This window comes from Halichoerus grypus, chromosome 6 (assembly GCF_964656455.1).
Source record: "Halichoerus grypus chromosome 6, mHalGry1.hap1.1, whole genome shotgun sequence".
Classification (NCBI taxonomy): Eukaryota; Metazoa; Chordata; class Mammalia; order Carnivora; family Phocidae; genus Halichoerus; species Halichoerus grypus.
In genome coordinates this window covers 49,207,371-49,279,459 of record NC_135717.1, presented here as the reverse complement: position 1 = coordinate 49,279,459, position 72,089 = coordinate 49,207,371, and positions in this window count along the sequence as shown.

Genomic DNA, 72,089 nt, shown 5'->3' with positions numbered 1-72,089 from the left:
AGTTTTTAGGACTAACTTATGATCCATTGTATGACTATACCACATTTTGTTTATCCATATATAAACTAATGGGTATTTGGATTATTTTTGTTTGTTTGTTTTTTCTGTTCATAGCAATGCTGCTATGAAAATTCATGTACAAGTTTTTGTATTGATGTGTATTTTCAACTATCTTAAGTATGTATGTAGGATTGCACTTATTGGGTCATATGGTAATTCTACCTTTAACTTTTGAGAAATGGACAAAAACTACTTTTTCAGCACCTGCATCATTTTACATTCCCAATAGCAATGTATGAAGGCTCCAAGTTTTCTACTTTCTTGCTAGCATTTATTATTATCCATCTTTTTTTTATTCTAGCCATCCTAGTGTGTGTGAAGTGGTATCTCATTGTGGTTTTAACTTGTACTTCTCTAATGACTAATGATGTTGAGCATCTTTTTATATGCTTATTGACAACTTACATATCTTCTTTGAAGAAATGTGTATTGAAATCCTCTGGCCCTTTTTTAAATTGGGTTATTTTTCATTTTGTTTGTTGAGTTGTAAGTGTTCTTTATATATTCTAGATACTAGTCCCTTATTAGATGATTTGCAAATATTTCCCTCCATTCTTTGTGGTAATTTCATTTATTGGTTGTATCTTTTGAAGCATAAAAGTTTACAATTTTTATTAAGTCTAAATAATTTAATTTGTGTTTCTTGTGTTTTTGGTGTGATTTCTAAGAAATCATTGCATAATTTAAGGTCATGAAGATTTACATTTGAGTTTTTTCTAAGAGTTTTATAGTTTTAACTCATTTAGGAATTTGATCAATTTTTAGTTACTTTTTGTATATGGTGTGAGGTGAAGATATGTTTAATGCTATAAAGTCAAAGCAATTTTTAATCTAGGCCTTTGAGTTCATTAGCAAAAAATTCCCTTAAAAATATGAACAGTTTTGGTTTTTTTTTGCTTTTAATCATATTTCATATTCCAGAGTCACATTCAGAGATCTGATGTGACAAGTCCCCTTATCTTCTATGTTACTTTACCCTTCTATTACCATTTCTTCATCTGTTTCAAATTAAAGATAGCTACTATGAGATTATCAGCTCCGAATGGGAAAGACTCCCTCTTTATCTGGTTGTTGACTTGAATCACATTTTTAACTAAAACTTCCTCAGCCTCTGTCATTCAAATGCTTTTAAAATCCAGTCACTTAGAAATTTTCAGTCCCCCAAGGCCTGAATTTTGGAACTATCTTTATTTCTTTGTATTTCTATTGACTGCTGGCCAATTCTTTCCAGGACTAACATTTATTTTTATTAATATCTTATTAAATTCAGACACCAACACACACAAATGTTTTGATTGCCACTCCCTTCCCCTAGAACTGCTAGCTCAACCATAGTCTGTTGGTGTGTATTTCTTTTTGTGTCTCCTGAGAGAGTACAATATGTACTTTATAAATCTAAGAGATCATCAAACATAAACTTCAATGGAACTACAAAGGCCTGTATTCTGGGTATACAAACAAATAGCAAGTCTCTAGATCCACATATAACAAATATAAATTATTTTTAGATGTTGAAACAAGTATTGAGTACTTACTCTGTGTGGAGTTATACGTGTATCAGGTGATATCTTTGGCAATTGTAAAATGACCTAGTCACAGTTTCAGCCCTTGAAAAATGTTCAGTAAGATAGACATTTATAAAAAACTTAACAAAAATGCAGTTTATATTTTTTGGCTATAAATTACAAATGATGTGAATGTTATAGTTATTAAAAAGGAAGACAATCTTAGGAAGTATATTTTCTATATGGATTTTATTTATTTTTTTAATTTTTTTAAAGATTTATTTATTTATTTGACAGAGAGAGACACAGCGAGAGAGGGAACACAAGCAAGGGGAGTGAGAGTGGGAGAAACAGACTTCCTGATGAGCAGGGAGCTCAATGCTGGGCTCGATCCCAGGACCCTGGGATCATGACCTGAGCCGAAGGCAGACGCTTAACAACTGAGCCACCAGGTGCCCCTAGACTAAGTCTCTTATTGATACTACATTCTCTTTTAGGTGATGAACATAAAAGACTGAAAGTTTTAAATTGGGGGTTATGCAAAGGGTAGCTATGAAGAACAGAAGTCAAATGCTTTTTGTTCAAAAACAATTATAACAAAGCCAGCAACCTGAGAGAAGTGACATGAGACTGATTATAAGAATATTGTAAAGATGTTTTTATCAGATAAAATACAGAAGAAATTGGGGGGGGGGCAGTATTTTTATAAGATTCTAGCATGACTTGAAAAACTGGTTAGATCCACCAAATTACAATTAAAACTAAACCAGAAGGTGAAGAGCAGTGGTCTGTTCAATGATCAGATCCAAACTCTTTATGCAGTGGTACATACAATGTACAGTAAAGTCTGCAGTCACTCGGAGGTGTCCCTTCTTAACCAGGTGATGAACTAATGGGTTAATTTATTTTATGGTTCTGAATTCAAAAAGAAGTTAAAAGCCGTCTTTAATTCCTTGAGAAATGTGGTGTTTTAAATCTCCACTATCTAGACTTGGTCTTTACAGATGCCTGACATCCATACCTGATTACCTTGTAAGGAAAACAATGTGCCAGAAGTTTATTTGGGGAGCACTGGTACTGGGCTTATAGTTCCAGAGCAGTTTTCACTGTACTTCCAGGACAAACATATTTAATCTGTGATCTTTAGCAAGACACTACGATCCCACCTGTGGTAATGTGGCAACTAGAGAATGCAGCAAATGAACTTGGTAATCTAGTTAACAGGACTTCCAGGCCAAAAATTGAAAGGACCATCTGGTTTCTGCTCACTCTCTAGGGGATGAAGTGCTAATGCACAGATATGAACTAAAGAACAAACTGTTTTCTTTTTTTTTAAGGTTTTATTTTTTATTTGTCAGAGAGAAAGAGCAAGCACAAGCAGGCGGAGGGCAGGCAGAGGGAGAGGCAGGCTCCCTGCTGAGCACGGTGTCTGACGTCGGACTCGATCCCAGGACGCTGGGATCATGACCTGAGCCGAAGGCAGACGCTTTCCCGATTGAGCCACCCAGGCATCCCTAAACTGTTTGTTTTCTAATAAATTTGGAGGATATATGGATGTCCCATGACCATCTTTGCAACCCAAAAACTGGACTTAAAAGGAGGAAAGGTTTCAGGACAAAGGTTAAAATGTAGCCACAAATGTGACTATAAAAACCTTTATTCAGACCTTAACAAAAATCTAAGGTAGTGTCGTGTACATACTTTGAGCTGGACAGAGATGTCTTAAGAGTCTTGAGGTTGTACCTGCAGGACCTGTTAATAGGGATTCTAGAAATCTTCCGAGTGTTGTCTTATAAAAGCATTCCAGACAGTCAAGGTAGAGAAAGCATATGCAGAGGAGATTTGTGGATGTGGCTTTTGCCTAATGCAATGGGTTAGAAAGTGTTATACAAGAATCCTGCAAAGTTTTAAAAGTTGGACCAAGTTGGACTAAAAGAAGACAGTAAGAATCCCAAACTAAAATGAACATTTGGACCTCTAATTTTTTTCAAGCAGATGATCCAGGCTACTTTATTATTTTTTTTTATTTTTATTTTATAAGTAGGCTCCATGCCGAGCATGGAACCCAGTGCGGGGCTTGAACTCACAACCCTGAGATCAAGACCTGAGCTGAGATCAAGAGTTGGATGCTTAACTGACTGAGCCATCCAGGCACCCCCAAGACCTCTAAATGTTTTTATGAGCAGTTCGTAGGCTGCAAAAAAAACTATGCAACTGCAAACATAGGTTATTTCTTAGGACAAGGAAAGCATGTCTCCATGAAACAGGAGTATATAGGGCAGAATGCATAGACACAGAGCCATTCCCTGGAACTGTCTGGGACCCTAAACAAGAAGATAGTAGTAGTTTCCCACTGGATTTTACATTGCTACAGAGCAGTGATGGCCATGTGTTTCTCCTGTTTTCTTCCATTTTGAATTGAATTAGCTATTGCTGTTATACTGTACCCATCCCACCATTGTGTGTTTGGTATTTGGAAGCAGATATGTTGGGTTTTGGGGTTAACAAGCCTTCAAGCCAAGAGAAACCATACCAAAGCAATTGAAGCCCAGAAATCAACCACACCTGGACCTGATCCAGATGAAGCTATCTTAGACCTTAAGCTATCTCAGACCTTTGATGCCACTGTGGGTGTCTTATGAGGGGAGTATACATGTTTTGCACAAGGAAGAAGTGAAATAATTTGTGGCCAAAATTTTTACCGTGGGGTGTGATACCAGTGAGAACATGGCCATGCAATCTTGACACTCTTGCCATTAAGATTTGAGGCCAGTTTTCTCTCCCTTGAAATCTAAGCAGCCTGGGACTGCTTTGACCAATAGCATATGCCAGAAGTGATCAATGGAGTCTCACAGAAATGACCCTATGTGGCTTGTGAGCCTAGATCACAAAAGACCTTGAAGCTTCTGCCTTGTTAAAAGGAGAGAGCACTCCACTGGGTGCCCCGATCCACTAGATAAGATTAACTACCCTGGGGTCACCACGCTGTGAGGAAGCTCCATCCACATGCATTGCTTTTTCCTGTATGTCAGGAAATAGCAATGCCATATATATATACATATCTATATGGCATCTATAACCTGGTACAGTGATTTGGGAAACATTTTTTTTTTTTTTAAAGATTTTATTTATTTATTTGACAGGGAGAGAGATAGCGAGAGCAGGAACACAAGCAGGGGGAGTGGGAGAGGGAGAAGCAGGCTTCCCGCCGAGCAGGGAGCCCGATGTGGGACTCGATCCCAGGACCCTGGGATCATGACCTGAGCCGAAGGCAGATGCTTAACGACTGAGCCACCCAGGCGCCCTGGGAAACATTTTTAATATTACTTTTGTTTTTCCCTTTTAGATCAATTCCCATCTGGAATAAGGCATTAATTTCCCTAAAGGAGGGGCAGATATAAATGTATTTTACGCTTAAACAATAACAGCCCAGATGGTATGTATTTAACATTTAACTGACAGTTCAACATGCTCCAGTAGAATTTTTTAGAACTTTAGAGTTTTGTGAACAGCAACATTCAGAATGAAACAAGAAAAGCCCCAGACAGGCATGGAGCATAGTTATCTCTGAGGTTTGCAAAGAAAATGAAGTGGAGGGTGTGCTCATATGGGTGCTAATCCTCCACAGTATGTGCTTTAATGAAAATGTGAGAGGCAGGGTGCCTGGGTTCCTTCCTTATGCTTCATTTAATTAATATTTAAAGTTTTCCTCACCTGTAAAATGAAGATTGTATTAGGGCTCTGCAGCGAACCATAACCAGTAGGATACACACACTCATACACACACACACACACGTATAAAAAGATTTATTTTAAGGTATTGGCTCACACAATTACAGAGGCTGAAAAGCCCCCATGATCTGCCGTCTGGGAGCTCGAGAACTTGGAAAGCCGGTGGTGAGCTCAAGGGCCTGAGAGCCAGAGAGCCAATGATGTAGATTCCAGTCTGGGATGATAATATGTATATGAAAATAGACATATCCTCTTACTATTTTTATCATTCAGAAAGTGTTTATTGAACATCTATTTATGCTATGTTTTCAGGAGAATAATAAAAAAAGATACTCTCCAGATAATGATTAATACAGTCACTAAGGGCAAGACCTATAACTTAATGGTCTTGATTGTCTCCCCTGGCACTGTGTATGAAGCAGGCATTCAACAGACGTGCTCAATGACTGAATAAATGAAACATAATATGAAAAAAAAAATACAGTCTCATAGGAATAAGCAGACATCCACAAACAGCTATCACATGAGATGTATTGAAAATGTCAGAAGCCCAGAAAGAGAAAGAAATCATTTACACCTGGAGTAATGAATGCACTCTTCACACAGCTGAAATTTGACTTATGCTGGGCCCAGGCCCTTTCCTCATTAATTTCTAAAGGTATTTATGCTTTGACATATCATTTCTTCTTACTTGAATTGACTCCAGTCCTTACTGATAAAGTAATCTTTGAAAAGATACATAGCCTTTTCTCACTGTTTTTATATGTACCTAATCATATGACATTATTTCTATCACTGGCATTTTGATTCAGTTCACCTGAGAAGTAGTGTGGAACAGTAATGGGGTGGTTTAAAAAAAAATGTTACCAAAGTTCTGTCATTTGCAAGTGGAGACATTTTGAGATTAGCTGCTAAAGCCCATTATTAATATTATTGTTAAAGTTTCATTTTAGTTGGGGAACAAAATGGACATGTCAGAAATACTGTGATACTAGGCTAACCACTTCATCCCAAATTTAAATGATGGCTATAGAACTATCCACATGAGAACCAAAACATTTTGTAAGTCTGAGTTGTCCAAAGAATTGCCAGTAATAAATGGACTAAGGGCACTGAGACAGGAAGAAACATCACACGGACAGAGCAACTGTGTCTCTCAACAACTAGTCCACAGTTGTGTTCAGGGGAACTCGCCGATCTTATTTTAATGATTTAATAACCATTCAACCAGAGCAACTGATCCATCAAGTTCTCTGTCAGGAGATATGGTGTGGGGCACTTATTCTGCATTATATTTCTGTTAGTTAGACTTACTTTTCAGTTACATTTGACAGATTTTATTATATACTTAATGCTCAGCACCACAGTGATTACTGAATAAGATAGAAGAAAACCCGTAGTGTAATCAATAGGAAGCTAATCTTAGCTCCCTGGGGACATAAACCATATTTTAGGTAACTCGGAATACTAAAAATAGTCCTTCCTAAGTAAAGGATATATCTTTAAATATCTTTAAATAAAGGGTATATCTTTAATCTCCTATTTTGGAAGACTTAGCTAAAAAAATTGTTTTATCTTCCTTCTAATGAATGATGCTGAAAAATTGGCAGGGATACACTATAGATGTTGACTACAAGAAGTCATTTATATGTAATGCATTGTATTTCCATGTAACTCTGTTCTATTGCTGAACTGCCTACTTCAAGTGGTCACAGGCTTATAAATGATAATTATTTTTGCCCTAGACCTATCATTTGAAATCGCTGGGTAATGTATAGCTTGTTTTCATGCTGTATGAAATTTCTAGACTTCTAGATTTGATCTAGATTTTCTAGATTTTATTACTTAGTACTCATCAGTGTGTTTAGACTTTGAGCTTCATGTTTAGATTGAATATCAAGAATTTATGGTGTCCAGGGCGCCTGGGTGGCTCAGTTGGTTAAGCGACTGCCTTCGGCTCAGGTCATGGTCCCGGAGTCCTGGGATCGAGTCCCACATCGGGCTCCCGGCTCGGCGGGGAGCCTGCTTCTCCCTCTGACCCTCTCCCCTGTCATGCTGTTTCTCTCTCTCTCTCTCTCTCTCAAATAAATTAAAAAAAAAAAAAAAAAAAAGAATTTATGGTGTCCAATAAATAAGGCAAGCTCTATAAACTCCAATTCAACACAAAGATAAAGATCCTACATTATCGAACCCGAATCACTCAGGATGGTCCACATCTTGGACACTCAAACAATGAAATTCATGATTTCAAAGGAATTTTTCCAAAGATTCAAATTCGTATGATTCGATGGCATGGATATATGAGTAAACACCCCCCATCTGCAAGAGAAACATTTTTGTTAAATTCGTGAATATGTGATATGTATCTGGAAAAAGTAAATCAAGTGGCCGAACTTTGTTAACTACCTGCAAACACCTGGATTTCAGAAAGGTATCATTCACACCAGAATAACTGACTTGACAGTTTCTTTTGCTAACCTAGCCTTACTCAGAAACTCTAAATCCAGGTTCTTACAAGAGCACTTGACTAGGTAGCTGGCATAGGGCAAATGTAGCCTGGTGCTGAAGTGAACCACAATTCCTTTATATTTAACACACACACACACACACACACACACACACACACAGGAGTAGGAAACAACCATTTATCCAAATGCTTTAAAAAAGATTTAGTAGCCATGGCTATATTTTCTGCTGTTGCTTGACAGGCTAAGGCATCACTAGTATTTGATATTTTGAGGCAATTATTTTTATTGCTGCTAATGAAAAAAGAGGTTGAGAACACATGGGGGAGCACTGCTCAGAGGCATAGTGTTAATAGAAAATCCAAAGGAGGGGGATTAATTTGTACATAGCCAGTGTGCATGGCTCCTACCTCTTTTCAGATGGCTGAGAGAGATAGTGCAATTACCGCGTTCCCTTGGACACCGCTTGTACCTTCCAGATCTCTGCCACTACTTGGAACTTATGGGTCTTCTGGGAGGAACTTATAGGGTTAGTACATTTTTAAATCAACAACAAAAATGCTGACACACTCAGAAGGGAGACTAAGTATTTACTATAAACTGTGGTTCTTTACTGGGTCAGGTGCTTTTGCAGTAAAAATGGCTTTAAAATTATGCTGGTCTCATCAGAGGCAACCTGAAAAATGTTCCTTTCTCAGCAGTAGCATCCCCTGACCTATAAACCCATTGTTTAGCACAGTTTCAGAATCTTCTGTTTTCCGGCCATTTATGGATGGAAGCAGCCTTCAAATAAGGCTGCTTTTTACCCCTCTGAGGTTCAGTTGGCCTCATGCAGCTTTAACAAGATCCCTGAAGAACCCAATTCAAAGAGATAAAAGGATGTATGAATGCACATCTGTTTTATGAGCAGATGCGAATCAGAGCCAAAGTGTTTTCTAAATATTTTAAGGGAATTTAAACAACAGGTATTGTTTCATGCTGAGCCTTTAGTGCAAAATGCAGGCATTTGGGGAATCTATGTATACAAAAACAATTAGATAACTGTACTGTAAAATGTATCAAATCTTTAACCATAAAACCCAAACCATAAGACGTCTGTGACAGAATTGCCAGACATCCTTGAAAAATATCTTTCCCAAATTAATCTCTTAATTTTTTCCCCATAAGCCATTAGCTAATAAGAGGAAATTTACATTTTGGAAGATTTAGTATGTTCCATCCATCTATCTTGACTGTATCTTTGACCACCAAAGACTAAATTAACCATAAAAATATGGATAGAATGAGTAGAAAAAATGAGTAGAAAAAAATACACAAGGAGTGTTAGCAACATCTGTATCGTTAATCATGTTTACACCTCATGGACGGCAGAAAACAAGGGAAGGTATATTCATGGTGAAGGGCACCAAGTCTCCTTCTCTTTTATGAGTAATGTTATTATTAGGAATATTTCATTTCTGAAATGTTAATCATACATTTGGAAAGAAAACATGGCTTTAAGTGTTGATCTTTTCAAAGAGAAACAAGCGGTTCTGAGTTGTGAGGCCCCCGATATATATTCTGGGCTGAACATCACATCATCCCCCGAGACAGACAGAAGGCAGATCAAGACTGAGGGAATCTTGAAGGTGTTTGAGAAACAGAAAAACACCTGGGATTATCTTGGCGTGGAGCTTCTGACATGGCAGTGGGTGACACCTCTGTGGGCAGAGATGAAGACGGTCCCCTTACTTGTGGGAGCTGTAGAGCTTACATTCTGACATACCCCCTGAGATAGGGCAATTGGTTAAGGGGACAGAGGCATCTATTTGTATGATGAAAATAGTCTGTTCAGATTTGGAACATATGATCTGAATGCAAGTAAGAAAATCCCTGTGGCTGACAGAATGTGTGCCGGTTATGAACTTATTGCATCTCGGCTCCCCGTCCGCTCTTCCTTGTCTGCTGGTGATACTGGAATATTTCTGTACTGACAGGCAGCACAGTGTCAGTAGTGGGTTCTGGAAGGAGACCGGAGGAGAAAGGAGCATCTTCTGGTCTCCTCGTGCTTCCCTTCCTCCTTGTTCTCCTGGCGCTGAGCTGGTGCTCACAGCTCCAGGAAAGCTCTGCCTTCATGTTTTAGGAGCATCACTCACGGCTTCATGACATCCACAGACAACCCAGCTGGCTTCCAGTGGCTTCTGCTTGATGACTTTCTAGTTAGTTATGCAGGTGCCCCAGCCAATTCCCCCCAAGGTTCAACACAAATCCTCCCCTCCAGCCCAATGGGCAACTTCCTGGTGAATTTCACTGGCATTCTGCCAGGCCATTTCCGGACCACCAGCCTCAGCCACCAAATCTGGACGAGTTCTGGTCTGGAGCAACCCAGCAAACTCTGTTGCCAGCCAGTGGGCTGCACGCACCCTCTCAACAGTGTCTGAATCACAGACATCCCTTTCTCTGTTTGTTTTTCCCTTGAGCACTGTATTAATTTGCTTGTGCTGCCATAATAAAATACCACAGACAGGTGGCTTAAGCAACAGACATCTATTTTTGCACAACTCTGGAGGCGGAGAGTCCAGGGTGTAGGTGCCTGCAAATCTGGTTTCTGGTGAGGACTCTCTCCCTGACTTTCAAATGGCCACTTTCCTGCTGTGTCCTCACATGGCCTTTCCTCTATGCAAGAGCATCCCAGGTTTCTCTTCCTCTTCTTATAAGGACATCAGTTATATCGGATTAAGGATCCTACCCATATGCTCTCCCTTAACCTTAATAATCTCCATAAAGGCCCTGTGTCCAAATGCAGTCACATTGGGGTTTGAGGCTTCAATATATAAATTTGGAGCAGGGGACACACGTCAGTCTGTAACAGGCACTCACCCTAAACTATAGATTATTCTTTACCATCTTCTTTTATTCCCATTTGCTAGTTTCCTCTAAAGAGTTAATAATTCCTTATATATTAAACCTTTTCCATACAAATTACTGTGTGGTCAGTCTGCCTCCTGACTGGACCTGCTTGATGTAGGAGAGGGAGAGGGACAGACCCAAATCCCCTTCTCCTTATGACACTTTAGTGTATAGAAGTGAGCCTTTGCTGGGGCACTTGGGTGGCTCAGTTGGTTAAGTGTCCGACTTTTGATTTTGGGTAAGGTCATGATCTCAGGGTCCTAGGATTGAGCCCCGCATCAGGCTAGGCGTGGAGCCTGCTTGAGATTCTCTCCCTTTGCTTCCCCTGCCCATCTTTCTCTCTAAAGAAAGAAAGAAAGAGAGAGAGAGAAAGAAAGAAAGAAAGCAAGAAAGCAAGAAAGCAAGAAAGCAAGAAAGCAAGAAAGCAAGAAAGCAAGAAAGAAAGAAAGAAAGAAAGAAAGAAAGAAAGAAAGAAAAAGAAATGAGCCTTTGCTTTGTTCGCATTTTGATAGCCCACCTAGTTACTCTAAGTGGCCTGGCTTTAACCTAAGCCTGCAGACTTGGTTTCATATATGATTTATATCTATCTGCCTTTCCTGCAACTGGATTAAACCACATATGGGAAGATATCTAAACACTTCCTGATGAAGTCATTGCCATGATGTACTTGGCCTAGACTCCTTTAATCTTTGCGGTTGAGCCTAAGCAAATTCAACATCATGGTCAGTCACCATAAAATGAATTTCTAAATACGGTGACTGTTGAAAAATTTGTAACCCCATGTCCTGGCTGCCTTGCTGATTGTTTCAAGAATCATTTAAGAATTAGGATCAGTGTGTGTCTCTCTCAGAAATCAGGATGCTAGGATTTCCTTCCCTGGCGAAATTACTGCAAAGTGACTCAGCTCCTTTGTGATTAGGTCTGACCCTGCTCTGTGTTAGCAGGTTGCTTCCTGGCCAACTCAATTAAGGAAGAACTCCATGGGCCCAGCGCTGCCTGCTGGGCTGCCAGTTTAACTGCTACCTTCAACTCTGATTTCAGCGTTTACAAAGGAGCTAATTTTTGGCTTTCTAATGGCTTGCATTTAGATCGTACAGAAAATACAATCTGTGTCCCTCTCCACAACCCTGATTCCAGCCCCTGAATTTGTACTAAATAATTGAGGTCCTTCACTCACTGGTAAAAATATTACCTACCATACTAGAGCCCCCAAATTAATTAATTCCTTACTCCCTCCCTCCTTCCCTTCCTTCCCTTTCTCTCACTTTCTTCCTCCCTCCCTTCCTTCCTTCCTGTCTTTTTTTAAATAACATATTACCATTTCAAAGGATAGCCGGTTCTGCTATCTAGGGGCCCATTCTAAGGTGTAAGCATTGGAATGCAAGTTCAGAGATCTGGGATAGAGTAAAACCCCTACCTGAGAAAAGAGTAAATTGGGACGGAGAGGAGAGGGTTTAGATGTAGGAGCTACACAGGTTGGTGTGGTGAAACAGGAGCTTACAAGGGAAAAAGAAGGGTGACTGGCTCCCTGCCTCTATCCTCTTGGCAGCGTTGCCTGAGCGGTGGGAGAAGAAACACGTCCAGTGAGAAACACGAGGTAATTTGCTATGAGAGAAGATATCTTTTTTTTTTAAGATTTATTTATTTTATTGGGGGGGAGGGGCAGAGGGAGAGGGAGAAAGAATCTCAAGCAGACTCCATGATGAGCACAGAGCCAGATGTGGAGCTCAGGCTCATGACCTGAGCTGAAATCAAGAGTCAGACACTTAACCGACTGCACCACCCAGGCACCCAGATGGAAGATACCTTTTAAAAGTCTCTCCTCTAGCTTGCATTCTAAATCTTCAGCAAATTCTGTATCATTTACTAGCTTTTTTAGAGCCATAGAGCCATTTTGGAACCATGCATACCGAAATTTGCTTGGGTTGTTGGCAGCACATAGAAAAACTGTAGCCCAGGACAGCCCCACACCGACAGTATAGGATACCCCACACTCTGAAGACACAGGAGTCAGAACTCTGCTCTGGTCCTGCCACTTGCGTGCTGATAAGGCGAGTGGCTTAGCCCCTCTATGTCTCAGTAAATTTTCTCTTCCATGGCACGAAGACAAAAATCATAATGACCTCAGAGTTGTGAGGATTGGATATCAACACTTGCAGTCAGAAAGACACTGATGCATAGTGAGCAGGCAACAGATGTTTTATCTATTTTTAGTTTGCATGCTTTTGAAAGATAGGATTATTCGACTCCAGGCATTAATCTCTCCCAAAATATGTGTTCTCTTTTTAAGAACATTTGTTGATCTGACGGCTTTATACATAAAATACAAAGTTATAAAGTGAAGAAATGTTACATCTAACCAATGAACCCAAATCTCTGTGTACCATTTAAATCACTTAGAACCTGATATAGTCACAAGTTCATTTGTTTATTCAATGAGTCTTCTTTCTGAGCCTAATGTCTAGATATGTTGCGAACTATTATAATATCATTAAGTCAGATTATGTTTCTTGGAAATTGCTCTGATGATTGTATTAAACGAAAATATGAGTGAAATCTTAACTAGAAGTGCCTCTGTTTTGCTAACTTTGGAAAACCTAATTTGGTAAAACCAATAGTGAGAAACTCATCTTGTTGGAAAAAGAGGAAAAAAACTAATGCATGAGCACTTTATAATGTTTACATGAAACCTAATTTAATCCAGTCCTCATGTGGGGAAAAAAAAAAAAGCATTATCACATCTCTATACATTTGAGAAAATTGGTTCTTAAAATTGGTTTTAAAAGTAGGGATCTAAGCACTATACATGTATCGCCTTTGGAAGTGCATCTGTAGGCATATCGGACACTCTCACTTGATTCTCGTTTTTGTTTCTTGCTTGTTGCTCCAGTCCACCGTTAATCTGGCTTGTCGTCTCTTACCTTCATCTTCCATTTTCAGGAGTTCTTCCCATAAACCTGATAACAGACATGTCTTCTCTGGTCCTGTCGCCCTTCTTTCCATCTATTTCTTCCTGGGTTTTCTGAGTAGCCACCTACTTGAAGAAGCTTCATGGCCTTCCCCTTTCAAGTGTCAGTCCATTTGAATGATCTTTCAGCTGCCTCTCCCTGGGCTCCATTCAAGAAAAGGTAGAAAAGACATCAAAGATCATTTTAGTAATCTGCACTGATGTTTTAAGACAACCCACATGATTAGATTATCTTTGTCATATAATTCATTTCAGATATCAAAAGATACCTAAATATGCAAACCATGGCAGCTCTGTTTCACATAGCAACATATGAATTACTTGATGGTGGGGCGCCTGGGTGGCTCAGTTGTTTAAATGTCCGACTCTTGATTTCGGCTCAGGTCATGATCTCACCTCCCACCCTGCTTACATGCAGGCTCTCCCTCTCTCAAAATAAGCTAATTAATTAATTAATTAATTGATGGTAGTTGCCAATGTGTGTGACTAAATAATCAAATAACTTCAGAGAAATCATCTTATTCCGATAAGCACATCTAAGAAGGGTGATTAGTGAAGCTGAAAACGTTGAAAGTCTTGTTTTCAGTGAACATTCAAACCAAAGAGAAAACTAGAAAAGAAAAAATAAATAAATAAAATACAACAAAACAAGATCCCAGCAACATATGATTTCAAAACGTTGGTGGAGGAAACATGTTAAAAGTATCAAGAACATTTATTTTATCCCAAGGGAAGTGATATAATCTGCTTGGTCCTATATTCCACTTCATTCCTGTACACTTTGCAAATGACACCACTGAATCCCTCCTTCTAAATTCTTTCATTTCCCAGCTTTATCAAGCTGTAATCATCATGTAACATTCTGGAAGCTTAAGCTGCACAATATGATGATTTGATACACATATAAATTGTGAAATGATAACCACAGTAAGTTACTATGCTGTACATTAAATCCAGACTTATTCCTTTTACACTGGAAGATTGTATCTTTTGAATATCTCCTTATTACATCCACCCCCTAACCCCTGACTACCACCAGTCAGCTCTGTTTCTATGAGTTCAGCTTTTTAAGATTCCACATAGAAATGCAATCATACAGTATTTGTCTTTTTCTGCCTGACTAATTTCACTTAGTGAAATGCTCTCAGAGTTTATCCATGTGACAACCATGTATATCCATGTCACGGTTTCCTTCTTTTCTTGTGGCAGAATGTTATTGCATTTTATATATATATATATATATATATATATATATATATATATATATACACAGACAAACACATATACATACCACATCATCTCTATCCATTTATCTGGCAATGGACATTCAGATTATTTCCATGTTTTGGCTACTGTGAAAAGTGCTGCAATGAACATGGGAGTGCAGATACCCCTTTGAGAGAGTTACTTCATTTCCTTCAGGTGTATACCCAGAATTGGGATTGCTGGATAATGTGGATAGTTCTATTTGTAAGTTTTTGAGGAATCATAGTACTGTTTTCTATAATGGCTGCACCAATTCACAGTCACATCAACAGGGCTCTAGTGTTCCCATCCTCACCAGCATTTGTCATCTCCAGTCTTCTTATTAATAGCCATTCTAACAGGTGTGACATGATATCTCATCATGGATTGGATTTGCATTTGCATGATGACCTAGTGATGTTGAGCATCTTTTCATGTATGTGTTGGCTGTTTCTTTGGAGAAGTATCTATTCATGTCCTTTGCCTGGTTTTATACATTATTTGTATTTTGTTATTGAATTGTATGATTTCCTTAATATATTTTCGATATTAACCTCTTCTCAGATAGATGGTTTGTAAATATTTTCTCCCATTCCACAGATTGCCTTTTTGTTTATTGATTGTTGCTCCTTTTTTGTGCAGAAGTTTTTTATGTTTGGTATAGTTTCACTTACGGACTTAACACTTTTGTTGCTTGTGTTTTTGGTGTCATAAAAAGTCATTGCCAAGAACAAGGTCAAGGAGCTCCTCCCCTATGTTTTCTTCCAGGGATTTTACAGTTTTACACGTTAATGTTTAAGTCTTTAATCCATTTTGAGTTAATTTTTGTGAGTGGTATTAGATAGGGTCAATATTATTCTTTGCATCTGGACATCCAGTTTTCCCAGCACCATTTATTGAAGAGACTATCCTTTCCTCATTGAGTATTCCTGGCTCTGAAGAATATTAGTTGGTCCTGTTTGTGAGGGTTTATTTCTGGGTTCTCAATTCTGTTCTATTGGTCTATGTTTTTATGCCAGAACCATACTATCTTGATTATTGTAGCTCTGTAATATAGTTTGAAATCAGGAAGTGTGATGGCTTCAGCTTTGTTCTTCTTTCTCAAGATTGCTTTAGCTATCCATTGCCTTTTGTGGTTTCATACAAATTTTAGGATTTTAAAAAATTATTTCTGTGTAAAATGGCATTGGAATTTTGATAGGAATTGCATTGAATCTGTAGATGGTTTGGGGCAGTATGGACATTTTAACAATATTAACTCTTCTGATCCGTGAATGTGGTATAGATTTCCATTTGTTTGTGTCATCTTTAATTTCCTTTATTGATGTCCTATAGTTTGTGGGGTATAGATATTTCACTTCCTTGGTTAAATTTATTCCTAAGTATTTTACTGTTTTTGGTGGTATTGCAAATGTGATTGTACTTTTTATTTTAGTATATGGAAATGCAACCAACTTTTGTATATTGATTTTTATCCTGCAAATTTACTGAATTTGTTTATTATTTCTAATATTTTTTTTGATGGAGTCTTTAAGATTTTCTATATACAGGGTGATGTCATCAGCAAAGGGAGATCATTTACTTCTTCCTTTCTAATTTGGATTTTTTTTTTCCTTGTGTAATTGCTCTGGCTAGGACGTCCAGTACTGTGTTGAATAGGAGTGCCGCAGGTGGGCATCTTTGATTTGTTCTTGATCTTAGGAGGAAAGTTTCAACCTTTCACCATTGAATATGTTAGCTGGGGGTTATTGTATAGGGCCTTCATGATGCTGAAGTTGTCTGAACTTTGTTATTTCCCAATATCTGAATGCACCACTTCATATTCACAGTAAGCTTGCATAATTTATTCCCTCATTATTCATGTTATTAAAATCATATTGTAGCTCTTTATGTTCTGTTAGGTATTGCAGGTGTAATAGTAAATGAAACACGGCCCTAATTTTTAAGATGTTTTCCTGTAGTTGGGAAGACAGTTAAGTAAGTTGGCATTGAAAGAATAGTGGCAATTTTGTTGCTATAGAAGTTTGGGCACTAAGGCCTTTAGAAGGAGGTCCCTAGAGCATTTTAAATGTGAATGGAAATGGGTTCAAAGGGAGAATCTTTTGTAGGGACCAACTACAATAAACTAGTTAACTTGGCCACGGGGGAAAAATGGCTCAGACTTGTTGGTCTCTTAATAAAGAAAGAGATCTTTGCCTCACAGACTCTTTATATACCTCTTACCTGATAGCATCAGATAGTGGTGATCTCTTGCCTGAATGTCACCAAGGTGTGACAGCTAATCTTTACCCTGTCCTACTTGACTTTTTCTCATCCATTGACCTTCCTTTGTGTCAAAAATTCTGATCTGTGGGCTGGGGCATTGGAATGATGCTTTGGAGAGCATTAGATTTGAAGTCAGGCAGACATTGGATTTCAACCCAGTGTCTGTCTCTTACTAAACTTGAATAGTTCCCCCACCTTTTAAACCTTAGCCTCCTCCACATGTCAAGTGAAGCTAATAATAATGCTTATGTAATAAGGCATCTAAAGTATGTAGCATGTTCCTGGTATATACAGGATACATAATAATTATTAGTTTCTTTTTTCAAATTAGGGTTGTTGAGCAGATGTGCAACCAGTTCTTGGAAATGCTCTTCAGACCAAAACCCCTCCTAGAATTTCAGACAATAGAACATCCTTTGACATTAATAGGGGTTTGGGATAATCTAAAGGGCACAATCTGCAATTTCTCACACTTACCATGTTTTATGCCACTGTGGTTTTGCATCTGCACTACAACCAAAGAACTGTTGTTACTCACGCTTCATGGTTCACTTTGATGTCAAATCCTCTGAGGTACTTCCCTAATCTGGCCTTTCTTCTCCAGAGTAAGTTTTTCATTTCCTGCCATGTATTTCAACAAATACGTAGTTCTCAGAGGGGTATGGCCCGCCTGCATCATATACTTTGTATAGTTTATTTTGTTACACATGTCAAACTATATGCCAGTTATTTTTATGTGTCTATATGTGGAAGCTGCATTTTATTTCAAGCCCGTATTTGCAGTACCTAGCTGTATGCTGAGTAACTGCTTAGTAAATATATGAATAGCTGAATGGGCAAATGACTGGACAAATAAAAGAAAGATTGAATGATTTGGGAAAATGAATTTTTACTTGGTACATAGCTCTAACAAGAGTTGGGAAGATAAATTAGACATAGTCCTTCTGATAATGTGACAAATAAGACAACAAATTGGTAAACTTCATGTAAATAAGAAAGCAAAATATACTCAGAACTCCAAATCTTGAATTCATGATCTTTGTATATAGGTCTTTACATACTGATCTAGTTCCCAGTGTAAATGGATCCTTCATACCAAACTCAAGAGTAAGAATTGTGTGTGTGTGTGTGTGTGTGTGTGTGTGTGTGTGCGGGGGGTGGTACCCAGGTGGCACAGTCAGTTAAGCATCCAGCTCTTGGTTTTGGGTCAGGTCATGATCTCAGGGTCATGAGACTGAGCCCTATGTCGGGCTCCTCACTCAGCACAGTACCTGCTTGGGACTCTCTCTCCCTCTGCCCCTCCCCCTGATCTCTCTCTCTCTCAAATGAATAAAATCTTAAAAAAAAGAATTGTGTGTATATAATATGTCATATATTATTATAACATATTATATATTATAAAATACATATTTTATATAATATGTAATATACATATATATGTATAATCAGCTTATCATAACACCATTTAATCTGTTACTATGGCATAAGGAACAGTAGTTAGTTAACATATTATCATAATGGACCAGACAACTAATCTCAACAACTACGTGCCCAAATACCTCTTTTATCAATAGAGTTTTCTTTTATCACCATTCTCTAGTTAGATCTTAATGACTTTTCATTCAACTAAAGTCAAGTCATCTATTATATATTAAGATATTGTATTTGAGAATGAATTTGAATGAAATAATTAAAATTGCTGCCTAGGTATTTTTCTCTGCATGTCTTCTAGTAAAATTCTCTTTTTGCATCTTTTTCATAAATCTTGGGGATTCAAATAACATATACTGGTATGTTGAAAACTGATACCCTATTAATTAAATGAATAAAGCAAGACACACTTTGAATTTAGCTTAATAAGCAAACCAAAGTGAAAGCAGCTGTGTCCCATTAGCTTCTGATTTTCTGCAAAATAGAGAGGGAATCAGATACACAATAAGAGTGTCTAAAATTGAGCAGCTTCTGGTTATGTTGCTATAGCTACCAGAGGTCTTTTTGATGCTTTACTGGGTTGGCAAAGAAATAGACTGTTTGGAATAGTCACACTAAAAACTCTTATGCACTGAAATAGTGCTGACATTTGACCATGAGTCTTCAGTTCCTCCACAGAGTTAACACATGGATATGAAAGGAAAAGGAGAAGAATTCAAATTACCTCATGAACATTAGATCATTTTTTCTATTACCCAAGGGAGGGAAATCCTGCAGTTTAAAAACAAACATGAGGGTAGAAGCATTCCAAATTATTTATATGCTACCTGTAGAAAGCTGATCTGATAGCTCTCAATAAAAATAAACCCACTTGGGAGGGCATTTAGGAAGTGAAGATGTTAGTGATACACAGAATAGGGAACATATATATCTTAAAGGAACTCTTTTCCTTAAGGAACTCCTGTAGATATGCATGGCCCCATCAAGAATCTCCCTCTGCTAGTTTGGCTCTGTAGCTATAACGAGAAGTATATCCAAGAGGAAATAATCAAAGTTAGAAGACATACATTTCCCTACTCTTTAAAAATAAATGCAGAGGTTAAGTGTCATTTTTTCCCCCAGAAATCTCAATAGCACCATATAGGGTTGCTGTAATAACTCTTAAAATTTCCTGGAGGATCATATCATGACCATAAAGAAGTCACACTGATTCCAAGAATACTTGGGAGTTCATTATGTTCTTTTGGAGTGGGTGCCCATACTCCCTCCGTCCTGCCATTTGTTCTTAGGAGAGAAATGCTTTTCTTTTAAAAATAAAATATTAAACAGAAACAGAGTCAACCTCTAAGAGTCAAGCAGACTCCAGGCTGAGAAGGGGCAAGGCCACATGGCTCAGAATCCTCTTCTTTTCAATTTACCTAGTCTCGTGTTTTTCTGCCCTAATTAAAATCACCAATACCACATTGGCCCCATGAACAGTTTTCTTAAAATTTCAGGCTCAAGTATACACAGCTTCTTAGCACACAATGTCTCCATAAATATTTGTGAAATGACAGAACTGTGAATGACAGCATTCATTTTCAGGGCAACGGTCTAATGATAATTCCCACACTGTCATGTACCTGGTTTCTCAGTTGAGAGACACATTTCATTTCTTTTTAGGATTTTCGTGACTCACCCAATGTATGATCTCACCATTTCCATTTGACACAGAAAGTGTGATTTAATTATTTCTAGAACCAACTGGGTAAAGAACATCCTACCATCATAATAAGATGCATGGGACAAAAATGATACCCGTATGTAAACAGTACAGCTCTATTGGCACATTCTTCTTGCTTGTTTGCAGGGACATCAGAAGCTGTATGCAACATCAATAAATAGTGCTGCCCTTATTTACATATCCTACTGTTATTCCAGAATTGTGAATAAAAAAATAAGGAGCAGAATTTTTATATTTTAAGTACAAGATAATGGCAAGACCACGGTCAAGGCCACTCGCCAATAGCAATTGTGATGGCGTCCATGTCTTCAATATAGTTCTAATGCAAAGTGTGTAAGCTTTCAGCCAATTAATTTTCTGAGTAAAGATACTATAGCAAAAAGAAAATTAAAAAAATAACTAAGGTAAAGAATATCATTACTGGCATTACTTCATAAAAATCGAGTAAACTATATTGGTACACTACTACCAATTTCTCAATAGACAGATTATGTGATGCTGGGAAAATTATTTCTTTCTAATTTTCTCCCCCTCCCCCACTCTGTCCCTTCCTCTGTAATCTAAGACGAAATAGTCTGTTCTTTGGTTTGCCTTTCTCTTTTCTTTTTCTATGATCGTTTGTTTTGTTTCTTAAATTCCACATATGAGTGCAGTCATATTGGATATGTCTTCCCCTGATTGACTTACTTCACTTAGCATAATACTCTCTAGCTCTAAGAAACGGACTCCTTGTAGAGAAACTGATGGTCACCAGAGACGAGGTGGGTGGATGGATGGGCTAAATAGGAGAAGAGAATTAGGGAGGGCACTTGTGGTGAGCACCGGGCGTTGTGTACATGTTGAATCACTAAATTGTACACCTGAAACTAAATTAACTGTATGTTCACTAACTGGAATTTCAATAACCACTTTACAATAAATCTAAGATTAAATAGCATATAAAAATTTGAACCAAGTCATAGCAGTAATTAGTCAACACATATATTTACAGACTATATGTATCTCTAACTTCTCTTTCTTTTTGAAAAATAATTTTTAAATGAATCTGATACCAGCAAATTATTGCAGTTTGTAGATTAAGAGATTCATGATTAAGTGGATACAACATTATAAGGAGGCAAATTTTGTCAACAAATAATTGAAGGTTTACTCCTGTGCCCAAATTTGCCACTGGTAAAATGTTTATTTAAACATATGCATGGGTGTTATGTTGATGTGCACTACTTACTTATCAAGTAATCTTTAAGAAACGTTACAAGAATGATTTAGAAATAAAATGTGGGTATGTCCTTTATAGGAATGTTATAATTTTTCTGTTGGTATATAATTTTCCACAGTGCATTTATGCTCTGGCAACCTGGTATTTATATGTGAACTACACCACATCATCAGATCTCAGAGAGTTTAAATGACTCCAAAATTACAACATGGAAAAATGTGGAAATGAAGATTCAGGGTAACAATTTCAGTGCTTCCAGAACAATGGCTGAAGTAATCACAGTATCAAAAAGTCTACATGTCTTACTTCAGGATAGCAATTAAGCAAACCCATCTCTTTAGCTAAGACGAATAAATAAGGCCAAATAGGCAAGTCTAGTGTGTGTGTGTGTGTGTGTGTGGTGTTTGCTTGATTCTAGTGGAAGCTGTTTGATGACAGAAGCAAGAGATTCAATGTTATTATTATTATTTTTTAAACTTCTTGTCAGTTGTGTTTCAAATACAAGAAATACAACTCTACAGGTCTTAGCTCCATTGGTTTGAAACAAAACATGTATGGAGTTTCTGTTTGTTCTTGATGCTGTCCACTCTGCTTTTCTTAAAAAAGGGGACACAGGTACTTTAAATCACCAGGCTTATGCAACACTGTGAAAACAACATAATTATGAGGTACTGTTTCTCATGTCTTCTTTGTTTTCAGAGCAGGTGCGCAAGAAAAGCGCTGGCAGAGTAGCTAGGAAGTTTGATTTCAGTTTTGTGTGCACGAGTCACCAGCTGTGTGACCTTGAATGAGTTAGTCTCTAAAACTTATCTTTATTTATCAACATGGAAAAATAAATACTGGTCTAAACTTCTCAAATGATATATATTAAACCTGCATAGGAAAATGTAAATCACTAAAGAAATGTAAGCCATCATTCTCTTTATGGGGTGAGTCAAATAAAAAGTATTTTTCCACAACCCTGTTCAGGGAAGATAGGCTCTTATGATCACCAATACACGTTTTGATCATTTCACTTGTTTCAATGCATACTGGTCCCTCTCTAGCAATTCATAACTCTATCTATTCATCAAGTATTTCTTGAAAACCCACTAATTGTGTAGTTCAATGGAGAATTAAAAAGGTAAGTCATGGTACCTCTCATGTAATTCATGTGAGCTTTCTTCACAAATTTTCTATACTAGTGAGGTGTCATATTTATCACTGTTATGTCTCTGGAGAGACTACAGACAAACATTAAGGGGTAATAAAGGAGGTGTGGGTGCTTTCACAGAAAAGTTCTAGATCTACAGTGTCCAAAAGAGTAGCAATTAGCCAGATGTGGTTATGGAGCCCTTGAAATATGACTGTCCCAAATTGAGACTTACTGTTAAGTGTAAAATATATACCAGATTTCAAAGACTTAGTAAAAAAAGAGAATATAAAATATCTCAATAATTTGTATTGATTTCATGCTTATATGATCATTTTTTATACATTGGGTTACATATGTTATTAAAATTAATCTCCCCTATTTCATTTTACTTTATAAAATATGGCTACTAGAAAATTTAAAAATATATATGTAGTTCACTTACACATCTATTGACTATTGCTATTTTATTTTATTATTATTTTTTTTTTTTTAAAGATTTTATTTATTTATTTGAGACAGAGAGAATGAGAGAGAGAGAGCACATGAGAGGGGAGAGGGTCAGAGGGAGAAGCAGGCTCCTTGCTGAGCAGGGAGCCCGATGCGGGACTCGATCCAGGGACTCCAGGATCATGACCTGAGCCGAAGGCAGTCGCTTAACCAACTGAGCCACCCAGGCGCCCGCTATTTTAGATACTTCTGAAAATACAGGGACTTTTGAATAAGCCCCCTCCCCCCCCCCCAAAAAAAAGGAAAGAGAAAGAAAAAATCAAAGAGGAGAGGAAACAATGAGGAATTGAGGGGCACCTGGGTGGCTCAGATGGTTAAGCGTCTGTCTTCGGCTCAGGTCGTGATCTCCAGGTCCTAGGATGGAGCCCCACGTGGGGCTCCCTTCTCCCTCTTCCTCTGCCTGTTCCCACTGCTCCTGCTCTCTCTCTCTCTCTCTCTGTATCTCTCTGTCTCAAATGGATAAATAAAAAAATTCTTTAAAAAAATTGAGTGGTGTATCTTTGTTCGTCTTATCTTAAGCTTCAGGCCTCTCACCCAAATATGAATGTGGCAGTGAACAAATCATCTACATTGAATTTGTATGAAAATTAAACATTTCTCTTTTCTGCATTTTTGCTATTCTAAAAACCACAAAATTAAGAAAAAAATGTAGGAGAGAGTGTATGGGTGATCAAAAATAATATTTGTTGTAATAATTCATAATTAAGTGGCTTTGGCAGAGACAGTTTATCCTGTAGACCTTCAGATTCAGAGATACAGGCCGCTGTAGTCAGAAGGCAACCAGAAGTTTAATAAACTTGATTTGAGTTTAAAGTGATAGACATTTTTGGACCCCCTTAAACGTAGTTTATCTCTTAATCTACAAACTGCAATAATTTGCTGGTATTAGATTCATTTAAAAATTATCTTTCAAAAAGAAAGAGAAGAAGTTAGAGGTACATGTAGTCTGTACATATATGTGTTGACTAATTACTGCTATGACTTGGTTCAAATTTTTATATGCTATTTAATCTTAGATTTATTGTAAAGTGGTTATTGAAATTCCAGTTAGTGAACATACAGTTAATTTAGTTTCAGGTGTACAATTTAGTGATTCAACACGTACACAATGCCCGGTGCTCACCACAAGTGCCCTCCCTAATTCTCTTCCCCTATTTAGCCCATCCATCCACCCACCTCGTCTCTGGTGACCATCAGTTTCTCTACAAGGAGTCCGTTTCTTAGAGCTAGAGAGTATTATGCTAAGTGAAGTAAGTCAATCAGGGGAAGACATATCCAATATGACTTCACTCATATGTGGAATTTAAGAAACAAAACAAACGATCATAGAAAAAGAAAAGAGAAAGGCAAACCAAGGAACAGACTATTTCGTCTTAGATTATAGAGGAAGGGAGAGAGGAAGGGACAGATTGGGGGAGGGGGAGAAAATTAGAACGAAATAACAGGTTTGGTACATTGCCAGAAGAATTAAGGAAAGATGAGCAATTCTTTTGTGTTAAATTTTAAGAAAAAATAAACAAGTAAATGAAGAAAAAAAAAAAAGCAATGAAATTTTTACAGAGGAGGAAATCCTAGGAAGTCCTTAGAGCACATTGGAAAATGGACTTTATAAAGAAGAAGAAAAAGTAACCCTTAAACTGAGCATATGGACTTCCCAGCTGAAGCAGAAGTTACAATTTAGAAAATAAGAGTATATAATTTCTGAAAATCATGACAAGAGGAGCCCCAGGACAATACTGAGCTTTCCTACTGGATGTTCACCTTTATTAAATAAATTGTAAAACGTAAATTCCCTAAATCTCCTGAAAATTCCCTGAATACCTATGTCATGGGTATGCATTTTGCTGTAGTTGATGTTCTACTGTAACAAACCATTGTTCTATAACTGCTCTGAAATCAACTATTTCTCTTTCACAGGGCTTAGAGATAGGTTTGGAGTTCCAAGTTTTATAGTAGGTAAGGGAAGTTCAAGGGAAATCAGCAGTGTTTTAATGACAATAAATAACCTACCTACATTTTTTAAAGACTTTTCTTAATCTCAGAAATTTGAATATTAGTGAAAGATTAGTAATGTGAAGGGACCTTGGAGTTCACTCTCTCTTCTTTCTTCCCTCCCACCCTCTCCTTCTTCCTTCCTTCCAACCCTCCCTTTTCTCTGCCACTCCCTCTTATCCTCCTCCTCCTCTTCCTCCTTCTCCTCCTCCTCCTCCTTCTTCTTCTTCCTTTCTCTCTCTCTCTCTCTGTTATTTCACTTGACTGATGAGGCAACATAATTTGCCCAAGATCTCATAGGTAGCTGTGGGTGGACATGGAGCAAGAACTTAATTACTGGCTTCTTTCCAATATATCTTTTTTTTTTTTTTAAGATTTTATTTTTAAGTAATGTCTATACTCAACTCTATACCAAACTCACAACCCTGAGATCAAGAGTCCCATGCTCTACTGACTGAGCAAGTCAGGTGCCCCTCCACTTTATCTTGAATCACAGTATCAAGTGAGCACAAAAATATTTTGGTTGTAATCAAGAAGCTTTCGTTAGGTAATTTCTGTGTATCCAAAATTGGGTTAAGAGCTATGGAGGCACTTAAGGATGTTAACACATAACCCAGATTTCCCTCAATGTTGAGATATCAAAAGAATTGGAGATGGAAGCTTTTCTTCTAAGCATAATTATCAAAGTTGAATAAGAGTTCAAACTATAGAAGTTTTTACTTCTTTTCAAAATTATAATAATATATTTCATTGTTTATTTTATGAAAGAACAGTAAGCTTAGCTTTTCACATTAACTCCAGGGATAGGATGAGAAAAATTAATAATGATCATAAGTCTGAACTGTATCTTCTGTGAGACAAAACATCAATTTTTCATCAGTGATTTTCTACATTTCTCCTCACCTTTGTTAAGGTTATAAACAGGGAAATTCTGTGATAATGTGCCTTCCAATAAAGAAATTTGTAATAGAATTTGTTTGACCATCGGCTCCTGACCTCTGCCACTGGTTCTCTTCAGTGATTTCATTAACCTTATGATAATACAATCTCCCATTTTATACAAGTGAATTTTCTGGACCTTACTTCAAGTGGTAAGGGGTTATACACACACCTAGATTTATTTTTGTTGTTTATATGAATATAGTCATCACTGTTAGTCTTCCTCAGGATTAAAAGCCAGCTCCCCACAGGGAATAATAAACTCCAATCAAATTTGATACTTGAAACATTTCAAAATGAGTATAATCCCTGGAAAATTGTGGTCCACATCTTCATCAGCCTACTCCCATGCACTACATGGATCCAAGAGCTCATATCAGTGGTTTGTCTATGCTGGTGACATGACATGCCCCAAAACAGAAAATTGATTGACACTAAAATACCATTTTAATTCAGAAAAATGTTGCCTGGTTATACTTGTATTGATCTTCTGATTATTTTTTCACAACTTAAAGGATGAGTCTTGTCAAATTTCAGGAAACACTATTGTTTTCAGTAGATAGAAAGACTTTCTAGAACAGGAACTCAGTTGACACATATCATTCTTTCCCTCCTGACATGACTGATAATGTTTTTCTATACTCACTGGCATGAGACTAATAAGAAAATCATAGCAGACTATTGATAGCAGAGAAAAACATGAGACTTTCAAAAGGTCCCCATGCAGTTCAATGATTTGGGAAAAGAACACAGTAGAATGACAGATTATTTTCTGATAACATATGTGGACTATGTAGAAGATTATCACTTTTGAGAAAATTTTTAAAAAGCAGTAAATGTTTCCAAAATATCTGGAGTTCTGATTCTGTTACATAATATATATTGTCTATTTGACCTTTAGAGGAACTATCCTTACCTTAATGTACCTGCTGAAAAGCTATAATGAATTGCACTAAATCATCTCATATCCTAAGAGTCGGTGAGTGAAATTAAACATGTATTTATGCTAATATTATGTACAAGACAAGTTAGACCTTGAAACAGAAGGAAATTAGGAGAACAAAAGTTTGTATGATACATAAAATATAAAAAAATAATTATCATGAGAAGCAGAATATAAGCTACCACATAATAGATACAAATAAAATGAAAACTTGGGGAGAAACAGTTTACTTTCTTCAAATATCAAGAAAGTATTCACAGAATAGTTGAAGTTGGGGCGCCTGGGTGGCTCAGTGGGTTGAGCATTTGACTCTTGGTTTTGGCCCAGGTCATGATCTCAGGGTTGTGGGATTGAGTACCCCCTAGGTTCCGTGCTCAGTGAGGAATCTGCTGGAGAGTCTCTCTCTCTGCCCCTCCCCCCCACTTGTGCACGCTCTGTCTCTCTCTAAAATAAATTAAAAATCTAAAGAAAAAGAATAGTTGAAGATGAGTTAGATATGAAAATGAATGGGATTTCAATAGCAGATGTGTTAGGCCATGACCACTCTTGTCTTTTCTCGGAGTACAGAAGCTGGAATGAGTGTTGAAGACAGAGGTTGGCAAAGGTGCAGAGAATGCTCATCGTTCCTTAAAACATCTCACCTATGTGTATGTGTGTGTGTGGATACATGTAATCATCGTGTGTGTACGTGTAAGGCAAAGCCAGTTCTTCTAGTTGTGTCTAATACCCATTCCTTCCCCACAGATTTTCTGTCTCCTGGTAAAATTCTTACTGACTGTTCTGGTTTCAGCATAAGTATCTTGCTCCTGTGATTCATTTATGTAGTCTTGACTTTCCCTTCTCCATATTCCTATAGCTCATTTTATTTTTTTTTGTAACTTAACGTTGTATCTTAGTTACACAATTTTTGTACATTTATGTCCCCCATTGGACTATAACCTCCTCCAGCTAAACAAGTGAATGCTATTAATTTCTGTATCTCAGAACCAACCTTAGAGCCTGACACATTGTAAACTTTCAGTGAGTCTTCATTGTTCTTAACTGATTGAAAGAATTAATAAATATAAAGGAGTTTTTAACTTCTTTTCATTATTTTGAGTTTTTGTTTATGATGGTAGTGTAATGGCTCTTTCTTATACAAGAACCGTGATCATGACTTTAAGTATGTGCTTTATCCAGGTGTCATATTCCTGACTATATGCTTCCTGAAGCATTTTTAGCAACATAATTTTGTGGGATAAAAACAAACGTTTTTGGAAGATTCTGTTAAACCTCATAAATTATTTAAGTTATTGAAGAACTCATAAAGAGACAACTTGAACATTTCCTTTTTATTGCTGAGTATCTAGAGAAGGGTATTCTCCCTCTAATGTCAGTTATGTATAGAGGAAACACAGTACTTTATAAGTAAGTGATAGCATCTTATAAATCACTAACAGAATGTTCAATAAAAGCAGCATTGTGATCATTCTCTAATTCAAAACATAAATGTTTCTTCATACACAACATTTAGTTATAAAAATGTGAAACTCATTCTCCTCCCACACATTTATATGCCTACTAGAAAAACAGAAATTACTGTAAGTAGACACATGAGTATATAACATCAGACCTTTAGGTTACCTAATTTAAAGATAATGAACTTTAGGGTAACAATATAAACTTTATCACGGAAGACTTTTCACCATTCATAATAAGCTATAAAAATGCTTATAGCACTTAGATATAATTAATAGTGAACATTGATATCTTCCCCTGATGAGAAACACCCATTTTATTTAGGAATAAAAAAAGAAAATGTGATATAATTAAAAGTGTCTTTAAAAAGGTAAATAATGGGGTTCATACTTGGTTAAGAGTTAGGAATTTCAGTACTGGGGTAATTACACAGTACTACCCTAAACTATAGAAATGATTATTTTACTGTGCCACAGTCATGCCTTCCAAATTTTAACAGTATCAAATGATCCCTTCAGTTTTAGCAACAAACAAGTTTGGTCTAATGAATAGGTAATGTAGTCCATTTTACTTTTAAAATCTCACAAGGAGTACTGGAATTCTTACATTATAAAATATCAATGTATGTAATACAAAACTTGAAAATTCCTTTTTTATAACCATCCATGCCTTTTTTTTCACCCAGTTCCAGCACTCTCAACAATTTTATATCTCCTTTCAGATAAGTGTTTAAATATATACATGCATATATTTATAATTGTGAATATATGGCATTTAGGTATAGTTTTACATATATTTGTATATGTGCATTATATGTAGATGTTATTATACAGCTGCTTCTTTCATGTAAAATTCTTGGGAACAATGAAATATGACTATATTTAAGCTTTATTTTATTATTGTAAGTGCTGTCTATAATTCCAAAGTTTGCATCACAATAGTATTAAACTATTTCTGTATTTATGGACATTTAATTTGATCCAATATTTACTTGTTAAAAAAAAAATTCAGAATTCCTTTTCTGGCCATGATAGAATAACAGAAGACTTAATCTCTTGCGTTATATAACTATGAGCCAAAAGAAAATACATGAAACAACTTTTTCAAACATTGGACAACAGGAAGGACAGGTGTATAATCCCTGAGGGAAGGGAACGGAGCACAGTGAGCCATAAAATCCACCTTGGCTTTCTGCTAGAGGCACATTATAGACCAGAGCACAGGGGTGGACAAGCACTGTTCCATGACTAAGCTTCCCCAGAACTGTTAAAATGATCCAAGGCATGCCCTGCCCAATCCACCTCTTTCTTCTTTCTCTCCTTAGCTAAATAACAGAGCTGTAGTGCACTCTACTCCCATCACTTCCCCCTTTATCTTTCATAGCTGTTATCCATAATAAATATTTTGCATTTCCATTCTATCTTCACCATTAATTTTCAGAAAGACACAGACACAGAAAAAGAAAGCTTGACCAATGTCATTAATCAATATAACCTAATTGACAACTACAAGAAACTCTAACCAACAATAGCATTTTGTTTGTTTTCCAATTACATTGAGGTAAAATTGGCATGTAGTGCTAAGTGTAAGGTATAGAGCATAATGATTTGATTTGCATATATTATAAAATGTTTACCACAGTAAGCTTAGTTAACATTCATCATATCGTATAGATACAAAAAATGTGGGTTTTTTCTTGTGATGAGAAAAGTTAGGATCCACTTTCAAGAACGTCATCAATCAAATTGATATCATGGAAATCTGTAGACAATTATATCCAACAACAACTGATAACACATTCTTCTGAAGCTTGTGTGGAACATTCTGGGCCATAAAGCACACCTTAATAAATTTAAAATAATAGAAATCCTACAATGTTTACTCTCAGACCACAATATAATTAAACAAGATAATAACAGAAAGATAGCTGGAAAATCCCCCAAATGCTTAAAAGATTAAACAACATACTTCCAAATAGCACATGGGTCAAAGAAAACATCTCCAAGAAAATTTTAATGTAAACTAAATATAAATTTAAAAGCAACTTACCAAATTTGTGGGATGCAGTGAAAGCAGTGCTAAGAGGAAGACTTATAGCATTGAATGACTATTTTAGAAAAAAAGATCTAAAATTAAAAAAAAAATTTAAGCATCTACTTGAGGAAACTAGACAAAAAAAAGAGCGAATTCAATCCAAAATAAGCAGAAGAAAAGAAATACAAATGAGAGCAGAAACCAATGAAATTGAAAATAGAAAGTCAATATAGAAAATCAGTGAAACCAAAGGCTAGTTCTTTGAAAAGACCAACAAAATCAATAAGCCTATAGCCAGGGAAAAAAGAGAGAGAGAACACAAATTACTAACATCAGTAAAAAATTAAAAGAAAACGATAATAAGGAAATATGAAAAGTTGGAGGACTAACACTTCCTGATTTCAAAACTTATTATAAAGAGATAGCAATCAAGACATTGGTATTGGTGATATAACAACTATTTCGTTTGAACATGATAGACCAGAAATACACCCACATAAATATGGCCAACTGATTGTTGCCAAAGGAGCAAAAGCATTTACAGTAAAGAAAAGACAGTCTTTTCAACAAATGATTCTGGAACAACTGGTCAAAACAACAACACAACAACAACAACAACAACAAAATCTAGTCACAGATCATCCCCCTTTCACAAAAATTAGCTCACAATGGATCATAGCACTAAACATGGCATAAAACTATGAAAGTCCTAGAAGATACATCAGAGAAAATCTAGATGGCCTCGGAGTGGTGATGATGGTTCAGATAAAACATCAAAGACATGATCCATGAAAGAAAGCATTGATAAGCAGGACTTCATTAAAATCAAAAACATCTGCTCTGTAAAAGACAAGAGAATGAGAAGTCAAGCTACCGACTGGGAGGAAGCCTTTGCCAAAGACACATCTGATAAAGGACTGTTATCCAAAATGTACAAAGAACTCTTAGAACTCAACAATAGGAAAATAAACAACCTAATTCAAGACTGGGCCAAAGCCTTTTTCAGTCTTTGACAAAAAGAAGATATACAGATGGCAAATAAGCATATGAAAAGATGCTTTACATCAGGAAGATGTAAATTAAAATAACAAAGAGATACTACTCTATACCTATTAGAACAGTCAAAATCCTGAACGCTGATAACAACAAATGTTGATGAAAATCTAGACAACAAGAATTCTCATTCACTGCTGGTGGGCATGTAAAATGGTACAACCATTTTGGAAGATGGTATGTATCTTGGTTTCTTACAAAACTAAACATACTCTTACTATATGATCTAGAGATCACACCCTTTGGCTTACCCAAAGAAGTGGAAAACTTATGTCTATGCAAAAACCTGCACAAGGATGTTTATAGCAACTTTATAATTGCCAAAACTTGGAAGCAACCAAAATGTTCTTCAGTAGGTGATTGGATAAACAAACAGTGGTACATCCAGACAGTGGAATATTTCTCAGTGCTAAAATTAAATGAGCTATCAAGCCATGAACCAATTTTAAATGCCTATTACTAAGTAAAAGAAGTCAATCTGAAAAGGCTACATATTATATGATTCCAACTATATGACTTTCTGAAAAAGGCAAAAATATGGAGACAGTAAAATACGGAGACAGTGGTTGTCTATAGTTACAAGGGAAGGAGGGGTAAATAGGCATAGCATAATGGATTTTTAGGGCAGTGAAACTCTATTTCATACTATAGTGGGGGATATGTCATTATAAATGCGTCCAAACCCATAGGATGTCCAACACCAAGAGTGACCCATAATGTAAACTATAGACTCTGGGTAATTGTGAAGTGTCAGTGTAGATTCATCAGTTGTAGCAAATGTACTGTCCTGATTTGGGATGTTGCTAATGGCGAGGCTGTGTATATGTGAGGGAGGACAGTGTCTGGGAAATCTCTACTTTCTGCTTAATGTTGCTGTGAATCTAAAACTATTCTAAAAAATAAAATAATAAAAAAATTATCTGGGCCCTAATCTAATTTGTGGAGTCCTTTATTTTACACAAGTAACTTTTATGCTTGCGTTTTAAAAAATGCAGTCACATTTAGAGAATGATAGAGAGTAATAGTTACATGAAAGAAGTTATTGCTTCATAATTCCATTGAGGAAGATTACACATAATCATAAATTTGGCCAAATCATAGAGGACATAATTCCATGCTCTTTAAAATATGTTTGGAAGCCTTTGCTAACTGAAAAAGAGACATTAAGGGCCATCTCATTCCAGAAAATTATTCTGTTTATGTATTCTCATATACAGTTTTCTAAACTAAGTGTGGAATCATGCACAATTATTAGGAAATAGAAAACAGCATGGAAATAACCTCTATAAGCAAATTGCCTCCAAACCCCCTAATGGCCAAACTTCCATTCATATCTCAGCAAAGATAATTGATGGGTAGTTAAAAGCTTGTAATGTTTTGTCTATAAATAACAAAAAGTGTTATATAAGAAGCAGAACAATTAGCAGATTCTAGAGCTGTTCAAGTTGCAAAACAAAAGAGCTGCTCAGAACTCTGTTCCCTCCCGTGAAGAGCCTCCCTTAATCCCTGCCACAGCTGTAGTCCAGACTGGGGAGCACTATGTCCTACCCCCTTTTCCTTTTGCCTTTGCTACCTCCCTCAATGACAGGACTGATAATATCAGTAACTAGGTGATCATTGAGTCCTACTTTGTGACAGGCACTGTGATAAGCATTTTATACTCAAAATCTTTAGTAAAAACACACGTTTGTTGTGGGTTTTTGTTTTTTGTTTTTTGGTGATTTTTTTTTTTTTTTTTTTTTGGTCTTTAAAAAGAAATGAATAAAGTAATCAAGGTTAGGCTACTAAATAAGCATCACAACTCTGACTCAATCCAAGATTGCCAACATCAAAACATTACTTTTAAGCACCATGTCAGCCAGCCCATTATTTTATTATATCCGTTCCTTGCATGTGTTTCATGCCCCAGCCTAGGACCAGAGATCACATCTTATAGATGTTCAACAGACGTGTGAGAGAACCAGTAATTTCTAAGTTGTTTTGAGGAAACAGAGGCTCACAAAAGAGCTTTATTTAGGATATATATTATCTAAAGATTCTATTAAAACCTGTCCAGATATTTTAAAAGAAGAAAAAACCCAATCAGCTTTGATTGACACAGCTGAAATCTATGCAATCTGCCTTAAACAAAATTAGGACAGAGAATCAATTGGGCTTGATGTCGGAGTAAAACCTTTCAAGTCAAAGTGCTCCGAGTAAGATGATTACATCCTCCACGCTGTGTAGGAGAGATTTTACTTAGGCATGCCAGCTAAATTACCTGGGTTTATGCCTTGGAATTTCTAGGTGTTTTAGATTTTAGCCATAATTTAATCCAAATACAAGGATGTCTTTTATTTTTTTAAGATTTTTATTTATTTACTTATTTGAGAGAGAGAGCACAAGCAGGGGGAAGGGCCAAGGGAGAAGCAGACTCCCCGGTGAGCAGGGAGCCCGCCATCGTGGCTCCATTGCAGGACCCTGGGATCATGACCTGAGCCGAAGGCAGAGCTTAACAACTGAGCCACCCAGGCACCCTGCAAGAATGTTTTTTAAAGGGTGGAAACGTTAGAATTTAGAAGGCTACAAATGATTTCTCAAAATAGTATATTCCAAATGTGCAGACTTGTCTAGATGATATAATGGGGGGGAGTGTTGGTGTATGTTTTATATATTTTGACATCTGTGAATTAAAAAAGAAAAAACTTGTTCTCTAATTAAGTACAGAAAAATAATTTCCGTATGTCATTATGAGAAAAAGAAAGTTATAATAGGGCTACTTCCTTTGGTGAGATTTAAGGAGAGAAAAAAGTATGAGGAAGAGAAAGAGAGAGGGAGGGGGAAGAAAGAAATGGGGAGTGGGAGAAAGAGCGAGAGACCTAGAGCTAATACTCAAGGCAAAATAGGTACAAGAATATGTTATATTACAGTTATCTCTCTTAAACCATTAGAATCAGTGACCTATTTAAATGTGCTTTTTTTTAATTTTTTTTATTAACATATAATATATTATTTGTTTCAGGGGCATAGTTCTGTGATTCATCAGTCTTACGTGTATGTGGTTTTTCTGGGGGGGGTTGTTTTGTTTTTTTTACTTTTTTTTTTCTTAAAGATTTTATTTATTTATTTGACAGAGAGAGAGATAGTGAGAGCAGGAACACAAGCAGAGGGAGTGGGAGAGGGAGAAACAGGCTTCCCACTGAGCAGGGAGCCAGATGCGGGGCTCGATCCTATGATCCTGGGATCATGACCTGAGCTGAAGGCAGACGCTTAATGACTGAGCCACTCAGGTGCCCCTGTTTTTTTACGTTTCTAAGGCATTATTAAACCTACAAACTATAAGATCATACCGATACAAAAAAATATGTCAAGGAGTTATAAATATAGATTAGATGTTCAAATTTCCATGAGTAAGACATGTTTTGTTTGTTTGTTGTTTCTTTTTCAGTACTCTGATTACAACCACATGTTGAGTTATCTGGACTATGCCATCATTGAATTATCTCCAACATATTGTGATTAAAATCTTTTAACAGACCCTTGAATGTCCAGAAAAATAACCAGCCTAAAATATTAAATAGAGCCAAGTTGATAAACTGACCATTTGAGCAGAATTTACACTTAAAGAAATATTTGGTGCATATCTACTAACTACTTTTTATAATAGAAAATATTTTCACTCTGTTCTCTTAAGCAGTAACTTTCTCTTCTTCTCCTCTATCTAGACATCTTTGGTTACACACAGGCAATTTAAAAACTTTCTCACATGGGTACCTGGGTGGCACAGTCGGTTGAACATCTGACTCTTGATTTCAGCGCAGATTTTGATCTCAGAGTCCTCTGATGGAGCCCCACATTCAGCTCTGCACTCAATGCAGTTTGCTTGAGACACTCTCTCTCTCTTTCTTCCTCTGCCCCTCCCCTCTGCATGTTCTCTCTCTCTCTAAAAATAAATAAATGAATCTATAATAAATAAATAAATAAATAAACAAATAAATAAATAAATAAAATAAAAACTTTCTCAGAACTTAATGTGCTGGCATTTCCTAGAATTCTCCATGTTCTACAAAACAGTATGTGTAGTTACTCCTCAATCATCAATATATTCTCTAAACAGCCACTAGAGACATGAAAGCCTGATATGGCATGATGCTGTTTTCTAGAGAGTACCATATTGTCAGGATAACTTACATATGGTAAGGCATTTTTAATTATTTATTGGGTCAACAGTTTTTACTACTGTATATCATATGAGTCTCTCTTTAACAGAAACATATCATTCTAGATCTACGGTACACCTACTTTTCTAAGAAACACAGCACTTAGAAAAACTGTGTTTTTATTTATAGGAACATGGTATATATATCTCGGTGTGCACAGGTAAAATCCATATAAATGGGAAAATTGGAATTTTACCACCATAGCCATTTAAAAGCCACAATTCTTATAGCAGTATGCTTGGGGTTATTTGTCCCTAAAAGACAAAGAGGAAAATTGAACAGAAATAATACTCTTTTTAACAGTGGTCAATTGCTAAGTTGCTCAAATCACTGTCTATCACTTAAGATGCCTTAAATTCAAGTAACAAAAATTCTAGACTTAAATTGCTTAAATAATGAGAAGACTTATTTTTAATTTAGTAAGACCTAAGGCAGAGTGCCTACAGGGTTGGTTAATGCAGCCACCCAATGTCATCACCAAGAATCAAGTTCTTCATTTTATAGTTTCCCATGATCTGTTCTATTGACTTTGTCTTTTGTGAATCCCCTCCTATTGGAAAGAATGCTGCAAAGTTCTAGGTGGTTTATGTAGGTCTATTAATAATATCCAACAGAAGAAAGGAACCTTCCTTTCTTTTCTTATGAATCTCTTTTAATTGGTGAGGATACCTTTCCCAAAGCCAGCCACACACTTGCTCCCATGACTTATTCCCTGATAGGGTCACATTTCCATGCTGAATCAGTCACATCCAAGGGGAATGTGATTGACATGCTAGATTAAGATCTATCAATTAGGCAGATGACTTAAAGTGTTCCATTGCAAAGGAGGAAGAACATAGGCATGAATGTTGGGGAGAAAAACTGTGCGTACCCAGTGTTATTCTTCAATGCCATATTTATAAAATAAGTACCTTGTGAGAGAATAGTGACCAGATTTCAAATTATGTAAAAACTTAGAATTGCTTACTTTATAGTAGTTATCCCTCAATACCCTGCTTACTAAAACTCACTAAGATGGGAAATTTATGCAGAAATAACTGAATAATTGGGACATTTTGAGTTTAAGATATTCCCTAACAAAACATCAATTTAGGGGCGCCTGGGTGGCTCAGTCGTTAAGTGTCTGCCTTCGGCTCAGGTCATGATCCCAGGGTCCTGGGATAGAGCCCCACGTCTGGCTCCCTGCTCAGCGGGAAGCCTCCTTCTCCCTCTCCCACTCCCCCTGCTTGTGTTCCCTCTCTCGCTGTGTCTCTCTGTCAAATAAATAAATAAAATCTTTAAAAAAAAAAAAAAAAGAACATCAATTTAAAAAGCCAGCCTATCCTGGAGTTTCTTAACGCTTACCTTTGTTGCCTCCCAAATAATCTGGAAATGTTTTATCTATCTGTACTCTATAATCAAGCACTTGGCTTTATACATACAAAACAACAACAACAACAACAACAAAACTTCGATATTTTTAAGTCTGAAGTTATATAATCACAACCAGCTTTTGATTCTCCATTGACTCTTTCTGACAAGATAAAAGCTGTTTCATAATCTGTGGAAAAATTTTGGCAAATATATATTTTTCTAGGATGAAACTAAATATGAATAAAATATTTATTATGTACCTTTTATGGATAAAGGGAAAGATTTATTGACCACAGATCTGTTTAAATTCCTTTTCTTTAGAGGACAGTCTGAAGCCTACTTTGACAGTTGCTGCTAACAGTTAATGCTTTAACATTGAAGAACACGCAGCTGGGCTTCACACTCTGTCTGTTAAAAGAGAAGGAAGGCGACTTCCTATTCATATCATTTGAAGACAATTTTGAAAACTTTTCAGCCAAGTGATACTTAAGCTACAAATTCTAGCTCTAATGGTCAACCATAATTTTCACTTTACTTCTTGAGCATGACTGCATCATAACTTTAACAAACCCCTGCTCCAAGTTCTTCTCCGTCATAAAAGGTATATAATATGAATGACACTATCATTTTTACATCAGAATTTCCATTTTCAAAATCCTGACAGTTCACGTATGAAGCTAAGTCAACACAGATCTAGTTCTACCAAGACTTTCTTCTTTCTTTCTAGTTTAAAATAGTTGAAAGAGAGATTGCATTTGGTGCCGACATCTATAGTTCAGTGGTTGGTGAGTCATGGTATATTCTTTGAGATTTGCATTCTTAATCAGGAGTAATTTTTTAAAAACTCACATTTTATTTCAGATGTGACTCATACCTTTTTTTTTTTTTTTTTAGATTTTTATTTATTTATTTGACAGGGAGAGACACAGCGAGAGAGGGAACACAAGCAGGGGGAGTGGGAGAGAGAGAAGCAGGCTTCCTGCGGAGCAGGGAGCCTGATGCGGGGCTCGATCCCAGGACCCTGGGATCATGACCTGAGCCGAAGGCAGATGCTTAACGACTGAGCCACCCAGGTGCCCCTGACTCATACCTTAATATATATAGATACACAGCTTTTTTTCATTTAGTTTCCTCATTTGTAATATCTCAAATAATGCATTGAAGGCATCAGCTGAAAGGAGAGCTGATACACTGTATTTTGGGCAAATATAAAGAGGTGGATGCTCTGAAAATGCAGTACCTGGTTATCCCAATAAAGGAATTCTGCATCTTCTGTGCATCGAAACTGCTGAGCTTTTGTTGTTGTTGAGAATTTAAACTTTGAACATCCAAGAAAATTATTTTTCCTTGTTTTTTTAGGATATTTTGTTTCTTTTTAAGGATACTTTATTGCTTTTTACCATAACACATTCTGTATTCAAATAGCCCCTATTTCTGTTGTGGGGAAGAAAGGAACAGCTGTTTGTCTGGAATATCCACTTGTGAATTTTCACTCTTCTTCAATTTTACTCATATTGTTAATATAAAAGCTACTATGAGCAAACTATCTAGGCCCATAGCCAAGACTATCTGATATGAATCACACTAATAAAAACAAAAGGATAAACATTTGTATAAAAAAGTTATAGGAGACACTAAGCTGTGTTTTTAATGCATGCATCTTCAGAAAAGTGCAAGAATATTATGCTAATCCCAAACATATTTTCTCCTATGCTTTCTGCATCTTCAAAAAAATGCATCCGTTTTATTCTTAATACCATTGTTACTATTATCATTATCTTGCATAATACAGTGGCGAGTTATCTCAAACAATATGGAAAGAAAAATAAAAATGAAGAGATCTGCTTGAAACCTTCTCATTCTGGAGATATTCAGTTACCCAGTCATGACTGAAGCTTGCATAAAAGCCAGTGGTTGGCAAGAGCTCATTTCATGACTTTAATTCCTTTGCTTAAGGCCACTGTAGGTAGAAACCACATAAGATTTTTCCTTGAGGGGCGCCTGGGTGGCTCAGTTGGTTAAGCAACTGCCTTCGGCTCAGGTCATGATCCTGGAGTCCCGGGATCGAGTCCCACATCGGGCTCCCTGCTCAGCGGGGGGTCTGCTTCTCCCTCTGACCCTTCCCCTCTCATGCTCTCTGTCTCCCATTCTCTCTCTCAGATAAATAAATAAAATCTTTAAAAAAAAAAAAAAAAAGATTTTTCCTTGAAATATCGTGTGGTCTTAAACTGGCCATATACGTCCTTAATCCAGTGAACCAGTTCACTAAGCACTGGTGGAGAAAAGAAAAGAAAACTTAGCTCAAAATTGAACAATCAGAATCTGGAGAATATTGTTTTCTTCATAAACAATTCCTTTGTATGGGACTTGCATAGTTGTTTTAAAATGTCCCTAATGCTTTTAATTGTGCTTTTAAAAATATTTTATATCTCACTCTGTTGTTCTGTGTAGCAAAGCCATTTGAATGATTTATTGGCTCATTTTTATGTGAAATATTTCCACAAGAATGGCTTCTTGACATCAGGGAGTCAGTCAGATATAATGGAGTTCCGCTAACAAGCCTCATAAAAATATAAGAAACATAATAAATCTGACTTATATTCGTCATACATAAGTTGAAGTTTGAGTAATTAATTGTCTAACCCATTAGAGTGTATGTAAACATTAAGAGTTGATTCAAACAGAAAAAAAAAAAAAAAATCAATGCCTACTGAAAGCTGATATCCCATTCTTAAATCGAATCCCCAGATCTCTATGCTGACACATTGGCCATCCTAACTTGGAAATAGAGTACAGAGGCCTAAGGGTAACCACTGGAATTATGACCAGTTCTGGAGTTCTTTGGGAAGTTGGCTAGAAAAAGAGAAGCAATGTTGAGTAATTCAGGCACAGCTGGGCAGGACATTTCCTTAGTGGTACTACCAATCTCCGGTTAAAAGAGTCAATGGAAATTTTATGAATCATTAATAATTCTAAGCTGAAAATACAGCTGGCACTTTACCCTGTGGGTAGAAGTTTGAGAAAGCAAAAAATGACTGAGAGTATTTGTTTCTTTGGTTTTTCAACACATGATGATTTCTCTACCATAAGCGATACTCAGTGTTGAGCTCTTGATACTGATTTTTCTACAAGGTTGCCTATATCCCAGTAACATGCACAATATTGTAGAATTTCAGAGTTAAAATTAAATAATGAAAGTAAATAAAAATTTCAGTGCTAATATTATTTTGAATTGCATGATGCTTTTCATCTGACAATCCAAAAACAATCGAATCTCTTCAAAAGCTGATACAAGTCTTTAAAGAAAATGGCTGACTTTCAGTTAAAATTTTTACGTTGTCCTTATCCTGACACTAAAACATCTAACTTTGTCTTAAATTCAAGCATAAAATACGTCACTTAAGAAATCTAACACCTAATGGTATATCATAAAAGGCAGTCTTTTCATATTCAAATAGGGATTCACTTATATTTGTTCAAAATGTAGAAAAGACCAGTACATGGTCAGTAAATACTGAATATGAATTGGAAACAGTTATTTAGTGCGTGAATATAATTACTGATCTGCTCCTTCTTACCAACCCATTTCTAATTGCCAGTACTAAGCATATGGATATCCAGTTGTCCAGGAACTATTTGTTGAAGAAACTTCTCTTTCCTCATTGAATCATCTTGATACTCTTATCAAAAATTAATTAACTGAGACTGGGTGGCTCGGTCGTTAAGCGTCTGCCTTCGGCTCAGGTCATGATCCCAGGGTCCTGGGATCGAGCCCCGCATCGGGCTCCCTGCTCCGTGGGAAGCCTGCTTCTCTCTCTCCCACTCCCCCTGCCTGTGTTCCCTCTCTCGCTGTCTCTCTCTCTGTCAAATAAATAAAACCTTTAAAAAAAAAATTAATTGATCATAGATTTTAGGGTTTATTTCTGGAATCTCAATTCTATTGTATTGATCTGTATGTCAGTATTTATACTAGTTCCACACTGTCTTAATGATATACTTCATTGCCAATGTTTTACGTAATTTTTATAAGAAACAGAATATTAGGAAGGAAATGAATGACCAGAAGATAAACAGTAAAAACAGACCTTCAATTTCTGTATTTATAAGCATCTACATCCACAAATGTGTATACACAGAGTCTAGTCTACCGTCATAGAAAAGCTTAGAGAAAGTAAGTCATAAAGAAAGGCTATAATGGTACAGACCTATTTCCTCAATTTAGCGTTTCCCATTTTAGCTGTTTAACCGTGAAGGGTGCAGAATCCTACCCATCACATTTTAGCAATGTAGTTAAAGGAACAGACCAGATAATAAGACACTCTGGTTTCAAATCTTAACTCTGCCACTTACAGATTATGTGAACTTGAGAAAACCACTTAAGCTTTATGTCTCATTTATCTCATGTGTGGAGACAAAAGCCATAGAGCTGTTGTAAGTACCCAGTGAGTTAACATAAGACACTTAGCAGAATACCTTGCAAAGAATAATTGCTCAGTAAACAGTTATTGTTGATTTAAAAAAAATATTATTTCACAAGCATCAGGCTTTTAACTATTTGTTACAGAGACTTAGGAAAACAAACTTTTAACTACTTGTTACAGAGACTTAGGAAAACAAAACAAAAGCAAAATGTAAGTTATGCAAAAGTTGTGGAGCAAACTGGGTAGCAGTTTAAACCTGACCTCAAGGAGCTCACAGTTTAACAGGAAGAACAATAAAATAAAACTGGAGTATATGAAACTAATTGTAAATCACATCAAGAGGATATCCACACTGAAGGTTTATTTGTGTTTTTGATGAATAAAAGGTCTTAATTTTATTTATCTTTATGGGTAGTGCTTTATGTGTACTGTTAAAAAACAAAAGAAACTTACCCTCTGTGACATCATGAAAATTTTGCTTATTTTAAAATTGAGATATAATTCACATAGCATAAAATTCATCCTTTAATGTATAAAATTTAGTGGTTTTTAGTGTATTTACAGAATTATGGAAATATCACCATTATCTTATTTAAAAATATTTTCATCACCCCAGAAGAAATCCTATACCTACTAGCAGTCACTCCCTCTTTACTCTCCTTTTCAGACCCTAGTAACCATTTATTTTCCTTCTCTAGAGATTTTCCTATTCTGGACACTTCATATTAATGAAAGCATGTGATTTGTAGCCTTTTGTGCCCAGATTCTCTCATATAACATAATGTTCTCAAGGTTCATCCATGTTGTAGCATTTATCAGTATTTCGTTCCTTTTTATGGCTAAGTTATATTCCATTGTATGGATATACCAATTGCATTCATTCAATATCAATTAATGGGCATTTGGACTGTTTCCACTTCACACTATTATAAGTAATGTTGCTGTGAATATTTGTGTGCACATATATTTTCACTTCTATCAGGTATATACTTTGAAGTAGAATTACTGGGTCATATGATAACTCTATCTTTCACTTTTCCAGGAGCTCTCAAGCATTTTTCTAAAGTGGTTGCTCCATTTTACATTCCTACCAGGAATGAATAAGGTTTCTGATTTTTCTACATCCTTGCCCACACTTGCTACTGCTTGTATTTTTGTATTTTTTTTTATTATAGCTATCTTAATGGGTATGAAATAGTATTATAATTTTGATTTACATTTCCCTAGTGAATAATCATGTTTAGCATGTGGTCATGTATTTATTTTCCATTTATATATCTTTTCTGGAGAAATATATATTTAAATCCTTTCTCCATTTTTATTTGGATTATTTGTCCTTTTTATCATTGAGTTGTTAAGAAATCTTTATATATGAAGGATATAAGTCCCTAATCAGATATATAACTTACAAATATTTTCTCTCCTTATGTAGGGTTTTTTTTTTTCCACATTATAGCTGGTGTCTTTTGAAACACAGTTCCTTTGAAAGTTTCTAATATCAATAAAGCCAAATTTACCAATTTTTTTCTTTTGTTGCTTATACTTTTGACAGTATACCTAAGAAACCATTGCCTAATTCAAAGTCATGAAGATCTAAGTCTATGTTTTCTCCTAAAAGCCCTATAATTTCACTTCTTACATTAGGTTTTTGAACCATTTTGAGTTAATTTTTATATAGGGTGTGAGGTAGGGATCCAACTGCATTCTTTTGCATGTGGATATCCAGTTGTCCAGAAACAATTTGTTGAAGAGACTATTCTTTCCTCACTGAATCATCTTGACACTCTCATCAAAAATTAATTGATCATGGATATTAGGGTTTATTTCTAGAATCTCAATTCTATTCCATTGATCTATATATCAGTATTTATACTAGTACCACACTGTCTTAATGATTACTGCCACTTTATAGTAACTTCTCAAATCAGGAAGTGTGAAACCTCTGATTTTATTCTTATATTTCAAGTTTCTTTTGGCTATTCTGAGTGGATTACAATTCCATATGAATTTTAGGATCAACTTGTCAATTCTTTAAAAAAAGAGTATTTGGAGTTTTGGTGAGTGTCATATTACATTGAAACTGACTACTGGTCAACTTGGCAGTATTGCCATCTTAAAAATATTTAAGTCTTCCATTTCATTAACATGGAATATCTTTCCATTTAGGTCTTCTATAATTTCTTTCAATGAGTTTTTGTTAACTTTAAGAGTACAAGTCTTGCATTTCTTTTGCTAAATTTATTCCTAAGTATTCAGTTATTTTTGGTGCTATTATAAATGAAATTGATTCTTTAATTTCAGTTTAGGATTGTTTATTTCTAATATATAGAAATACAATTGATAACTATCAGTCATATATTCTGCAACCTTGCTGATCTTTGTTAATTAGTTCTAATTTTGTATGTGCATTTTTATGGGATTACACATATATAGGATATATAGAGAGAGACAGAATATATATGTATATATATATAAGTATATATACACATATATGCATTTATATATGTATAATTGTATATATGTGTATATATACATATATATTTGTTATATATGTTATAATATATATACATCTATAAATGTATATATGTGTATATATATACACATATATATTTGTTCTTAGGGTAATCGTATCATCTTTCACCATTAAGTGTAATGATGCATGTGAGTTTTGTAGATATTTTCTAAGGTGGAATAAGTTAATTTTTATATAGTATTTTAACATTAGAGAGTATTGGATTGTGTCAAATGCCTTTTCACATCAATTGAGATGATACATGTTTTTTTTGTCCTTTGTTTTATATGGTGCGTTACACATTGATTAATTTTTGTTTGTTGAACAAACCTTTATTCTTGGAACAAATCTCAGTCGTAATGTTTAATCATTTTTATATGCTGCTGGATCTGAGTTGCAAGTATTTTGTTGAAGATTTTTGTGCTTATATTCCTAAAAGGTATTTGTATTACTTTTGTTTTGTTGAAATGTTTTTTTGGTATCACAGCAATACAATCATCATAGAGTATTTTGTGACATGTCCTGTCTTCTCTAATGTTTGGAGAATTTTGAAGTATTGGTATTCATTCTTTTTTGAACATTTGGTAGGATTCACTAGTGAATCCGTGTGGGCCTGTGGTTGACTTTGTTGCAATTTTTTGTTTGTTTTGTTTTACTAATTCAATATATTTGTTATAGTTCTATTTTAAATTTTTTGGTTCATTTCAGTAGTTTGTGTCTTTGTAGGAACTTGTCCATTTCATCTCAAATCCAATTTGTTAACTCACAATCATTCGTAGTATTTATTATTTTTTATTTCTATGAGATTAATAATAATTTTCCCTTTTCATTTCCAATTTTGATAGTTTTAGTCTCTCTTTATTCCCCCCACCTTGGTTAGTCTAGCTAAAGATTTATCAATTTTATTAAACTTGTCAAAGAAATAAGGTTTGGTTTTGTTGATTACCTTAATTTTTTAAAATTCTCTATTTCATTTATCTCCGCTCTAATCTTTACTGTTTATTTGATTTTGCTTGCTTTGAATTTAGTTTGCTCTTATTTTATTATTTTCTTGATTACATTATTGACTTGAGATCTTTCTTCTTTTTGCTGTTAATTTCCACATTCCCTTAGGTATGTCTAATAACTTTTTGTATATTTTGTCTTTGTTTTTGTTTTTATTTTTTCAAATTGTTTTGTAATTTCTTTTTTTTCCCCAATTGGTTCTGTAGTAATGTGTTGTTTAATTTCCACATACTTGTGAATTTTCCTAATTCCTTTTGATATTGACTTCTAATATCCCTTTGTGATCTGAGAACACTCTTTCTCTGATTTTACTCTTTTAAATTTGTTAAGACCTCTTGTGTTGTGGCCTAATACACGGTATGCCCTGGATATGTTCCATGTGCACCTCAGAAGATTGTATAATCTGCTGTTAGTGGCTAGAATGTAACAATTTGTGTGATAGCTTTAGATTTTCTATTTCCTTCGTAATCTTCTATTTGTTCTATGGATTATCCAGAGTGCGATACTGAAGTTTCCAACAATTATTGTTGAAATGTCTATTTTTCAATCAAATTTGTCAAATTTTGCTTTGTGTATTTTTGGGCTATGCTGTTACGTGCATATATGTTAATAATTATATGAATTCATGATTGACCCATTTATCATGATATAATATTTTTTTGTATGAAGTAGCATTTTTCTTTGTCTTAAAGCCTATTTTGTCTGATATAAGCATAACCACTCCATCTCTCACTTTTGCTTTTATTAACTTTTAGAAGCTTAATGATTACCTTTTACTTTAACCAAAAGTTAATCTGGAATTGACTCAGTGTATAGTATGAGAAAAAGGTTGTTTTATTGTTTTTGTTGTTTTTATTCTCACAATTTTCTTCTATAGATTGCCACATGGCCATGCAACACCATTTTAATTCAATAATCATTCTCCATGGATCTGCTGTGCCATTTCTTTCTTTTTTTTTTTTCATAATTTAAGGATCCATTTATATATGGCTCTGTAATTTGACCTTTTTCTTCATTTGTCTATTTTTCCGCCCTTGCACCAAATCCACTCTATCTTATATAATGTGGTTTTAGGTAAGTCTTTATATCCCTTGTTGTCTTCTTTAATAGATCCTCAGTGATTCTTTCCTGATTATATGTTCCAAATCAATGTTAGAATTTTTTGTCCATATCCATAAACCAAATGCAGTAGAAAAACATGAAATTACAATTAATATTAGTAGGGCTCTCATTTATTAATCATTTTAGTCTATGAAATTAACATATTTTCTATTTATTTAGATTTTTTTGAATTATTACAATTAGTATTTTGTAATTATTTTCTAGAAATTTTATATTCCTTAATTTTTAAAAAATAAACTTTAATTTTCAGAGCAGTTTTAGGTTCATAGAAAAATTGAGCAGAAAGTAGAATTCCCATTTACCTCCTCCACACACATCCCCAACACACAACCTCCCTCATTATCAACATCCCCACACCAGAGTGGTAAATTTGTTAGAGTTGATGAACTGCATTGGCACATCATCATTACCAAAGTCCACAATTTCTATTAGGGTTCATTCTTGGTATTATACATTCTATGGGTTTGAACTAATGTATAATGACATGTATCCATCATTATAGTATTATGCAAGAATAGTTTTACTACCCCCAAAATCTATTTGTCCCTCCCCCTGCTCCAGCTCCTTATATCAATATTTTAATGATGTATATAAAATTTCATTTAAATTTTATTTAAAATTAGTTTTCATTTGAAATGACCGTTTCTTTTTATTTTGATTTTTCCTGTATCAAACTATCTTGCAAAACTCCCTAAAAATATATTTATAGATTTGGGAGTTAATACATTTACAATTATATCATCTATGAATAATGCTTGCTTTACTATTTTTATTACTCTCATTTTGCCATTTATTTATTTTCTTACATTTGTTCACTTGCTGGTACTGTCAGTATGATAGTTAGCTGACATTATGGCCATGGATACACTTAGGTTTTCAAAAGAGAATGTTTTCAACATTTTGAAAATTGTGTATTGTCTTTATGAGATCTAAATATTTGTCCTCTAGTCCTTGTTTGCAAGAGGTCTGTATTATGAATGTATATAAATATTGATTTTTTGTATCTACAGAGATAACTTTCCTTTAAGAATTTATTAGTGTGTTGAAAAATGTTGAACCCACATTATTAGGCATGGCATAATTGCAAATTTAATCCACAATAAGATGTGCAACGGGATACTTAAGCCCAAAAGACTGACAATGTAAAATATTAGCCAGTATGTGCTTAAATGGAAACTTTCATACCCATGAGTGTCACCTCTGGAAAATTCTTTGGCATTATGTACATATGTTAAAATACACATTTGTTAAGACTCATCAATTCCACTGCAGGTACATATCTAACAGAAGTACAATGGGGCCCCTGGGTGGCTCAGTCAGTTAAGCGTCTTCCTTCGGCTCAGGTCATGATTTCAAGGTCCTGAGATCCAGTGCTCTGGGCTCAGCAGGGAGACTGCTTTTGCCTCTCCCTCTCCCTGTCCCTCCGCCACCCCTGCTCCTGCTGGCGCTCTCTCTCTCTCTCTCAAATAAATAGATAAAATCTTACAAAAAAAAAAAAAAAGTACATTGGCATGTGCCCCGAGGGGCATACACAAGAATGTTTATGTGACAATTGTTCGTAGTGACTAAAATGAATAAAAAGAAAAAAAACTAATTCCCAGTCAGATATATTACACTTAATTTAGCAGTGTAATAATATAGAGATTTGAAAAATGAATAAACTATATCTATATCCAACACAATTGATTCCACAAGCATAATATTAAGTGGAAGAAGAGAAAAAGTAATATATCGAATATACTGAATGATTCCTGTGTACAATAAATATATGAATACTGTATATAAATACATACATAGGTACATACATACATATAAAACTAAACTGTATTGTGAAGAGATACATATTATGTACTAAAACTAAAAAGTTGTGGTGGACATGGGAGAAGGAACAATGACAGTTTCCATGATCATCAAGATTGTGTTTTCTTTAATTCACAGGAGGACATACAGACAGAGGAAAGACACAACAGGGAAGCTTCTCAAGGTATTGGCAAACTTCTAGCTCTTGATCTTGGTGGTGGTTACATGAATGTTTACTTTGGAATGATTTATTGAGCTGCAATTTTATGTTTTATTCCATTTTCTGTATGTGCATTATACTTGGATTTTAAAAATAGGTGCTGTTTATTTGGGCTTTTTTTTTTTTTTTTGAAGAAAAAGGAAAACACTTAATGGTTACAGTATTTTTTTTCTTTCTTAAGAAAAAGACTTCTTTCTGAGTCATCCTGCATCCCCTCAGAGAGGAAGATAAATACTTGTTGGAAGCTGTTACTTATAATATATATTTTTCTCAGCTTTTTTGAACCTCAGTTCCGTAGGAACCTTTTAAAAATTTAAATTGCTTGGTTACTCTCAAATTTAAATGTTTGATATAAATTTAAATAAGCATCTCTCAATAACTATTATAGTGTTTCTCTTCTGTATATTGTATGTGGGCCATTAGAATATCATTTGGGAGAAAATGTGTCATTAATGAAAAAAGTGGAAAGAAGCCATGTGGCAAAGTTTCTGTTCCAATGATAAAATTGAATTTCTTCAGTCCTGAACAAGTCCCAAGGATAACTGGCTGTACTTGTCAAGGAAAGTGGAGTGAGGTGAAAATCATTTGTGTTAAAGTTCATGTGTGTATTACCTTTACAGCTCTATATGCAAAGTTACCTGTAATGGGCTGGAAGTGACTGTTTTGAAAGGTATTATTTATCTTTTAGGTTTCACACCAAAGCAGGGATTCTGCACAACAAATTCATATTATGCAAGTCTATTTTATAAATAAATTTTAACTCACCTAGATTCTTTTGTGATTTTGAAAAAAATATACCGTACAAAATATAATCAACTTCTTAAAGAACAAGCAAGTTAAAAAAATCTGTCTCATTGTCAAAAACTCTGAGATATGAAATGATCCAGAGAGTGCTTTAATTTCATAGACTGTGTACAGGATGAGAAATCAATGAAGAGAACAAGATCTTATTCTGACTCCTTTTCTATGATGAAATTACTTATCCAGTTTGGGTCACAGATTCCTTGTCCATAAAATCAAAGAATAAGACTCTACTTATGGCTTGCAAACTGTATTCCAAGAATCTTTAGGCTCCCCATAATTGGTCAACCACAAAGCAACAGGGAACCTAAGTGGCCAAGAATCCCATAGTTTATTCAGAATGGTAGCCCCATTTTTTAAAGATTATAAAGATTATGTATTATATAAACTCTCCCTCGGTTAAAGGAGGTCCTGCTGCTAAATTAAAACAAACAATAAGAATATCAGTGATATGATAAACATGATTTCATTTGATATAATTTCAAACTGTAATGAAATGGTTGCTAGTATATAACATAATGCCTTTCAGATTTTAAGTACCTATTAAATGTCTGTTGAATTTAGGACATAATGAGTAAAATAGATCACAATTAAACAAAAGGGTTATAGCTTCTACATATGAAAATTCATTGAAGACCACAAAATGTAAAAAGCTTCTTTGACCTCTCAAGTCTTACAGGTTTTAAATCCAAAAGAGAGGCACCTGGGTGGCTCAGTCGGTTAAGCATCTGCCTTCGGCTCAGGTTGTGATCCCAGGGTCCTAGGATTGATCCGCACATCTGGCTCCCCGCTCAGCGGGGAGTCTGCATCTTCCTGTCCCTCGCCTTCTGCTTCTCACCCCGGCTTTTGCTGGCCCTCTCTCTATCTCTCTTTCTCTCTCTCTCTCTCACTGTCTCTCTCTCAAATAAATAAATAAAATCTTTTAAAAAATTAAATAAAACTAGTCTGAAAGAGATGTGAATGTGAAAAGCTTCTACCTCCTTACTTTGTATGTGAGAAAAACAGAGCTCAAAGAAATTATGTGACTAGAACCCAGGTTTCTAATGCCAAACACAATGCTCTATGCATTACAACAAATTGCTACCAATTAATCATTCAATTTTGAACTCCTTTACCTTAATAATCTGTAAAATGAAGAGACCGAACTAGATAAATTCTAAGGTCTCTTTCCATTTAAAACTTCTGGCTCTAAATCTTGAAAAGAATTCTAATAAATTTTAACGAAATGCTTTACATTAAAGAAAAAAAAGAATACTAAGCATTTCTCCAGGGATCCACCATGAAATATTTTTTGAACAAACTAATAACCCTTCTTGATATATTTAAGAACAATACCTCAAGGAGCTTGTGAACTGATAAGGGAAAGTTCAAGAGTACTTCTTTTCATTTCCCTGAGAGTCAGATTTATTTTTAAATTACGTTTACTCAAGCAAAGAATCTGAGTGCTAATACAGAAATGACATCTAAAATTCCATCATTTCAGTTGCCCAGTATTGAGTTGTGCCTCTCAAATGAAATGTGAGTGCTCATAGATTTAAACTACATTGACTTAGAGACCATCATTCTAAAATAAATGTCTTCAATTTAAAAATATAATCAGATGTTTATAGGGAATTGTGTACATTCTAAATTGAATTAAAAAGGAATAGAAATTTTGACAAATGCAAAGGTTTTCACATACTTATCTTGAAAATATCAGTAGCTATTTTCACAAACCTTGAATAGCTTCAGTTCAACTTAAATTCTAAGTAAGACTTAAACATGAAGCCAAAGCACAATGAAGATGAAACCAAAATAATTTTGTTACCCAACCTCTAAGTTAAGCAGAACACAGAAAAAAACAGGTTTTTAAGATTTTATTTATTTGTCAGAGAGAGAGAGAGCACAAGCAGGGGGAGCGGCAGGCAAAGAGAGAAGCAGGCTTCCCACTGAGCAAGGAGCCCCCTACACAGGATCCGGGATCATGACCTGAGCCGAAGGCAGACACTCAACGATGAATACAGAATACAGAAAAATCTTTAGTAAATATCAGGTGGGTATGTGGTATCTCTAGGAGTTATGTCATCCATAGTGACATGTACGTGAAATCAGGATCTTCATCGCTCCCTCTTGGTCTGGTTTCATTATGCCTTATACCTATATCATAGTCTTCAATGATGAAGAATTTCCAAGATGACAATAATCACAGCCACATTCCCATGAAAGCATCAGTGCAACTGCCCCATACACACATGGGTGTTTGGGGGTCATCTTCTCATGCACAGTCATCTGTAACTTCAACAGGTAATTGCAGAGGTATTTTAAAAAGTGCTGACAGACATGCCCAGCTTGAAATATCTTCTCAGTATCATTCCCCCTAACCGACCAGTTTTAAAGTTATCAATGACATTATAAAATTAGCCCATTAACATGAACAAAGTAAATAATAGTGTGGCTTTATGAAACATCCCCGAGGTACAGTGTTGATTCATGCCCCTCAAGAAGATCATTGGCAATGAGATAATCCCCCCATCTACATCGCATCTGCTTGACCCCCATCACGTGCTGTCCTGTGGGAGAAAACAGAACTGCTGAGCAGGTACCTCTTTTTTGCCTCTTGATTACATTATCATTTGATTGTTACTTTCAGTTTAGTTTATTATCCTAATCGACCACCTCAGCACCTGATTGCTTAGTAGACCTGCAGTGGCCAAAAGGACTTTGAAAAAGAAAAACATGGTTCGGGGCACCTGGGTGGCTCAGATGGTTAAGCGTCTGCCTTCAGCTCAGGTCATGATCCCGGGGTCCTGGGATCGAGCCCTGCATCGGGCTCCCTGCTCGGCAGGAAGCCTGCTTCTCCCCCTCCCACTCCCCCTTCTTGTGTTCCCTCTCTCGCTGTGTCTCTCTCTGTCAAATAAATAAATAAAATCTTTAAAAAAAAAAAAGAAAAAGAAAAACATGGTTGAAAAACTAACAATCTGATTTCAGGTTATTGTAAAGCTACAGTAATGAAGATAGTTTGGTACTGATGTTGATAGACAAATGGAACCATGGGATACAACACAGTACAGATATAAACTTACATATATAAGAACAGCTATTTTTTATAAAGGTGTAAAGACAATTCAGTGATAGAAGAATTTTTGTTTAATCAAGTGGTGTTGGAACAATTGAATATCCATATGCAAAAAAAACCCAGGAACTTGGATTCATTTTTCACACCATTTGCAAAAATTCCTCAAAATGGATTATCTATGTAAATTCAAAACTGATTGGGGGCCTGGGTGGCTCAGGCTCAGTCGGTGAAGGGTCTGCCTTCAGCTCAGGTCATGATGATCTCAGGGTCCTAAGATTGAGCCCCAAGTCGGGCTTTCTGTTCAGCAGGGAGTCTGCTTCCCCCTCTCCCTCTGCCCCTCCCCACCACTCATGCTCTATCTTTGTCTCTCTCTCTCTCTCAAATAAATAAATAAATTCAAAACTGAAAACCATAAAATTTCCTGAAGAAATCATAAGAGAAAAATTTTGTGATCTTGGGTTAGGACAGTGGTTCAGGGGCAATTTTGTCCCTCAGGGGACTTTTGGAAATAACCTGGAGACATCTGGTTGCTACAGTGGGGAGGACATGCTACTGGCATCAAGAGGGATCCTACTAAACAACTACCGCTACACAAAGCACCCATTTGTGACAAATAATTATCTGGGTCAAAAGTCAACAGTGCAACTATCTAGAGACCCTCGGTTAGGACAAGTTTTCTTGAATACAACGCCAAAAGCACTATCCATAAAAGAAAAAAAAAACTGATAAAGTGGACTTTATTAAAAGTACTACCCTTTAAAAGACATTGCCAATAAAGTGAAAATACCAAAATTGGAGAAACTTTCCAAAGCATATCTAAGAAAGGATTTATATCCAAAAATCTATAAATAAATATCAAAACAATAATTAGCAAACACAAACTAGCCAATAAAACTAAGTAAAATATATGAACAGGCACTTTATAATAGAAAATAGATAAAAATGAGGACTTAAAAATGTTTAACATCAATAGTCTTTAGGGAAATGGAAATAAAACCATAATGAAATACAGTTTCACACCTATTAAAATGTTGAAAATTTGAAAGAATGACCATACCATGCCATATCATGGCAAAGATGTGGAAAAACCGGAATACGCATATACTGGTTTTGACGACGTAAAATGGCGCAATCACTTTGAAAAATCATTTGGCAGATTCTGAAAGTATTCTACATATACATACCATATGATCCAGCCATTCCACTTCTATGTATGAACTCAAGAAAAATGAAAGCATATGTTCACACAAAGACATACACAAATGATCATAGCAGCTTTATTTGTAATAAGCCCAAACTGGAAACAACCCAATTATCTATTGTCTGGTGAATGGATAAATGAGCTGTGGTCTATTTATATGGTGGAATGCTTCTCAGCAATTAAATTAAAAGACATATGCACTACAACATGGATGAATTTTGAAATAACTGTGCTGAACGAAAAGACCCAGACTAAAACACATGTATACTGCAAAAAGTTAATCACTAGTTGTCTGGCGATGGATGATAATCTGGGGAGAGGCAAAAGGAAGGACATAGGGAAACTTTTCAGCATGATGGGTATGTCATTTTGAGATTGTGCTAATGATTTTGCAATACCTATGTCAATAATTTAAATTGTTCCCTTTAAACATATGAAGTTTGTTGTATGTCACCTATACTTTAATAAACTACCCAAAAAAGGCAAATTAAACAACTAAACAGGTATACCAGTCTAGAGACATTAAGAATATAACACCTAAGAGCATAATATCCAACTAAAAAATCAAAATCTGCACACGACTTAAACCCCAATTCAAAAACACATTTTTAGATCTTATTTAAGAATTTCAGGAACACTGTAGCATTTTAGAAAGATTTTATTTAAAACAACTGATTTAGGGATGCCTGGGTGACTCAAATTGGTTAAGCATCTGCCTTCAGCTCAGGTCATGATCCCAGGGTTCTGGGATCCGAGTCCTGCGTCTGGCTCCTTGCTAGACAGGGAGCCTACTTCTCCCTCTGCCTGCCGCTCCCCCTGCTTGTGCACACGTGTGCTCTCACACTCTCTCTCTTTCTCTCTCTCTGGCAAATAAATAAAATAAAATAAAATAAACAAACAAATAAAATAAAACAGAGCTGATTTAAAATTGTATTTAATGGGGCACCTGAGTGGCTCAGTTGGTTGAGTCGCTGGCTCTTGATTTCAGTTCAGGTCATGATCTCAGGGTCCTGGGATGGAGCCTGCGTCTGGCTCGATACTCTGCGCAGAGTCTGCTTGTCCCTCTCCCCCTGCCCGTTTGTTCCTCCCCCCTCCATTCCTCCCATCCCCCCTTGCATTCACACATGTGCTCTCATTTTCTTTTTCTCTCAAATAAATAAATAAATCTTTAAAATTGTATTTAATAAGTAAACCTCAATCAACTGAAAAAAAAGTATTGTGTATGGAAAAGCTTAGCCCTTGAATATGATGGGTGGAAATTGTCATTGTTGATAGTTAAGTCCATTTTCCATAAGACCTAGAATTTCACACCTAGAACACTTGAATGTTCTGTGAGAACAGGAAGATAACTGCTGTTGAGTTTTATGCCTGCAACATAATGGAGAAGACACAGTTAAAAATTGTATAACAGATAGAAAGGACTGTGGTTTTAATTTGAAACAATACCCAACCCTTGTGGACGGGCCCATCAACACCATCTGCTCCTCCAAGGAAAGTTCCCATTATTGCAGCTCTGAGTGGAGTTGGTTCTCTCCCACGACAGCAGAAGGTAAGATGCAGTGAGGGGAGCTCATGGTTGTTTTTAAAGCTGATAATTCTTCTGTTGACAGTGCTGGTTTGTGGACTCCTTCATGCTGATCAGCAGAGGGACTCCTAAGACCTGAAGCAATATGGAACCAAAGCAAACAAAACCCAGAACTTCCCGCCTTTCTCCTCCCCAGCTTCCTACGCAGAACACGTCCAAACAAATGTCTCTACCAAGAGCTAATGTGATGACCTACGTATACAACAGCAGCTCCAAGTAATATTTCTATAGTGTTTATCCCAACACAATACCCATGAAACCGTTTAAGTAAATATTATTATGATATTTTCCCTATTTATTCTTTTTGCATTGTCTAAGCTGGAAGAAATTAAAGTGCTCTCCAGGTAAAGCAATGCAACATTTAAAATTTTTTCAACATAATTATGAAAGAATTAATCAATGAAATAGATACTGACAAAATTACACAAAAATTGTGAAATATGGTTGAGAAAGACATTAATTATCCAAACTTGACCTAAAGAAATATTGGAATTGGGAAAGACACTCAATTTCACTGAACTCTAGTTTCTACACCTCTGTTGTCAGACTAGATGTGAGGATGCCAAGAATTCTACAAAGAAAAACACAGTTATTTCCCTTGCTTTAGGGAGGACGTGGTGTGTAATTAGTGCAGAAACCAGGGCTTCTATGTAATATTTTACAGCTCCAGTACAAATTCACAATTTTTTTGTTTTGCTCTGCACATCTTGGAATGGAATCTTAATTTTTTTTTTTTGGTTTTTAAATCTTAAAATTTAAGTAGAACTTAGCGTGTCTAAAGAGCCAAGAAAAACAGGCTTTCCAAATCTTCACAATGTTAGGGCACTACAAAAATTTTCATATGTGGCCATCAGCCATGTTCTCTTTCCAAGAAAAGCGTACAAATTACAAATTCCAATCCTGGGTCACAAGTTAATAGCAACTGTCTCTGTGATAGTCATCCTTACACAGAGTACAAAATCATTCATTTCTTATTCATAGATACATTGTTTACATTGATCTATTTTGAAGATGAGTTGAGAGTGAAATCCTTCCATGGAGATTGAATAGAAAATATTAGTATTCTACAGAAAGTAAATTGCCATCCTAAGTAATTCATTTATTTCCAAGTCTCCATTGGTCAGGGTTTATATTTATATTTATTTATTTAGTAGATATACATATATGCATATATAATATACATAAATATATGCCTTTATTTCAAAATTAGGTAAGTAGCTTCAGCTTTTTATGTACTTTTTCACAATTTATTTGTCTGTTAAAATATTTATGATTAACACATTATGTCTTCTGGACCTACGACTTAATAACTACTAATCTTGAACAAATTACTTTATCTTTCCTTCAGTTTATTTTCTCATTTGTATAATAGCTCAAAGGGATATTCTAAATATTAAATGAGCAAATAGAGGCAAAATACTTAGATTAGTGCCCAGAATACAATAAATTTTCAAGACTTTTAGTTAAATAGCTTTACATACGCCCAACACTGTGGTAAGGGTAGAAAAACTATGGTGTGATAAGACTATATATCCCCTAGCTTCTCAGAACTCAGAATTGAATACAAAACCAATAGTAGTCACACATTATTAGGTATTAATTTAATAATAAATATTTTTTCATACAAACTATGTCAAAAGGAACAGAATATGAAAACATATCAAACCCAGTGTCTTACAGATTTTTTGTGTGTATGTAAAGGAGTGCCGAGATACAGATAATAAATAATAAAGCATCATGTGTATAATGAAGGCAGAAAATACTGTAGTTTACAGAAAGGGAAATCCTATGTTCCATTTGTGTGACTATGGAGAATACAGAGATGAATAATGCTTTAATTTAATTTCTGAACATGGCCATTGTAGTTCTTTCCAGCCTTAAGATCACAGGGTTTTAAATAGATGTTGTAAGGTGACCACAGGGAATTCCAAAAAAGATGTTTCAGTTAAAACTATAGTTCCTGAAACAGAATAGTAAAATCCCAATGATAACAGGAGAAAGGTCTGAAGGAATTCACAGAAGAACAAAGAATTTGCATAACATCATAAGAAACAAAGTCATTATTACCAAATTCAGTATGACCCACTTTTCCTCCAGGAAGATTAGAGGAAATTTACTCATGGGAGGGAGGAATTAGTAAGGTTGATTTAGGTAGATATTTTGTTAAATAAAATGTCCACATTAAGGGGACGTTCTGTGCATATGCTATGGAAGTATATTTCCTGACATAGCATATGACGGTTTTCCACCTAACTAATTAAATTCTTTTTCTTTCCTTATTAGTTTGTCCTGAGGGCAGTAAAGGCATTTTGCAAACTGCACTTGTTCTTTTCAAGCAATCTTCTGGCCAGTTTAAAAATAGTGAACCTATACTTCTAAGAAAAAAGAAAACTCTAGTTATCTATATGGACTGAGTAATTGTTTTTAATTCACGTTTAAGTGTGCATATATGTATTTAATTGGAAATGGGCATGAGCGCTCATGCTCAGAGGTGCTCTCAAAACACAAGCTAATGAGTTTTGGGAGAGCAATGTGAGAGATTACATTTAAAGTGTTAGATCAAATGAACACATGCTCATTTCCTTCTTATCCGGAGGTGGCATTCAGATGCCTTACTGCGGATACATTATTTTTTTTTTCACAGACAAGACATTTGGCTCCTTACTCAACTGCTTATTTGGGAAGACTGGTGAGTCGGCAGCTATAGCCATTCACCATTGTCAGAAATGAATAAAATTGCAAGTTCTAGGATGATTCTTAAAAAAAAGAAAAAGTCTTTTTGCTCTTTCACAGACACATATGGATCATTGGAAGAAGAAAGTGTTTTCCTTCTGTCTCTAATTAAGCTTTCATGCATCCCTGGCCTCCATTAAGTTAGAAAAGCAGAGACCTTGTGTAAATGAGATTACAGATGTGAAGATACTTGGAAACCGCAAAGCATTATCCAATTCTAAGGCATAAACACTGCTGTAAATATTATAGATTCTCCCATCTTTTCCATGAAATCATCACTAATTACTTTAGTATGTAATAATAAGCTTCTCCTTTCAAATCTCATTACTGCAGTCTTGCTATTCATTCTTTAAAACAATATATAAATTTCACGCCACTAAGAATGTGCTCAAACCATTCCATCAACAGGGAAAATTCCCCTCCTTGTTTTGCTTGCATAAAATCTTCTTACTCCTTTATTTTAAAATGCTAATTGATCACCTACTGTTTACCAAACAGTGTTCTGAGCCCTATAGTACAGAAATCAAAGGGACAGATGTATTTTTCTTTGGAAAGCTTAGTTTGCCTGTTTTCTCCCCTTTATTTCTTTGTGAAAAAGAAGGGAGACTAGCAGGCTGGAACATGGTAGGCTGGGGGAAAGCAAAGCAAAACCAGAACAATTTGCAATGTGTGTGTGTGTGTGTGTGTGTGTGTGTGTCGTTCTCTACCACATGGGGAGCCTTGGTGCCATGGTAAGGAATATGGATTTCATTTTAAATGCTACAGAAATATACTGGAATGTATTAAGTAACAGGGAATCATCACCTGATTTATGTTTTTATAAGATTATTCTTTTTCTACCAGCAATAGAAAACCACTGCCTTGAGCCCCACCACTTAGGAAACTCTGTATATCACAAACACACAAACAATAAATCTATTAAAGATATGCCCACCTTTATCACTTGGAACAAGACAAGGAGCATTTGGACAGGACAACTTGGCACCATAAATACCTGTTCTTGAGACAAATGGTCTTTAGACCCCAGGGCAGTGCTTCTCTACCTCTCTTGCCTTATGTCCTTAAGACTAAAGGGGTCTGTGTTTGAATGTCATAAAGGTTTATGAGTTATATCCCTGTCAAAGTCAGAAGTAGACGCCACCCCAGTGTGCAAGAAGGATTTGAGCAGCAAGAATAGTTAGGTAGGAGATAAGACGAAGACATTTATCTGCCACACCCATTTTCTCAGATGAATACTGAAACATCATTTTCTGGTAACACCAAGCAATCATTTCCTAGCATCTATTTATTGTCCAGTTTATGTTTATGTGAATACATACAAATCAATGTACATATTTATAATCCAGGAATATTATAAACTTTTAAATAATTCCTGTTGTTTTTGAATTTGCATGAATGTATACCTAGATTGGGAGGCAAGCCAGAGCACTACAAAGCTTGTGGGCTGAACTGAGCCCACCTTCTGTTTATGCATATAAGGTTTTAGCCACACTCATCTGTTTCTGTATTTTTTATGCCTGCTTTTGTGTTACCATAGTTAAGTTGGTTTGTTGCTACTGAGATCCCACAGCCCGAAAACTCTAAAATATTTACTACCCAACCCCTTACAGTAAAAGTTTTCTTTTATCTATATATACATGAAGTTCAGTGCTAATTCTTGTGTATGCATAGATGTTGCTTAAGAAATAGTAAAACAAAAGGTGGCTAGCTGTGAAGGGTCACACAGATAATCTCCCAAAAGAAGTAGAAAACGATGCCTACACAAAACATACACCATTGGTAATAACAGCTTTACTCATAATATCCCCACACTGGAGATAAGTCAAATGTCTTCTATCAGTTTAATTGATAAGCTCATTGTAGTATATCCACAAAATGGCATGATTCTCAGCAATAAAAAAAATTACTTCTGCATATACCCAACAGCATGCACAAATTCAAAAATATTATGCTGAGTGATAAAAAGCAAACAAAAAGAACAGTTATTGCACGATTCTGTTTATTTGGAGTTCTGGAATAAGCAAAATTACATTAAAAAAGTCGTTCAGTAGTTGCCTACAGTCACAGGTATAGGCAAAGGAATTGACTGCAAAAGTACCTAAGTTTGAAAACTCCTAAAAATCTTGGGCTGAAACTCAAGGACAAAAGAAACAGGTCTGTTGTGATTGGCCTGATTTTATACACAGTGTTTTTAAGCCTAAAAGGAAAGTAGAGTTGAATTTTGCAAGCAGCTCTCTGCTTTGCTGAAAACTATGGGAAACTAGCTAACAAACTGGCGTCTCCTGAACTCTCTCTTCAATAGAATAGGAGTAAGAACAAACGTGCACATGGCGCAGGATCTGATATTACAAACAATGTGAGAAATGATTACTGTGATTGACACTGTTGCTCATCAAGATGTCCTTCTAAAAGCCAATCCACCTGTTTCCCAACTTTTAGGACAAGGATCTATCGACTATACATTGCTATGTCTCTCCTTGGGAATTCCACTGAGCCTCAGAGATTTGCATCATCCAAGATGGTGTCCCCTCCTGAAGGCCACGCTGGGTCAATGGCCTCTAGCTGATGAAGGGATATGAAATCTATGATCCCTTGCCCTGCCTTGGGACATCTATACAGGACAAAGTTCCGAGCTCCCCGTAAGATCCATAGCGTTACCTGCTCTCTATGCTCACTATTTCTGACCTAACTTCCTAATAGGAGTAACTCGTGAAGGAAATTTCCATAAATTTCCCAACTCAGAGTCTATTTCCAGGGAACTCCTGGTCTAAGAAGTGGTCTAAGAAAGCAGATTCTAAATGAGATTTTGGTGCTGGATCACTCCACATTGCAAGTCTGCTTTTCTCTCTGCCCAGTCCTGCTTTTCTAATCTCTTTACAGATGTACCTTCTGAATATACTCCCAGTAAACCTTCTGCAAGCAATTCACCATCTGGGTATCTATTTTCAGAGAACTTAATCTAAGACAATGATATAACTTGTGACTGAAATCTTTGGCCAAATGCACAGAGGGATAGAAACCACAAGATTAAATTTAACAGAGCTAAACATACTCTGAACTTTCAGTTAAATACTGCATTTTGAATATTTATACTTTTACCTCTATCCAAAATGTCACTAATGTCACAATTAAGGAATTCCTTAAAATGCATTAAACCACAGAGTTGAAAAGAATGAGAAACAACAAGAAGAAATGTGCACAAAATGTTGGAAATTATAAACCCAATGGATGAATGATACCTGAAGAGTGAAAAGGGGGAAATTCATGCCCACAGGAGATGAAGTCAATATTAAGCAAATGATCTGCATCCCAGAACTCAGAAGGTTCACAGGTTAGACATGCAATCATACTGATGGCAAGAACATAGATTGGGGCTGAAAGCTCAAGGATTAGAGACTTTATGAGGACTAATTAAGGTGTGAGGTCTCTTCTCCCACCCTGTCGATTAGAAGACCTCTCTGTCCATCCCAAGAGCAGGCTACATATTTAACCTATGGTATCGGTTTAACAATAGAGGTTCTGGATGTAGAACATCAGCCATGGGTGAAGGTGAAGGTACAACATTTATACTACATTATGAATTGTGAAAACATTCAGAGCCCCCTTCCTGTCTTCTACCCTCAGAGCCTTCTATCTGCATTTGAATGTATCACTGTTAAAGAGAGAAATGTAAATTTAATAAAGCACTTGAGAATAAAACATACAAAAAATGAGAATGTAGAAACCAAAGACATGCATGGAACAGAGGAATATTTCAAAATAAATATAATCAATATACTCATTAAGAAAAATATTAAAAGCTCCCCCAAATAAATAATAAGTTAGACAAGCAGAAAATTCTGAAAATAAGGAAAATTTACTGGAAATGAACAGTAACACCCCAGGCACAAAATTCAGTAATATAATTAGAAGACAAAGAAAATCTTACAGAATGTAGTTCAAAATATGAATGAGAATTATTCCAAGAGAGACAGAATCCAAATAAAATCTGTAAAAAGAGAACATAAAATATGGAAGGAAATAATATTACTCAAAAATAATAAAATAACCCAGAGAATTTTGCCTCCACTTGTGAAAAGACATAAGAGAAAACACCACTCTAACACAATTCTCAAAAATAAAGCCAGATGATCTACAGAAGCATAACTTTCCTTGAGCCTGTCAGAGATTTTAAGTCAGATAATAACCAAGAAAAATGAATTCCAGTGTGGGTCAGTGCCCTCCCAGGAGAAACATCACAAAAGCTGCTTGGGGCGCCTGGGTGGCTCAGTTGGTTAAGCAACTGCCTTCGGCTCAGGTCATGATTCTGGAGTCCCGGGATCGAGTCCCACATCAGGCTCCCGGCTCAGCAGGGAGTCTGCTTCTCCCTCTGACCCTCCCCGTCTCATGCTGTCTGTCTCCCATTCTCTTTCTCAGAAAAATAAATAAAACCTTAAAAAAAAAAAAAAAAGAAAGAACAAAAGCTGCTTTACCTTTGGCAGAAAAGGTACAAAAGCAGCAACTCTTCAAATGAGGTCTAGTGGAAAAAACAAACAACTCAGGAAATTTCAGCTAAGATGGGAACTGTGAAACAGTCAAGTGAACATGCTGGGAAAAAAAATAATAGAAAAGTTGGGGGATTTCTCTTAAGGCTTATCAACCACTAGAAAAACTGTAGAAAATATCAAACAAATAAAAGGGAAAAACCATGTGTGTGTTTGTGGGGGCACCCATCTTCCAAAAATGGTGGGACAATAGCAAGCAGTATATGAAAAGTGTAATATAGGCATAGAATGGGGGGGGTTGGAAATATTCCAAAATTAGTAGAAGTGAAAGACATCAATCTCTTAACCCCCCAAAACTCAGAGAACCCAAATCATGATAAAGACAAAAATCATATCACAGTCAAAGTGCTACAACCAAAGATAAAGTCTTGTAGACTAGCAGGAAGAGAGAAAGAAAGAGAGAGACACATATAAATGGGGAAAGAGATAAAAAGAGGAAGGCAGAAAGGAAGAAAGAACTACTTACAGAAAAAAAAAAGATAGGAATTACACCATGCTTGTCTGAAACTATACAAGCCAGAGAAAATGGGGGGGCATAACTAATGTACTGATTAAAGAGAAAACAACTCCCAAACCCAGAATTCTATATTAAGTAAAAATATCTTTCAAAAGTCAGCCCCCCAATAACAACAACAAAAAAAGGATTTTATAAAAAAAAAAAAAGGTTGAGAAAATTCACTGGGAGCAGGCTTGCTTCAAAAACTAAGGTGGCAGATGGAAATTTGGAGTTACACACAATTTTTTTTTGAAAATTCCACTAATAATGGTAAAAATAAAATAAAATAAAATAAATAAAATGTTGAAGACATCTTTCCTTATTTTTAATGTCATTAAAATATAATCATTTGAAGGAGAAGTCAGCAAACTACCTGCAGGTCAAATCCAACCCACTGCCTACTTTAGTGAATAATGTTCGATTGGAGCATAGACACACCTAGTCATCTATGAATTGTCCATAGCTGCTTTCACCCTACAACAGAAGCGTTGAGTAGTGACAGAAATATTATGCCCTGTAAAGCCAAAAATATTTACTATCTGGCCCTTTACAGAAAAGTGTACTGATCCTTGACCTAAAGACAAATAGTAACAAGTTCTAGTAGAGTTAAAATATTTATGAAGTAAAGTGTATAAAAAATAGTACAAAGGATGGGAAGGTTGAATTGGAAGGATATTGTTGCAAGGGTCTTATACTATGCATGAAGTGGTAGAACATTAATAAAAAGTAGTGATAAAGAGAGAATAATTCATATCTGAATCAACAAAAATCAGATTTGAATCATGGATCACTACATCAAAAATAATAATGTATTGTATGGTGACTAATATAACATAATAAAATTAAATTAAATTAAAAAAACAAAAATCAGATTTTAATTCTATCAGAAAATTAAAGTATACAGTATGTTTTTAGTAAAACAGAGAATTTAGCTATTAAAAAAATAAGTATTAATTCAAGGGAAGCCAAATAATTGATTAATAGTAGCTGATATTTCCATAGTCATATTGAGGAATCCTAAATATCGATTTAAAAATATCCTAAAAGAATTTTCATGGCAAATAAGCTAATTCTAAAATTCATATAGAAAAGTAAAACATCAAAAATTATCAAAAATTGCAGTAATGATAATAATAGCTAATACTTAAATAGTACTTTTCTTTAGTCTTCCCAAAAATCTTAGGTAGTATAATTATTAACTCAATTTTTTTCATATACACAAAGTGAGTCACAGATTTTAACTTCCTCAAGATCGTGCAGGTAGTTAACAGTGTAACTGCTTTGAACCCAGCTGTTTGCGTCTAGAGTCCTTGCATGTAACCCTTGGGCTGTGCTGGACTCCCATCATCATATGTCAATATAGTTGACCCTTGGACAAGCCCAGGTATAAACTGCAAGGTCCAGTGGGCTATTAGCTGTGAAGTTCTGGGGAGTCAAAAGTTATATGCAGATGTTTGACTGCCTGGGGGGTCAGCCCCCCAAGCCCCATGGTGTTCAAGGGTCAACTATACTTATAAAAAGCTATAGTAATAAAAAAACTGTTGGTTTATTTGTAGTAGGAGAGCCAAAAATTGCAGAATTAAAAAAGAAATCTGTCCATAAATATACGGGAACTTGACTCAAGAAGCACTGCAAATAAATGAGGAATTGATGGACTGTTCAGTAAATGGTGTAGTAATTAAATTGAAAAGAGAGAGAAAGGCAGATGCTGGGATAAGTGTTATTCATAAAATGGGGTTTCATTTTATTAAGGCAGAGAAAAAAGCTGAATTTTGTAAGTTTGTGGGAATTATTCAATAAAGGTGGAGAAACTGATGGGGCAGAAGGGGGATTATGTGCAGAAGCTAAATCCTTAAGGATTGAGATGGAAGTGGAGTGATGAACCAGCCTCGCATAGGATAGCCTTCCTTCCATTGTAATAAGAAACGGACAAATGTCATATTCAGATGCCTATAGTTGTGTAGATTTGATAGCAGCTAAGACAGCTTTTTACTGATTATTCATAATTTCTAAAAAGAAGTGAGACATGAGTGTGTTAGGAAATGAAGAAAGAAGGAAGAAGCATCTAGCATGGAATAGTCAACTTGAAAGTGAAGAGCTCCCAGATACAATGGAGCTCTCATTAAATGCCTGTGTTCATAAATTTCAGTGAAACAATGTGATTTTTCACAAGTTATGTTTATTTAATTTACTTTAGAGAAGTCAGGTGCTTGAATACTTGAATGTTTAGGGTTTTCTGAGGTTATATTCTTGAGATGGATAGGAACAAGTTTGGTGATGTTGACAGGGGAGTGATTATGGGCAAAGTGCCTGGAATCCACACTGGGTGGTGGGCATTAGTGGGCACTGAAGAACAACAAGCTACCATGGGCAATGCAAAGTGGGTGAGTGAATGGATTGGAAGCTCCAAAAATGTTCAAGAATTTTCACAGTGGGGTCAGGGAAGATGCTAGTTTCATGGGTTCTATAGTTTGTATTTTGGGGGGCTCCCTCCTTGAATAAGAGAAAGCAAAAGTGTTTTGCTTTTTAAACTTCTACAAAAATATGAGAACTTGTTGCTGGGACTCTTACCAGGGACTTGGATGGGGCTCTTACAAATGAGCAATCAAAAGTGTAAGCCTTGTTAGCTTCATAATTAACAGGAGAGCAGATGCTTATAAGAGAGTAGGAGACACAAAGTGTAGGTTTTAAAGGTGTCGCAATTATAGGTGGATGAAAACAAATTCCCTTTTTTTTTTTTTTTAACATGGGGGAGAAAAGATCATTGGAAGTGAAAAAGAAAAGAATCAAGAATGCAAAGATCTGGATTAATTATTCCAAAGGATGTGGGGGACACAAAAAAGTATATGCTAGAAGGAGAATGAAGAGGTAGTCAGCAATCCGGACACTAAAGCCTCAATTGTCTTGTTTTTCATCTTGGGACCTTTGCCCCCCCCCCCTTTATTTTATTGAATATGGGCTACGAGGTTGGGCAAAAGAACCAAAAATATAGTGTCCAAAAAAAAAAAAAAAATTAGAAGTGTTTTGTTTTGTTTTGTTTTTTTGTTTTTTTTTCCTCTTTTTCTACACATAAGCAGGCAAACTTCAGGGAAAGTAAAAGCCATGCCTGGGGATGCCTGGGTGGTTCAGTTGGTTAAGCATCAGCCTTTGGCTCAGGCCATGATTGCAGGGTCCTGGAATCGAGTCCTGCATCAGGCTCCTTGCTCAGCAGGAGGTCTGCTTCTCCCTCTGCCACTCTCCCTGCCTTTCCTCCCTCGCTCTCTCTCTGACAAATAGATAAATAAAATCTTAAAAAAAAAAAAAAAAGCCATCCCTAACCTGACAAGACCAGTTTACATGTTCCTATATATCCCCCACAACACCCTATACCTAATTTTGCTCCTTTAGTTTATCTTAAGTTCCTTCTGTCTTCTTTCATCATTTTCTAGGGCATTGTGCTTGACCTTAGATTCAAAGCTAGCTCACAATAACATGCATATTTTCTCTGTTTAAGGAAGTAATGTGGAAGGTGAAACACTATTCAGATTGCATTCATGAGAGCTTGGTCAACCCTCTAGCTGGAATCATGGTCTTTATATGGGTGTGTCCAGCTAATGGTGATGCAGTATCAGGGAGTTCATTACTAAATATGAAAAAGGAAGTAGAGGTTGGGCACAATTAACAATCTCTGTCATACCCCTTCATTAATTCTCTTCTGTTTAACACACTTCAAAGCATCACGCCCTTGAGGTAGCCATTTCTAACCCAACAAACTGGGCTATGTGACCCTTCTATATAATACCTACCCTGTACTTATGCGTGCGCTAACACCTGCCATAGTGTTTACTCATTCTTACCTTCCTCTATATGTTCACAAACATTTACAGTTGATTATATGTAGGAAAGGACAAATAACTCATGGGTCCCTTTCATCAGTAGGTTGTTTGACCATTCCTACCTTTTTTTTTTTTTTAGCTGCTCTGTTAAGTGCTCTCTTTTTTGCCTTTTCTTCCATCCTATCTGTATTAACCTGCCATACAGTAACATATTAGAATTCAAACAAATGTTAAGATCTGTAGATTAAATTTATTAAAAAATAATCATGGCGGAGTGCTAAATAATGTGCTGTTGGTTAAAATGAAACAGAAACTAATTGAATTTGAGGTATAATAAATGATTTCATGGAAAAGCCATTCAGAATATTTAGAGGGGCGCCTGGGTGGCTCAGTGGGTTAAGCGTCCAACTCTTGATCTCAGCTCAGGTCTTGATCTCCAGGTTGTGAGTTCAAGCCCCACATTGCAATGTGCAGGGTGCAATGTTTCACCACATTACTTCCACGCTGGGTGTGGAGCCTACTTAAAAAAATAATAATAATAATTGGAAAGAAATCAGAGGGTAGTTTAGGTGAGAGGAACTCTCCAAATATTAATATACTAATCACTTCCTTTATTCACTTTCTCATTAAGCATTTATTGAATGCTTATAATATATAAGTACTTAGCCTATATAGTAATTACAGAGGACCTATTCACTTTTTCTGTATATGGAAAGCCCACCAGATGAGATTTTATTAGAGGTTTGGGGAAACAAATATAAAATAAATAGAAAGATAGTCAAAACTTTTAAATGCATTATCTTCAACTGGAAATTTATGGATCTCACATTATTTCTTACTTTAAAAGATTCCTATCTTTTGACATCAACAATAAATCAGCATTTTCAGGTTGTACCAATTGTTTTATGGCTTTTGAAGCAACTGCAAAGGACACCACTGACAGGCTTTCAACTATATCCCAGACCAAAACAATAAAAATAAATAGAAGAAAACAATATAATCTTTCTGACATTTCCATGAAAATTGAATGCTCTTCTTCTACAAACACAGAAGAGCAGTTTCATTATCGAATGCCAAGGATCACATATCCATAAAATACCAAGAGATTTTGCATGTCATTCAATCTCACAGCTGACAATCTTCAAAAAAAATAAAACTGCTTTTCAATGAAATGGAATGCTTTAATGAGCTAATTAGTTAGCTCAGGAGGGTGGTTCTGTGACATTACTTATAGAAATACTCTGAAATCTACCTATTCTTACTATTAATTTATAATAAATCATTTTACCTTATGGATCTAACTCTAATATTTATTTTAAAAACAAATCCTATTTAATAGCATTTTCCTTGGATGGCAGGCTATTGTTTTTTATCTCGTAGTGATTTTAATACTTCCATTCTGAAATATTTCATTCTATTTAGTGGAATATGATGAGCTCTATCATCATTGCAAAAAGTTTGGTCTATAGATTATCTCTGATGTATAGCTCAAGGTGGAAATAAATTGTCATGATAATCATGTTTATTCCATTTTCTAGTCCCTTTTCAGACATAACCTAAACATTTCTGTACCCTTAAAGACATGGAGGACAGCGACCATTGCATATTTTGCTGCTTTCTGATCATATCACAAAAGACTTGCCATATAAGCAGTATTCAGGAAAGAAGGTTGACTACATGAAATATTAGCAGTGAAAATAAAAATCAACACTGCCCAGAGCCCTGCTTTAGATTACCGTTTGATGTGCTAGGACAAGTCAAAATGGACATGGGGGCAAGGAGGAGAGTGGGTCTAAATATCAGGGAAAACACAGCCGACCACCAACAACAAAGAATCAAATAGAAAGAGAAGGGAATATTTTATACTAGGGTAGTTGTTTTAAATGGAGTTATTCTGTCTGGCTCCATGTGTATCACTGAGAAAGTATGTGCTATTTGCTGACTTAAAGGGCCATTACCTTTAACTCATTACTTGTCTCTCATCTACCTTGACTTTTCCAGCAAAACAACTATTAATTATTTTTCAAGCCTGTGCTATCATTTCTCTTTTTTTGTACATGCTGCCATTCTTGTCTTGTAGTAACTGTTTCCTCCAACTACGATAGTCTCACAAAGATTTCAAGGTGAAGTTTTAACAACTTGTCTTCAGAAACACCACTCCCAATTTAAGTAGAATTCCTGCATTATTCTCCCTGCATACGTATGGTCTACAAACATGTTTAGGTCACTGTATTTGTCAGGGTTCTCCAGAGAAACAGACGTCCATATAGATATAGATCATAATCATGTGATGCAATTCCTTAAAATAAATCTTTGTATATATATGTATCTATATACCTATCTACAGATCAATCTCTGTCTCTCATTCTCTCTATATATACATGTACACATGTAGGCTTTATGTATAGATACATAAATAGAATTATTTTAAGAAATTGGATCATGTGATTATCTATATCTATATAAGGAGATATAGATACATTAAAAAACTTATTTTAAGGAATTGGATCACATGACTGTGGAGGGTGGCAAGTCCAAAATCTGATGGGGCAGGCTGGCAGGCTGGGGACTCAGGAAAAGTTGCAGCTTACGTCCAAAGGCAGTCTGCTGGAGAGCCAAAAAGAGCCAATGTTTACGGTGAATACCTAAGGCTGTCTGCTAGAGAATTCCTTCTTGCACTGAGGAGGTCAACCTTTTCTCTATTCAGGCCTTCAGCTGATCAGATGAGGCCCACCACTATTCTGAAGATCAGTAGTCCATTGATTTAAATGCCTCATTCAAAAACACCTTCCCAGAAACATCCAGAATAACATTGGACCAAATATCTGGACATTGTGGCCCCACCAGACTGACACATTAAAACTAACCACCATAGCCACCATTGTCTCCTCAGTTTCTAATACAATGCTTAACTCAATAGCCACTTACTACATGTTAAATTAAGAAACAAATCTAAGCTGTTAAGCTCTGTCAGAGGAAAAAAAAATGTATGTCAATGTCTAAAAGACAATGGTTCTGCACTGTAGGCAGACTAGCAGAATAGGGCTAATATAATAGGTTTAGTTAGAAATTTTGTAAGAACAGAAGATTGATAAATGAAGTCAGATTGCTATTTTGCAGGGCATCAATGTCAGAGAACACAGGAGAAGAATCTAGTGCGATGGCAAAGCTTTCTATGAAGGCATTTAGGCCCTATACCTGTATATTGACTATCATCTTGGCTCTGTCACAAGTCAGCAACCTACTCAGTGTTTCTTTTAAAAATATAACAGTTAAAGTCTTAAAATGGGTGTATGTATATCTGTTCAGTACTGTTAAAGGCAGAGAAAATCTGACACACAAAATACATCCTGACATCAGTTGCTTTTTTTAGTTTCTGAAAGAGCAAGTGAGAATCTATAACCTGAAACACACATGCTTAAAAAAAAGTTTGTTAAATAATCCAACGATTACATTACACAATGAAAATACATACAATCAATTTCTAAATTTTTTGTTAGAAAAATCAATCTTTTGATGCAGATGAAAGACTTTATAAAACCCATTCCTTGTGGCTTTCTTTTTAATTTAAATTCTAGTTAGTTGACTTACAGTGCAATATTGGTTTCAGGAGTAGACTTCAGTGGTTCATCCTTCACGTACAATGCCCAGTGCTCATCATAATATCCATTACCCATCTATCCCATTCCCCCACCCACTTCCCTCCAACATCCTTCAGTTTGTTCTTTATAGTTAAGAATCTCCAATAGGTTGTTTCCTTCTTTTTCTCCCCTCCCCTGTATGTTCATCTGTTTTGTTTCTTAAATTCCACATATGAGTGAAATCATATGGTATTTTTCTTTCTCTGATTGACTTATTTCGCATAGCATAATGCACTCTAGCTCCATCCATGTCATTCCAAGTGGCAAGATTTCATTCTTTCTGATGGCTGAGTAGTATTCCATTAAATATATCAGTTGATGGGCATCTGGGCTCTTTCATAGTTTGGCTATTGTTGACAATGCTGCTAAAAACATTGGGGTACTTGAATTCCTTCAAATGTGTATTTTTGTATCATTTGGGTAAATACCTAGTAGTGCACTTACTGGAGCATAGTGTAGTTCTATTTTTAGATTTTTGAGGAACTGCCATACTATTCTCCAGAGGCTGCACTAGTTTGCTTTCCCTTTTCTCCACATCCTCGCCAACACTTGTTGTCTCCTGTGTTGTTAATTTTAGCCATTCTGACAGGTGCGGGGTGGTATCTGATTATGGTTTTGATTTGTATTTCCCTGATAATGAGTGATGTTGAGCATCTTTTCATGTGTCTATTAGCCATCTGGATGTCTTCTTTGGAAAAATGTCTATTCCTGTCTTTTGCCCATTTCTTAACTAGATTATTTATTTTGGGGGGGTTGAGTTTAATAAGTTCTTTAAAGATTTTGGATACTAATCCTTTATTGTATATGTCATTTGCAAATATCTTCTCCCATTCCATAGGCTGCTTTTTAGTTTTGTTGATTATTTCCTTTGCTGTGCAGAAGCTTTTCCCTCGTGGCTTTTGTGACTTATACTTCAGCATAATTTGTGTTTTGAACTTGATACCTCATAATGTACTTTCACTAAATTGTAATTTTTAATATTGTTTAATATCCTAATTTGTTTAGGGATTTCTTAGTAAAGTTCATGAGGTAGAAGAATCAGTTTTATAGCCATGATATATAAAATAAATATTTACACAGCATTATATCTATATCTTAATAGATTTGTTTACTTTTGTACTTCAGATATTTTTATTAACAGCCAATTTAATTACTTTTAACAATCCATTTCTGAGGGAAGATGTTATCAATTTCTGCCTAAAGAAAATAAGTATAAAAATATTCCAAGTTGAAGATGAAGTTATATTTTAAGATACAGAGATGAATGGAAAATGAAGCATGTGTCTGGAGGATGCATATGAGGAATATGTTTTATTTCAGGTACTTTAGTAAATCTGTCTCTTAACCTTAATTATCAGATTAAATTCTAATGCTTTTCTTAACTGAACAAGATATGGCTCATGTTCATGTCGTATTATGTGTAAATCTTTGACTGTATTTTCTGAGCCTCAAGGAAATAAACATAAAATTTGTAGCATATGATTCTTTTTAAAAATTCTGATATAATCCCATACTCTTAAAAACAAAAACAAAATAAAAACCCAGGGAAAAGACTATCATTTATGGTCTAATTTTTACATTTTTGCTTCAAGAGTTCCACACATGGAAGAACAAACTTTTGCTGAAATATCTATAGTAACGGGAAAGTCAAGTTCCTGACAAAGGTGCGCTCTAATTTCAGGGGATTCCAGCTGTCACGAAGTCAGTCCTTCTTCCCCAAAACTCCCCCTTCCCCATTAGCCTTCTTTCTTTAGCTCTAGGTTTGTCTTTAGGGGGCTGCTTCCAACATCTTTTCCAGACTTAAACCTCTGTGGTAAACGGGGTCATTTGAGAGTCTACTAGGAATGGAATTCTACCCCTGATAGTTGAAGCACGAAGATCCAAAAGGGATCTAAACTAAAATATCCATTTAAAGTTTGGAATGAGCAAGCTTAGAAGTTAAATTCTATCCTAAAAAAAGGGGGAGTGGGCAGAAATGCCTTTGACGGAGCCAGGAGTTAGGACTGGATAAGAACTGGAAAGA